The sequence below is a fragment of the Lactuca sativa genome, chromosome 3, assembly GCF_002870075.4.
Source record: "Lactuca sativa cultivar Salinas chromosome 3, Lsat_Salinas_v11, whole genome shotgun sequence".
NCBI lineage: Eukaryota > Viridiplantae > Streptophyta > Magnoliopsida > Asterales > Asteraceae > Lactuca > Lactuca sativa.
The window spans coordinates 44673700-44745788 of record NC_056625.2 but is presented as its reverse complement, the minus strand read 5'-3'; the positions used below and the strand labels follow the sequence as shown (position 1 = coordinate 44745788).

Genomic DNA, 72089 nt, shown 5'->3' with positions numbered 1-72089 from the left:
GTTTTGAGCATTCTAACACTCCTAAGTGTACATGCAACCCTAAATACCTTGGATCTATGTTTTCTCTATTATACATGCAAATAAGAATATCCAAGGTATCATCCTAATCTATCATACAAAACATGAATATTACAAGATAGAATACATACCTCTTTGATGTAGAAAGTCTTCATGAAGCTTGAGTGCCTAGCCCCAATAGTGTGGAAGCCTCAAATGGAATCACAGTTATCAAAACACTTAGAATAACTTGAGAGAGTTCTACACTTCATGAAATCGGCTAGCCCTCTCTAGAATAATCCTAGTGGCCGATTTTTGTCAAGAATAAGATCATTATATAGTGTTACAATTAGGGTAAATCCTTAATTGTCATGACTTTCCATTTCCTTGGATCCATGGGTTCAAATACACCATGGAGCACCCATGGACCATCCTATGGGTTTTAGCCCAACTTGATTATCCATGGAGCATTAGCCCACTATATAAGTATGGATGATTTACACAATCAACCCATATATTTAATTAGTCTTCTTTTGATCACTTAATTAATCCTAGATTAATTCTTGATCAATACTAATTAAACAATCTTATTATTCTTATTATTAATATACTAGAACTTATAATATATTAATAACCATAAGTGTCTTATTTCTCTCATTATAGTCTATCTAAGTGCATGAAGGTTTGCAACCCAAATGGACCATGCCGGGTCGGGTCAAGTCTTACCAATTATAGTTATGGACTTAGACATTAATCCAACATAAAGTACAATGTTCACTTGGGTTAGCACGCCCCGTGTCAAAATAGAACAAAATGACACAGGTCGTGCTCAGTGTGGTCAACAGCCCCTTTAACATATGGATCTTGGCACATTAATATCTCGACGTCTTAATACTTGATAAACCCCATTATACTTAACAATGTAATCTTTAAACTATCATATACACGAGTTAGAGACTAAACATCTCTTTTACGCTTAAGGGTACTTAATCCCCTCTAAGGTTTAAATAGCTAATTACCTCTTTCACACGAACTAAGGTTGATACACCTCGCTTGGACGCATGATATATAACTATGGGATACAGATAAGGGGATAATTTCACGATTTAGTTGCTTGGCAACCCTCTTATCTTTGAACATAAGTTGAGATATTTAAGGTTTATAATATTCTCATGTTATCCAAAATTAGGATCTTAAGTCTTCATGTTATCACACTGGGAAATTTGCCCCATATAATACACTCGAATCATAACATTTTCATGTTATCATATGTAAGGATCTTTCCCATGAATTATATCGCTAGTCGGGATCCTCCCCAGTATATAACATTAACATGTTATCCATTGAACCCATGATGTTACACAAGAATTTTGGCAAAGTCTATAACCTAAACAGGTTATCCTAATGAGAGATTTCCCATGTATGATCTAAGATCCTCATCCTTAAGGGTCTATGTGAGCAAGTATCCTTGCCCTTAAGGATCCTCATCAACCTTCATCGGTAAAGAACCTCATTATCAATAGTGAACTGAAGTTCTCTTCCAAGTTGAGATTTATCCTCAACAAATTTCAATACTTACAAAGCTTAAGAAAAAATTTGGAGATAATCAGGTTCCAGCTACCCTAATTCTCAAACAACTTTAGATAAAGTTTAAGGATCCTGAATTTTCCAGGGTCCTAAGCTAAAATCATTTAATTACCAAAATTCAAATATTCCATAAATGAACTACTAAGGAAATTATGTTTCACGGCTATTCGCAGGAACCAAGCTTTCCAGAATCCTAACTATTTAAGGATCCTATATTGTAACAGTCATGCAAAAAAAAAAAAAAAAAAAAAACAGGAGAAAAAATATAAAAGGAAAATGCTACCATGTCATTCAAAAAGGGGTTGCATATCAACCCAACTAAAAGGTTAATTGTTTTACATCATTAACAAAAACAAAAAATGTTTAAACTAATCTTTTGCAGGCCTACACCTTATACTGGTCATCATCGGCCATGCCCATCTTCTCCCCTCCCCCGGTCAGCTGTAATACATGATCCTGATTGGCAGTGATCGAGGTCGTTGTCTCGGTCAAAAATAAACCTCACACACACTAGATATCTAGGGTAAGTAAGGGTCGAATCCACGAGGAGGTTGTGGTCAAACTTTGTGTTAAAATAGTTAATGAAAAACTACTAGCAATCGTCACGAAATTATTTAAACTAAAAGTTGATGAAAAAGCTAAAAACTTGGTAATGCAAGAACTACTAAAACAAACTACTATCAAAGAGAAAAAAAACAGGATACTTCCGGTTCGGTTGTTTAGATGGTTGGACATACATGTTTTTTCTACCCTTAAATTTCAATTTAATTACCTAGACATAATTAAGGTTGATTAACTTGCAACAAATAATTTTGAGCACACAATATGTTATACCAACTAGTTGTCTTACTCCTTATGTCTCATTAGATTAGGAACAACTAGCGGTTTGGCGATAATGTGTCTTACGATTACCTATTACAACGTTGAATATATAATACTACAAATTCGGCATAATATATGTGGGTAGCCTGGAATGTTGAGACCCAGATTAGGGAAAAGGGTCTGAAGAGAGCTGAAGTTGGCGAGAAAAGGAAGCATGAAGGATCTTCAAAATCCAATAAAGAAAGGAAATTCTCAAAGATTGACGAAGGAGGAGGAGGTGAAACCAATTGGTGCGAAAAGTGTAAAAAGAAGCACTTTGGGAAATGTAGCGAGGAGGTGACTTGCTACAAACGTGGAAAGACAGGGCATTACGCCAGCAAGTGTGTGTCCAACAAGAAGGTGTGCTATGGATATAACAAAGAAGGGCGTATTTCTAGGGACTGCCCAAAGAAAAACAAGGCAACAAGACCAAACATGCCACCAAGGCCAAGGGCATTCCACATGATCCTCGACGAAGCAGAAAACCATGCGAGGAATCAAGGACGAGGACTTCATATCCGAAGATCCAGTTATGAGGTAGCCATAGTATCGTATGATGTAGCCTATTAGAGGCATAGTCTATGGTGAACTTGAACACCTATGTAATCGTTTCAAGAAATAATAAAACATTTGTTTTGTTATCTGATGTGTTAAACTGTTATGTGATTTTCCTGTATGGTGACTTGGGGACTGCGAGACAATACTTGGGACGAGTATAAGTAGGTGTGAAAGGTAGTAGATGCATACACTATCGGAAGCACAGGACTCACGCTTGGATCAGGGAAACTCACAAGGTTACCAAGAAGCCAATACATGAGTCCGTTTTATTCAAGCATATCGTTACCATCGTTTCGGTAATGACTAAGAAGATTGTTGTTATTCTGACCCTAGTGGTCATATCAAATTGAGTCCGAATACGATGAGTATGATACATGGTTCAGAGAACCAAGTTCGATAACTTAAGCTAGAAGATTGAAATAAAAGATAATCAAAGCGATCATTAGAGGTATCGTGATAGTTGGTTGTAGCTAGAAATGCTACCTTTTAAGATGTGATTATATCACATTAGAACATGAAGGAAGGTATAATATGTTCTGGAAGACTCTAAGAGACCTGAGTCTAAGCGTTGCAACATACGATAATAGGTCATTAGAATATGACACATCTTTCCATTGTAGTAATAAAAGAACTTATCTTAAGTTCGTATCCAGTGAGGATCGAGATTGTGACTTGAAGGTCATAATCTGGAGTCTAACGTGAGATAGGGAGCAAGTGCAAGATCGAGCACCGCCTATAGTCAAGGAGTCCAAGAGTTAGATACTCATTCGAAGAAACAAGAAAGTTACGATTATTACCTAGGATGAAGAGATAATGTTTGGAGTCATTATACTTCCTTATTTCGTTGATGATTCCAGGACATAATCATCCTAAGGGGGAGATAATTGTAACGCCCGTAGATCCGAGCTAGTCAATTGACAGATAATAGGGGTCGAAAACGACTTTTCTACAAATTATTATTTCGAATAAATAATCTTAACCAAGTTGTAGAATATTTCTCAAGAGTTCCGTACAGTGATGGGTTTTGAGCATTCTAACACTTCCTAAGTGTACATGCAACCCTAATAAACCTTGGATCTATGTTTGTCTAAGATACATGCAAATAATTATTTTTTCAAGGTTCATATCCTAACTAGCATGGCATGGGGAGCATGAATCAAATAAAGCTAGTAGAAATACTTACCTTGTAGTAGTAGTTGATTGCTTGGAGTTTTAGAGCCTAGCACCAATAGTGTGGATGCCTCAAATGGAAGTCACAAATCACCACAAACTTGGAACTTTGAGAGAATAGTCACTACTATCTTGAAATCGGCCCTATTGCTTTACTCTCCTCAACTAGTATCCACTAGCTTGATTTCAAGAACCAAAGCCTTCTTTATATAGTGTGGTGGATTAGGGTTACATCCATGTAAAACCTAATACCCATGTCTCTTCAATTCCATGAGATCCATGGGTTAAAGCTCCATGGAATATCCATGGACTTTCCATGCAAGCCTAGCCCATTCCAAATGAGCATTAGCCCACACTATATAAATATGGAAGCCCATATTTAATTAGTAATATCTTTGATCTCTAAATTAATCCTAGATTAATTATAGATCAATACTAATTAAATAATATGATCTTATTAATATATTAGAACTTATAATATATTAATAAATCATAACTTGTACTATTCTCAAAAGACTATCCATAAATTGTTCGGGTGAAGTGCAACCCAAATGGACCATGCCGGGTCGGGTCAAGTACATACCAAATATAGTTATGGACTTAGACACTGTAACGCCCGGGTTCCAGGGCTAAGCATATTTGTCAATGTAATAGTCTACGTCAACTATTTTAACTCTTTTTGAAGTAATAAAGATGAAATATTTGAGTATTATGTGAATTATGTGTATTTATGTGCTTACAATTTAATTATAAATAAAGAATAAAAATAAGCGTCAAAATTAAAGTGTGAGATAAGCCCGATATCTCTACATAAAGTTGTAGACTATGTCTCAAGGTTTCCGTACATATAAAGAACGCCGAAATCCGAGTTATAACGAAGAAGTTATGACCCGTCGAAGTTTTACGGCAAAACCGGCACGGCACCGGGAAGCGTAAATAGTGAATTTACGATAGAGTGAGATTTATCCTTAGAAATCTAAACGAAAGTTGTAGAATATGTTAAACTAAGATTGTCGATAAAAAGAACGCCCAAATCTGACTTCGTATGAGGAAGTTATGGTTTTTCTAAGATTCGGCTTAGCAGTGCACGGCCCGAAACTCGAATTTTTGTTCGAGCGGTTTTTGGCTTACGCGACCTAAATGAGAGTTGAAGATCTCATTAATAGGAACTCAACGGTAAAAATATGGACGAAAACGGAGTTCGTATGAAGGAGTTATGAATTCTTCGCGGTCATTTAACAGTCTAAACGCCTCTTACTGTTAAATTTGAGATCGGTCGAGAATTAGCCGACGGAGTCTAAATGAAAGTTGTAGATCTTGTTTTTACCTACCCGTGGAAAAAAAGAACGTCGAAAATGGAGCTTGTAGGCGAAAGTTACGGGGTTTAGAAGTTGACAGAGTGCTGCTGCAAAAGGGGTGACGTGACTGAATATGGGCCAAGGCTTTCTCCCCAAGGAAAGCCATCAGATGATGACACGTGGCACTGACTCGGCGAGTCAGTGAACCGACTCGGCGAGTCCGTCAGGATTTCACCCTATAAATAGAAGTGTCGGGTTCTCTCATTTCTCACACCTTTCCCCACTTCTTTCTCTCTCTACACTCTCTCTCTAAGCCTCCTTAAGCCCCCTAAAGCCTAGGTAAACCCCCTAGCACCTGAAAGAAGCCCCGAGGCTCCCGGAGTCCCGAGAAAAGAGCCTTTCGGCTCGGGAACGCTGCTCCAACGAAGCCCGGTTTTCGAGAAACCCGCTGTAAGTGAGCTACGCCTAACCTATCTTTAGTTTAGCTTACGTTTTAATATAGTAATGTTATTAGGACCTTATAATAAGTACTTGGGCTATTATTATGGGTTATATAAGTATCGTTTAACGCTTATATAATAATAATAATAGCTAGACTATTAATTAATCGCGGTTATCGTTAGACTAAACCCTAGTGGTATTGGTACTAGGTTTTATCGAAGGAATATCGTTTTGAGAGTATCGAAGCGCTGTCCAAGTGCTGAGTCACCACCTTTCAAGTGAGTGCATAGTTACTTTCAGCTTACACATAGATATGAAGTATTTTATAAATTACGTGCTATGTGTGCATATTATCTGATTACTTGCTATCTATGCTGGATGAACGTTGTTATACATGTTTTCAATGATTTAAACTGTATATGTATTTTATATCTACGAAAATGTTGGGGTAAAACATGGGTAGATGTAATAGGTGATGTGTGATAAAATGATGAGAGGCCTCGATGTTGATGTTGTTGTTTCTGTCATCTAGCGGCGTATGGATGACGACCACAGACTCTTCTAGACAGTCCAGTGTAACACTAGCAGGCTCGCAACCTGTAGGTGTTTGTGAACGATGTGTTCACCGGTGTACTCCATCCCCCACATGGTTGCCTTTAGGAAATTTATTGCCGAGGAATCCCCTTAGCGGTAGTGTCCGTCCCGATGATGATCCTTAGGCTAGGTCCCTTATGATAGGTGTTTAGGGACGTAAAGTGAGGATAACGGGAACGGGTAATCGGGTTATTGTTGATTGATGAAATTAATAAACTTATTTATTGTGGGTTGAAAACCCTATGTGCTCACCAGACTCCCAAGCCTGACCCACTCAGTTTTATGTATTACAGGTAGTGGCGCATGAGCATAGGTGTGATGTTTTGGACGAGGGATTACGGATATAGGCCTGTAGATATGAAATAATGTAGTAAGGCTTATATTGTATTGTTTATGCTTTTGATTTGTACGAACATGACATCCTGAGTCTTTTAATGAAATACATTTCTATGGAAATGCTTTTGATAAATCTTTATCATATTTTTGTTTTGGGACAAATTCCGCAACACTTTCATTTAAAATGTAACTCTGATTTTTAAACAAAACATAAACAAACCGGTCTTTTCTGGCTGTGATTTTGGGGATGTCACAGTTGGTGTCAGAGCATTAGTTTAAGCGAACTAGGAATTTGTAGGATTTCTAGACTTAAACTTAGAATGCTAAGTGATGATTGTGAGGTGTGAGCACTAGCTTATTTTAGGAATTGTGCCTAAAATGCTTTTATGTGCTAAATGCTTTGTGCATGATATGCTGTTAATTATTCGGATCTATGGTCTGTTGCCGACCGGATCTGGAAACCTTATGTGTTTAGGATTCTAAACGTACGACTACGATATTAGAACTAGCATGTAAACGTTTCGGAGTGATAAGGACGATTTAAACGTCTATCCTAAATAAAGATCTAAATTCACCTTATTTGGTGTATAAATCAAGATGGCAAGGACCCGTAGCGGAAACGTAAACGCAAATGGAGATAGGAACCAACCCCCAGTGGTTCAGCAAATACCTGTTGTAGAAGAAGTTGCACCTGAACCAGTCACGATGGCCGGAGTGCAAGCGGTGATCCAGGCTATGTTGGATCGTCAAATGGAGGAAACCAGACGTTTGCTCCAGCAAAATCGAGAGGAAGAGACTATTCAGATCGAACAGCCCGAGTTGAACGAAGGGCAGACTGAGGAGGGAAACTATAGTGGGACTGTTGGTCAAGCCAACCCACCGATAGTTAGGCAAAACCACCAGGATGGAGGAAATGACGGACGTGGATGCAAATACAAGGATTTCATGGCATCCAAGCCACCGAGTCTATCTGGAAGCCCGACACCGATGGAAGTCCTGAACTGGATCTCTGAAATGGAGACGATGTTTGAGAGTTGCGAGTGTAGCAATAGGCAGAAGACCGCTCTCACGGTTCCTTTGTTGAAACCTGGAGTACTAAGCTGGTGGAAGCTACTAGCTGACTCAATGCCATGGGGAGAAGCTCTGACAATGTCATGGGATGAGTTCTTGGAACAACTGAAGCCGCAGTACTGTTCAGAGATTGACCTGATTGATCTGAATAATGAGTTCCAAAATTTGAAGAAGGGGAGAATGAGCATCGTTGACTATGCTGCTGCATTTACGGAAAAGATGAAGTTGTTTCCATACCTAGTGCCAACCGAACTTTCCAAAATTGAGAAATTCGCAAACGGACTGCCGGCTGACTTTGGCCCAACAGTCAAGATGGCAACCACTATGAAATCAGCTGTTCGAGCAGCTAAGAACGTGGAGACCCAACAAAAGGAAAGAGGTCTGGAGAGGGCTGAGGTTGGTGAGAAACGGAAGTTCGATGGATCCTCGAAGTCCAACAAGAAGAGTAGATTCTCGAAGTCTGGTTCGAGGGGAGGAGGATCAGAAGCGAAGTGGTGTGACAAGTGCAAGAAAAAGCACTCTGGGAAGTGTGACGGAGGGGTCACTTGTTACAAATGTGGAAAGCCTGGGCACTATGCCAATGAATGCACCCTCAACCAGAAGGCCTGTTATGGGTGTAATGAAGAAGGGCACATTTTGAAGGACTGCCCGAAGAAGAAGGAGGCAGGAAGACCCAACATACCACCGAAGTCGAAGGCGAGAGCCTTCCAGATGACGCTCGAGGCTGCAAAGGAGGCAGCAGACGTCACTTCAGGTACCTTTCTTGTAAATGGTTTGCCTGCAAATATACTATTTGATTCCGGAGCCAACTACTCCTTTGTGTCGCATAAATTTGGTGGGAAATTAGCATTGCCTGTAGAAAAACTAGATAATGCCCTGATTGTAGAAGTTGTCAGTGGCAAATTCGTACCTGTTAGTAATCGTATTAGGAACATCGTCATTGACCTAAACGAAAACGAATTCCACGAAGAGCTATTACCCATAGATTTAAACGGTTTCGACATCGTTTTGGGTATGGATTGGCTTAGCGCCAACGATGCTGAGATTCAATGCCGAAAGAAGATAGTAAGGGTAAACCCACCCGGAAAAGAATCATTTATGGTATACGGGGACAAACGCAGAGTGAATTCTGGAATCATCTCCCTGATGAAAGCCAGGAAATGTTTGTCAAAGGGATGTACATCATACTTGACATTCGTAATTGATGCCAAGAAGGAGAAGAAAGAGGTGCAGAATATACCGGTTGTGTGTGATTATCCGGAAGTCTTTCCCGAAGATCTTCCCGGATTACCACCTGATAGACAAGTGGAGTTTCGTATAGACTTGTTACCAGGAACGACACCGATAGCAAAAACACCTTACCGATTAGCACCGACGGAGATGAAGGAGCTCATGACGCAACTTCAGGAGCTGTTGGACAACGGTTTTATTCGACCTAGTTCATCACCCTGGGGAGCTCAGGTGTTATTCGTAAAGAAGAAGGACGGAAGTATGAGAATGTGTATAGACTATCGAGAGCTGAATAAGGCAACAGTGAAGAACAAGTATCCATTGCCGAGGATTGATGACCTATTCGATCAGCTGCAAGGTTCGAGCTACTTCTCAAAGATCGATCTTAGGTCAGGATATCATCAGCTGAAGGTGAGAGAGCAGGATATTGAGAAGACTGCATTCAGAACTAGATATGGACACTACGAGTTCTTGGTTATGTCATTCGGACTAACCAATGCTCCCGCAGCATTCATAGATTTGATGAATAGGGTTTGTAAACCATTCCTCGATAAATCCGTGATAGTGTTCATCGACGACATTCTCATCTACTCGAAAAGCCAAGAGGAGCATGGCAGGCATCTACGGGAAGTATTAGAAGTGTTGAAGAAGGAGAAGCTTTTTGCAAAGTTCTCCAAATGCGACTTTTGGATACGGGAAGTCCAATTCTTAGGTCATGTTGTTAACCAGGAGGGAATAATGGTTGACCCCGCAAAGATCGAGGCTGTAATGAAGTGGGAACATCCAAAGAGTCCCACGGAGATTCGAAGCTGTCTAGGATTAGCCGGATATTATCGACGATTTATCCAGGTTTTTCTTCGATAGCTGCTCCATTAACAGCGTTAACCCATAAAGGAGCTATGTATACGTAGAGTGAGAAGCACGATGAGGCATTCGAGAAGCTAAAGAAGAAGTTATGTGAAGCACCGATACTTTCTCTACCCAATGGAGTTGAAGACTTTGCGGTTTATAGTGATGCATCTGGAGTCGGGTTGGGTTGTGTTCTGACCCAAAGAGAAAAGGTGATAGCATACACATCTCGACAATTGAAAGAGCACGAAAAGAACTACCCCACTCATGATCTGGAGTTGGCAGCGATAGTATTTGCCTTAAAGATATGGAGGCACTACCTCTACGGCACGAAGTGCAAGCTCTTCACTGATCATAAGAGTCTCCAGTACCTCTTTAATCAGAAGGAGTTGAACATGAGACAACGACGCTGGCTAGAACTTCTCAAGGACTACGACTGTGAGATACTTTACCACCCAGGTAAAGCAAATATTGTTGCTGATGCTCTCAGTCGGAAAGTCAATCTTGAAAGGAAAAGGCCAAGAGCGTTAAGAATTGAAGTCGTCTCGACGATTGTGGAAAGTATCAGGAAAGCTCAAGAAGAAGCTTTAGAGAAAAATGACCGAAAGGAAGAACGTTTGGGAAGAACGTTAGTGTTTGGTACAAACAGTCGAGGACTGAAGGTATTCCAAGATCGAATTTGGGTACCTAAGACGGGATGAATAAGAGATCTTTTGATGGAAGAAGCACACAAGACCATGTACTCGATTCATCCCGGTAGCACTAAAATGTATAGGGACCTAAAACCCTACTACTGGTGCCCGACGATGAAGCTCGATGTTGCAAAGTATGTGGCCGAGTGTGTGACGTGTGCGAGAGTTAAGGCACAACATCAAAAACCGTATGGGAGTTTAGAACCTTTACCTGTACCCATGGGTAAATGGGAAGACATCACCATGGATTTTGTGACTAAACTACCCAGGACGAAGAGCGGACACGACATGATTTGGGTAGTCGTGGATCGTTTCACCAAGATTGCACACTTCATAGCAGCCAACGAGAAGTGGTCTATGAATAAGCTTGCAAATGCTTACGTGAGGAAATTGTAAGACTTCACGGTGTTCCTCTTACGATTGTATCAGATCGTGATAGTTGTTTACACGTCAAGGTTTTAGAGGAGTCAACAAGAGGAGTTGGGTACAAAGTTATGTTTGAGTACTGCTTACCATCCGCAAACCGATGGCCAGAGCGAAAGAACGATTCAGACACTGGAAGATATGCTGAGAGCATGTACCCTCGAATTCCAAGGGAATTGGGACGAGCACTTACCTCTGGTAGAATTCTCCTACAACAATAGTTTTCACTCGAGCATCAAGATGGCACCTTACCAAGCCTTGTATGGACAGAAGTGTCGTACGTCGTCTTGTTGGTTGAAGCCGGAGAGAAGCAGTTTATGGGCCCCGAGATAGTCCATGAGACTGCTGAGAAGTTGAAGGTGATTAGGGAAAGAATGTTAGCAGCTCAGGATCGTCAGAAGAGCTATGCTGACAAGAAAAGACGACCGATAACCTTCGGAGTTGGGGATTCGGTTTTGCTTAAAGTCTCACCGTGGAAGGGACTTATAAGATTCGGGAAACGAGGAAAGTTGAGTCCAAGGTTTATTGGACCGTTCAAAGTTCTTCAGAAGATTGGGAACCAAGCTTACAAGTTGGAATTGCCCGAAGAACTCAATGGTATTCATAACACTTTCCATGTGTGTTATTTGAGGAAATTCACGGGAGATGTTCCTGACATAATTCCAATCTCAGAGTTAAGGATGGATGAGAATAAAAGGCTGATCGAAGAGCCTGAGGAAATTGTTGACCGTAAGACTAAGAAGTTACGATGCAAAATGGTCGACTTAGTGCTAGTCCGATGGAAACATTCGAATGGGCCGAATCTCACTTGGGAAACAGAGGATGACATGATGAGTCGCTATCCACATCTGTTTGCTGATGCATGATTCCGGGACGGAATCATCCTAAGGGGGAGAGAATTGTAATGTCCGGGTTTCAGGGCTAAGCATATTTGTCAATGTAATAGTCTACGTCAACTATTGTAACTCTTTTTGAAGTAATAAAGATGAAATATTTGAGTATTATGTGAATTATGTGTATTTATGTGCTTACAATTTAATTATAAATAAAGAATAAAAATAAGCGTCAAAATTAAAGTGTGAGATAAGCCCGATATCTCTACATAAAGTTGTATACTATGTCTCAAGGTTTCCGTACATATAAAGAACGCCGAAATCCGAGTTATAACGAAGAAGTTATGACCCGTCGAAGTTTTACGGCAAAACCGGCACGGCACCGGGAAGCGTAAATAGTGAATTTACGATAGAGTGAGATTTAGCCTTAGAAATCTAAACGAAAGTTGTAGAATATGTTAAACTAAGAGCGTCGATAAAAAGAACGCCCAAATCTGACTTCGTATGAGGAAGTTATGATTTTTCTAAGATTCGGCTTAGCAGTGCACGGCCTGAAACTCGGATTTTTGTTCGAGCGGTTTTTGGCTTACGCGACCTAAATGAGAGTTGAAGATCTCATTAATAGGAACTCAACGGTAAAAATATGGACGAAAACGGAGTTCGTATGAAGGAGTTATGAATTCTTCGCGGTCATTTAACAGTCTAAACGCCTCTTACTGTTAAATTTGAGATCGGTCGTGAATTAGCCGACGGAGTCTAAATGAAAGTTGTAGATCTTGTTTTTACCTACCCGTGGAAAAAAAGAACGTCGAAAATGGAGCTTGTATGCGAAAGTTACGGGGTTTAGAAGTTGACAGAGTGCTGCTGCAAAAGGGGTGACGTGGCTGAATATGGGCCAAGGCTTTCTCCCCAAGGAAAGCCATCAGATGATGACACGTGGCACTGACTCGGCGAGTCAGTGAACCGACTCGGCGAGTCCGTCAGGATTTCACCCTATAAATAGAAGTGTCGGGTTCTCTCATTTCTCACACCTTTCCCCACTTCTTTCTCTCTCTACACTCTCTCTCTCTAAGCCTCCTTAAGCCCCCTAAAGCCTAGGTAAACCCCCTAGCACCTGAAGGAAGCCCCGAGGCTCCTGGAGTCCCGAGAAAAGAGCCTTTCGTCTCGGGAACGCTGCTCCAGCGAAGCCCGGTTTTCGAGAAACCCGCTGTAAGTGAGTCACGCCTAACCTATCTTTAGTTTAGCTTACGTTTTAATAGACCTGGCAATTTGATACACGACACGATTTACACGACACGAACACGATACGAGTTTTCCGTGTATGTGTTTTAGAAATTCGTGTTTCGTGTTTATTCGTGTCTGACACGTATTTTAAATTCGTGTTTCGTGTCTTACACGTGTCAAACACGAATTTACCTGTTTAGACACGTATAAGACACGATACAAATTCGTGTTGACACGTGACACGTATAAACACGCATAAACACGTATAAACACATATATATAATATACACAATTACACATATATATTTTAGGGTTAAATTTTATATTTATAAAATACTAGGGACCGATTGCGTAAAATTTAATAAATAGTTTATAACCCTAAATTGAATCCTAAATTGAATCGTTTATTCGTTCGTTTCCAAAATCGCCGACATGCTGAACTGAGGCCTGACTGAGTTCTTCACTTCTTCATCTCACACGAAATCGCGATTCGCGAATCACTATCTGAGTTCTTCATCGTCGGCGTCGCTCGCCAATCGCCATCTATCACGATCGTCGGCCGAGTCTCCCACATCTTCGTGCTTCACAGGCTCACAGCCTTCACAGCTTCTCCAATCGCCGGTTCAACGGTTCTTTAGCCTTTCACTGAGTCACCATCGCCATCGTGCTTCACGTCCCACATCTTCGTTCTTCACAGGCTCACAGGCTCGCCAAGTCGCCATCGGACATCGGTGCTTCTGAAGTAAAATCGAAGCTGCTCAGTGCTCACACTGACTCTCGACTTCTCGTGAGTCACCGGTCTCTCAATTCTGTCACCATAGCTTCTTCCGAGTTTATGGCTTCTAACACAAACATGGTATATAATCTTTTCCTTTGTTATTTTCTGTTTATTTTTTGTTTCCTTTGAATCTTTGATCACAGATTCAACCCTGTGATTTTTCTGTTTATTGTATTGTCTCCTTTGATCACGTATTGACTATTTAAATTGTTAAGACCATAGGATGTTAACTGTTAATTGTTAAGACCATAGGATGTTAACTGTTAACTGTTTTCTGTTTATTTAAATTTGTTTCCTTTATCAGTTTGTCTAATTATTGTTTTTTTTTAGATGGATGACAATACTAACAATGATACTAAGGATGATTCAAATGATGATTGTGTGGAGGTAAAGAAGGAGGGAGAACACAATCAGAAAATGAAAGGAACCCGTAAGAGGGAGAAGAAACAAACATCAGCGGTATGGCGTGTATTCGAGTTATTAAATGATGTTGTCACAAAAGATGGAGTTAAGAGAGCAAAATGCACATGGTGTGATGAGGTGAAGAACTATGACAGTAGATATGGAACCGGGAACTTACAACGACATATAAATAAATGTTATAGGCCGGATAGGCTTGTTGTAGGTCAAATGTTATTGGGGAAGGATAAAGATTCTTTGATGTGGAAGTCCTCAAAATTCAGCAAAGATATATTTCGTGAGAAGTTAGTAAGAGCAATTGTCATGCACAACTTACCATTATCATTTGTGGACTATAGTGGTATTAAAGACTTGTTTGAATATGTGTCGGAAGATTTGAATTTAATATGTAGAAACACTGTGAGATCTGATATTGTGAATATGCACAAGAAAGAAACAAACAAGTTAAAATCGTTTCTAAAGGAAGCACCGGGTCGTATTTGCTTAACTTCTGATTTGTGGAGTTCTATTACTACTGATGGATACATTAGCCTTACAGCTCATTTCATTGATGAAAATTGGATTTTGCAGAAAAGATTGTTGAATTTTTCTGATATGCCACCTCCCCACAATGGAATTTCATTGAGTGAAAAAGTTTACTCTATGCTTGCGGATTGGGGAATAGAAGGTAAGTTGTTTTCCATAACATTAGACAATGCTTCCGCGAATGACACTTTCGTTAATATCTTGAAGTTGCAATTGAATGTTAGGAAAGCACTTATTAAAGATGGTCAATTTTTTCATATAAGATGTTGTGCTCACATTCTAAATTTGATAGTTCAAGATGGGTTGAAAGAGATTGATGGTTGTGTTTCTAAAGTAAGAGAAAGTGTGAAGTATGTCAAAGCATCTCAAGCTCGCAAACGACAATTTGTGGATTGTGTGAAGTTAGTTAGTTTGGATCCAAAACGGGGGTTAAGACAAGATGTTCCAACAAGGTGGAATTCCACATATCTCATGCTTCGAAGTGCACTTTACTTTCGTACGGCCTTTACTCATTTGGAAGCAAGTGATTCAAATTATAGATTTTGTCCAACTAATGACGAGTGGGATAGGATTGAAGTCCTTAGCAAATTTTTATGTAGTTTCTATGACATTACTTGTGTATTTTCTGGGTCAAAATATCCTACATCTAACTTGTATTTTCCTTCTGTTTTAATGGCCCGTTTGACCTTGGAGAAACATAGGGACAGCAATGATGCAAGACTTAAAAAAATGGCTGATTTGATGTTTGCAAAGTTTGAGAAATATTGGTCCGAGTTTAGCTTGATTTTGGCTCTAGCTGTGGTTTTTGATCCTCGATACAAGTTGCAAACTGTGGAATGGGGCTACACTAAGATTTATGGAGAGAAATCAAGTCAATTTGATGAAGTGAAAGATACTTTATCGTCTCTTTTTGATATTTATTGTAGTAATTCTGCAATGAGAAAAAATAATGGCTCAACTTTAAATGATGTGAATGAGCCTAACGAAAGCTTGGATGAAATTGGTAGCGGTATAAATGTCAATGAAGCTTGGAAGGTACAACTTTTTGTTTAATATTTATTTTACATTCAATAATTTATTCGTCAAATGAAAACCGAAAACTTGAAATCTGAAAAATGAAAACTGTTTTGTTTTTTGTATGAAAAATAAAAACTGTTTTTTATATTATGAAAAATAAAAACTGTTTTTTCTTTATGAAAAATGAAAACTATTTTTTATTATGAAAAATGAAAAATGTTTTTTTTTATTATAAAAAATGAAAACTGTTTTTTTTATTATTTTTTATCATATTTATTCAAGATTTTTAATGTTCTCATTTTACTAATAGGAGTTCGACTCGTTTGATTACGAGTATGTTGTTTCAACTAAAAAGTCCGAACTTGACTTATATTTGGAGGAGCCCCGAATGCCAAGAACAACAGAGATAAATATTTTGGAATATTGGAAAGGACATCAGGTTCGATATCCCGATCTTACTGCTATGGCACGAGATATATTGACTATTCCCGTTTCCACTGTAGCTTCCGAGTCTGCATTTAGTGTTGGAGGTAAAGTTCTTGATCAATATCGAAGCTCCCTCAAATCTGATGTTACGGAAGCAATTATTTGTACCAAAGATTGGTTATTTGGAGAAGCTAATTATAATGTTGGTGATGTGGTGAACGAAGTTGTCAGTTTGGATGATAATGAGGAGCCTGACTCGGTTAAAAGTTCAACCTCTGGCACGGTTAATAGTTAGTAATTTAGTAATTGACTTGTTTTAAAATATTTTGGGATTGTAATTTTGAGTTTGAACTTTGTACTTTGTACTTTGGATTAAGATTATTGCATGTTATTGTCAATTTGTTCATCCTAGCTTAAAAAATGCATTAAAAGCGTGTTTATTTGTGTTTATTCGTGTTTTCGTGTAACACGGTTAAAAACGTGTATATTCGTGTCGTGTCACGTGTCACACGAATTTTTTATGTGTCGTGTTCGTGTTTGATATTCGAAACACGTTTTATAATTCGTGTCGTGTTCGTGTTTACCAAATTCGTGTCGTGTAAATTCGTGTCTGACACGAATACACGACACGCAGACACGGATTGCCAGGTCTACGTTTTAATATAGTAATGTTATTAGGACCTTATAATAAGTACTTGGGCTATTATTATGGGTTATATAAGTATCGTTTAACGCTTATATAATAATAATAATAGCTAGACTATTAATTAATCGCGGTTATCGTTAGACTAAACCCTAGTGGTATTGGTACTAGGTTTTATCGAAGGAATATCGTTTTGAGAGTATCGAAGCGCTGTCCAAGTGCTGAGTCACCACCTTTCAAGTGAGTGCATAGTTACTTTCAGCTTACACATAGATATGAAGTATTTTATAAATTACGTGCTATGTGTGCATATTATCTGATTACTTGCTATCTATGCTGGATGAACGTTGTTATACATGTTTTCAATGATTTAAACTGTATATGTATTTTATATCTACGAAAATGTTGGGGTAAAACATGGGTAGATGTAATAGGTGATGTGTGATAAAATGATGAGAGGCCTCGATGTTGATGTTGTTGTTTCTGTCATCTAGCGGCGTATGGATGACGACCACAGACTCTTCTAGACAGTCCAGTGTAACACTAGCAGGCTCGCAACCTGTAGGTGTTTGTGAACGATGTGTTCACCGGTGTACTCCATCCCCCACATGGTTGCCTTTAGGAAATTTATTGCCGAGGAATCCCCTTAGCGGTAGTGTCCGTCCCGATGATGATCCTTAGGCTAGGTCCCTTATGATAGGTGTTTAGGGACGTAAAGTGAGGATAACGGGAACGGGTAATCGGGTTATTGTTGATTGATGAAATTAATAAACTTATTTATTGTGGGTTGAAAACCCTATGTGCTCACCAGACTCCCAAGCCTGACCCACTCAGTTTTATGTATTACAGGTAGTGGCGCATGAGCATAGGTGTGATGTTTTGGACGAGGGATTACGGATATAGGCCTGTAGATATGAAATAATGTAGTAAGGCTTATATTGTATTGTTTATGCTTTTGATTTGTACGAACATGACATCCTGAGTCTTTTAATGAAATACATTTCTATGGAAATGCTTTTGATAAATCTTTATCATATTTTTGTTTTGGGACAAATTCCGCAACACTTTCATTTAAAATGTAACTCTGATTTTTAAACAAAGCATAAACAAACCGGTCTTTTCTGGCTGTGATTTTGGGGATGTCACAGACACTATATCCAACAGTCTCCTACTTGGATAAGTCTAATAACTATAGTTGCAGGTATGACTTCAGGAACCGATCAGCAATCGTACCTCTTTAAACTCTGTTGAACTAGAACGCGCCATTTTAGATAAGTGATCATATAATCCTCTGTTCTAGATATCAGCCGGACAAATACATGGAACATGGTCTTACTTATTGTCCAACATTTGTTTCCCGATTTCCGATTTGTTTGACATAGAACTTAACTGAACACATCAATTTAGTTCTGACCGGGCCCGGTACATAGGTCAAAACAAAATCATCGAGAGGCCCAGATATCGCTTCTAATCCTAGAAGGAACAGATAAACTTCGACTCATATGTTTATTCTACCACTCATTGAATTATACACAAAGGCACGTTTTATAACATCGAGTTACCAATGCATTTTCGTACAATCAATGCATAACCAACTCGTAAGTAACAAATCATATCTCTATGTTTGAATACTTATATGATATTACCGTCTCATGATCACTCGAGATAAAATTCCATAAAGTGATTCCAGTGAGCGAGGGTTGAGTCCAATGCTCATAACTTATGAGCACTCATGATTGTTGTAGCCATGTCCAACACCTTAGACCTCTGCAACCAATCATGACAGTCTTGATTCATACCTACTTCCGACATATGACCGACTGTGGAGGTTTGAATAATATGATATACCAAACATAATTATTCTGGAAGTCAAAACATGCAAAAGAAATATAGTAAACGATCGACAAGAGATAGCAACACTTTACTCATAAATAAAACACCTTTTATTCATCATCTAATGTCAATTACACTTTACAAATTTCATAATTTATCTAACTACTAAAACTTATATCATCCTTCAGCCCTATGCTCTAAGCATGCTGGAGATGCTTAACCCTACTCAGTCCCTTCGTGAGGGGATCTGCTGGGTTCTCATCCGATGATACCCTCTTTGCCACGAGGATTCCTTCTTCTATTCGATGTCTGATGAAGTGATATTTTCTGTCAATGTGTCTGGATCTCCCATGATCTCTTGGTTCCTTGGCTAAGGCAACCGCACTATTGCTGTCACAGAAAATCTCCATTGGCTCCTTTATAGCCTCCTTTGTTGCCTCGCTTGTTGCTATATACTCTAATTCACAAGTGGAATCAGCCACTGTCTCCTGCTTGGAACTTTTCTAAGTAATTGCCCCTCCGTTTAGGGTAAAGACCCAGCCCGACTGAGAGCAGAAATTATCCCTGACAGTCTGAAAGCTAGCATCACTGTACCCTACAACTCTCAAGCTATCACTTCCACCAAGGGTAAGGACCCAGTCCTTAGTCCTTCGCAAGTACTTGAGGATATTCTTTACCGCAGTCCAGTGTGCCTTGCCAGGGTTCCCCTGATACCTGCTCACCATGCTCAAAGCAAAAGCTACATCAGGTCGAGTACACGTCATAGCATACATGATCAATCCTACAGCTGAAGCATAAGGTAGTCGACTCATTTCTGCTATCTCAACCTTAGTACCAGGGCTTTGTGTCTTACTCAATCTAGCGTTACTCTGAATGGGTAACTCACCTTTCTTGGAGTTATCCATGTTGAATCTTTTCAACACTTTGTCCACATAGGTGCTTTGAATAAGTCCAGTTAGTCTTTTACTCTTGTTTCTCAAAATCCTTATCCATAGGATATAGGCAGCTTCACCTAGGTCCTTCATAGCGAAACACTTCCCAAGCCAGGACTTTACTTCCTGCAGGGTTGGGATGTCATTTTCTATGAGTAGTATGTCATCCACATACAGTACCAAAAAGCTGACTATGCTCCCACTAGCCTTCATATAGACACAAGATTCATCTTCACTCCTTGAAAAGCCAAATTCCTTGACTTTCTCATCAAAGCAAAGATTCTATCTGCAAGGTGCCTGTTTCAATCCATAAATGGATTTCTCGAGTTTACACACTCTATTGGGGTACTCTGTACTGACAAAACCCTCTGGCTGAACCATGTAAACATCTTCAGCCAACTTTTCATTAAGGAAAGCGGTTTTGACATCCATTTGCCATATTTCATAGTCATGAAATGCAACAATGGCTAACAGAACCCTAATAGACTTTATCTTGGCCACTGTGAAAAGGTTTCATCATAATAGACTCTCGGAGTTTGAGAATAACCCTTTGCAACCAGTCGTGCCTTATAAGTGTGTACATTACCATCCATGTCGGTCTTCTGCTTGAAGATCCATTTTCACCCAACTACCTTACGATCAGGTACATTGTCAACCAAGTTCCAAACTTGATTGTCATACATGGACTGTATCTCGCTATCCATAGCCTCTTTCCATTTAGCAGACTCAGGGCCTGCCATGGCTTCCGTGTAGTTGTTAGGTTCATCCAGACCTACTAGTGTCTCATCACTAATAAGTGTCTCACCTTCTGCAGTAATATGGAAACCATAGTAATGCTCAGATGCATTCCTAACTCTCGTGGAACGCCTCAGAGGTACATATTCGTCAATTAGCTCAACAGGAGTTTCCTCCTCAAGTTGAGGGCTAGGGTTTGAAGTTCCTTCACCACTTGACTCTTGAATTTCTTCAAGATCAATTTGCCTCCCACTATCTCCTTGGCTTATAAACTCTCTCTCTCTCTCTCTCTCTCTCTCTCTCGAAAGACTCCTCTTCTTGCTACAAAGACCACATTATCACTAGGACTGTAGAAGAGCTAACCAAAGGATCTTTGTGGGTAGCCGATGAAAATACACCTCTTGCTTTGGGGTTCTAGCTTGTCATGAGTCTCGCGCCTCACAAAAGCTTCGCAACCCCAAATCTTGATGTGGTATAGTTTAGGTACTTTACCAGTCCACATCTCGTGAGGAGTTTGGCAACTTTCTTTGTAGGGACTATATTAAGGATATGGGCGGCAGTCTCTAAGGCATACCCCCAAAATGAGATTGGTAGCGAAGCTCGACTCATCATGGAACGAACCATATCCAACAAGGTTCGATTACGCCTCTCAGCGACACCATTCAGTTGTGGTGTCCTGGGAGGTGTCAATTGTGAGACAATCCCACATTCCCTAAGATAGTCGAGGAACTCTGAACTAAGATACTCACCACCTCGATCGGATCGAAGCATCTTAATGTTCCTGCCCAATTGATTCTCGACTTCCTGTTTAAATTCCTTCAACCTTTCGAAAGTCTCTGACTTATGCTTGATTAAGTAGACATATCCATATCTACTGTAATCATCAGTAAAAGTCAAATAATAACGATTAGCATCCCTTGTGGCATGTTTGAATGGTCCACACACATCTGTGTGTCCAAGGTCCAACAAACCTTCACCCCTCTCACAAGAGCCTGTGAATGGTGACTTTGTCATTTTTCCAAGTAAACATGATTCGCAACTATCATCTGACTTTAGGTCAAACGACTCCAAGACGCCATCCTTTTGGAGTTGGCCTATGCATTTCTTGCCTATATGTCCAAGACGAGAATGTCATAATGATGCTTTATCCAAGTTATTATTATTATTAGAATCAATACACATCACATTATTTCCTAAGTTATCTACAACAGACACGGCTTCATACACACCATCACAAGGTAATGCTTTAAAATAAAGAACATTATTAAAGAAAGCATCAATAGAACCAACTTCACTATTAAATGAAAAGGTAAACCCATTTTTGTACAATGCATGAAAGGAAATAATATTTCTTGCCATTTCTGGCGAGTAACAACATTTATTCAAATCTAAATTTAACCCACTACTTAGCGACAAAGTATAAACTCCAATCTTGGTGACAAGTGTAACTTTCCTATTCCCCATGATTAAGTTTATCCTTCCTTGCTCCACATTCTCACTTCTTCTTAGTCCCTGCAAGTCACAACAAATATGAATACCACAACCGGTATCAAGGACCCAACAGTTAGAATTGGGTGAGTTATTAGAAACGATAGTGTAAATACCTGCATGGTTGGGTTTAACTTTCCCATCCTTCACATCTTGTTGGTACTTTGGGCAGTTCCGCTTCCAATGTGCCTTTTCATGGCAATAGAAGCATTCAGCCTCTTTTGGGTCAGAAGAAGGAGTGATGAAACCTTTCTTGGTTCCACTTGAAGAAGAGCCATCAAGGGTCCTAACCTTGGTACCCTTCGAAGAACTCTTTCTCTTCTTCCCTCGTCCTTTCCCGATTACCAAGACAGGGGCGGTGTTGGTAGGAGTAGGAGTAACAATCGCCTTACCCTTAAGACCACTTTCCGCGGTCTTTAAGAGTCCATGAAGTTTGCTGAGTGTGACCTCTTCCTTGTTCATGTGGTATGTCATGCGGAATTGATCATAACATGAAGGTAAGGAGTGCAAAATGATGTCTATTGCAAGCTCCTCAGGGAAGTTCACATTTAGCTTCAGCAAAAGGTCCACAAATCTTTGCATTTTCTGCATGTGGCTCGTGATGGGTTCACCATCCTTCATGTGAGTTGTTATCATGGAGGAGATGGTTTCATACCTCTCTTGACGAGCACTTTGATGGTATCTTTACATCAAATATTGGTGCATCTCATAGGGGTAGAAATCTTCATAGGATTTTTGGAGATCCGCGGTCATAGTGGCCATCATGATGCATGCCACTTTGGTGGCATCCCTTTCATGTGCCCTAAACTCAGCGATCTATTGAGGAGTAGCAACTGTCTCATCAATCTCCTTAAGCTCCTTATCGAGGACATATTCCTTGTCCTCGTAGCGAGTAATCATTCTGATGTTTCTGATCCACTCATTAAAGTTGGATCCATCAAAAGTGACTTTCCCACACAAGTTCATAAGAGAAAAGGAGCCACTAGGATTAGAGCCAGAAGCAGCGTTGTTTGCAGACATCTGATAAGAGAAGAAAGAAGGATTAGTTTAGATATTGAGATAGTCCTTAATAAAACACCCAAATGTAGTATTAAGGATAGAACCCAATCACAATATATTATACTTAGAAGAGGTATGCCGTAATCTAAGTAATAACATATTTGAAAGGTAGGTGAATGACGATTCACCAATTTCCACCAAAGTCGAAATATTAAAATATTTAATTTGGTTCTAAGAAACTCCTAGATTCTTTTGAGATTCAATGAACTTTTCAAAGGCCTTTTTCAATCTCGAGTGTGCCCTCCAAGTTTTGTGACTGGGATGCCGAGGATCACAAAACGAGGTGTGAAGTAACCATGCAAATTACTTGGTACCCTTAATAAATTACCCCTCAATCGATGTGCCGGTTAACCACACACGCTCCATCGATACTATGATAAATATTAAGTCACCCTTTACATACCTTGTTAAGTCCAAGTTAGTGTGCTGGTTAACCACACACGCTCCACCAACGACTTAAACAAAGTGTAAAGTGTAATTTCATGGATTAGCACCTTATTCACATTTTTCCTAAAGTAACTAAGATTGGGAATTTAATAAAACATTTAGTTACTTTATAATATTCATCATACTTTTAATGAGAATTTATAAGTCCTTGTCTTACCCGTTCGGCTAACGACCCTCCACCAATCAAGCAAGCGGTGGGTGAGAGTGGACACCCATTAAGTTGTCATTTTATAGGCAACAACCTTATACCCACCTTATAGACCGGCTTCGTGAATGAGGCGTACTAGCGGTAAGACGACTTTAATCTTATATATATATATATATATATATATATATATATATATATATATATATATATATATTAACTTATATATTATAAGTATAAGGGTTGAATTTTAACTTTTAAAATTCTAAGGGTTGGAATTAAAGTTTTTAATATGACTTTACTTGTTCCAAAACTTGAGGGCGAGTTTCGTAAACTTTCAAAACTTTTCATTTCTTGTAACTTATGAGTTTAATAGAGTAATAAATATGAAGACTCTTCATTTTTCTAACTTTTGTGTTCTTTTAATGGTTTTAATTCAAGTGACTTTTGGTTTTCCATAACTTGAGGACAAGTTATGGACTCCATTAAAACACATAATGACCATGAATTAATCTACCACATAGGTTACAAATAATTCCTATGATCATCTAAACATCATAAGATCAAGAACATGAATATGAATACTTTCATGAATCAAAAATTACATATAAAACTTTGTAATTTTGATAAGAAGTTGTTGTAAATGGATTAGCAAAGACATTACACCATCTAAAACAAGTTTTCAAGTACCAAAACAGTTTAGGGTAATGTTTCTAGTCCATTTCCAGCAACTAAAGTCGAAAATCTACACGTTGTGGCTTCTACTCGCCGAGTGCATGAACCTACTCGGCGAGTAGGTTGAAGATACACATGAACTCGGCGAGTCCCCCCATGGACTCGGCGAGTTCATCAGGCAGACAACAAGTTTTTCGACTTTTCAACTATTTTGCATCAAGTATCAAACAAAAAAAAAAAAAACAGGCTCTGATACCACTGATGGGTTTTGAGCATTCTAACACTTCCTAAGTGTACATGCAACCCTAATAAACCTTGGATCTATGTTTGTCTAGGATACATGCAAATAATTATTTTTTCAAGGTTCATATCCTAACTAGAATAGCATGGGGAACATGAATCAAATAAAGCTAGTAGAAATACTTACCTTGTAGTAGTAGTTGATTGCTTGGAGTTTTATAGCCTAGCACCAATAGTGTGGATGCCTCAAATGGAAATCAAACATCACCATAAACTTGGAACTTTGAGAGAATAGTCACTACTATCTTGAAATCGGCCCTCTTGCTTTACTCTCCTCAACTAGTATCCACTAGCTTGATTTCAAGAACCAAAGCCTCCTTTATATAGTGTGGTGGATTAGGGTTACATCCATGTAAACCCTAATACCCATGTCTCTTCATTTCCATGAGATCCATGGTTTAAAGCTCCATGAAGTATCCATGGACTTTCCATGCAAGCCTAGCCCATTCCAAATAAGCATTAGCCCACACTATATAAATATGGAAGCCCATATTTAATTAGTAATATCTTTGATCTCTAAATTAATCCTAGAGTAATTATAGATCAATACTAATTAAATAATATGATCTTATATTAATATATTAGAACTTATAATATATTAATAAATCATAACTTGTACTATTCTCAAAAGATGATCCATAAATTGTTCGGGTGAAGTGCAACCCAAATGGACCATGCCGGGTCGGGTCAAGTACATTCCAAATATAGTTATGGACTTAGACACTATATCCAACATAAAGAACGCCGAAATCCGAGTTATAACGAATAAGTCATGGCCCGTCGAAGTTTTACGTCAAAACCGACACGACACCGGGAAGCGTAAATAGTAAATTTATGATGGAGCGACTTTTAGCCTTATAAATCTAAACGAAAGTTGTAGTATATGTTAAACCGAGAACATACAAAAAAAAAGAACACCTGAATCTGACTTCGTATAAGGAAGTTGTGAATTTTCTAAGATTTGGCTTAGCAGTGCACGGCCCGAAACTCGATTTTTAGTTCGAGCGGTTTTCAGCTTACGCGACCTAATTTAAAGTTGAATATCTTATTAATAGGAACTCAACGGTAAAAATACATACAAAAACAAAGTCCATATGAAGGAGTTACGAATTCTTCGCGGTCATTTAACAGTCTAAACGCCTCCTACTGTTAAATTTAAGATCGGTCGAGAATTAGCCGACGGAGTCTAAATGAAAGTTGTAGATCTTGATTTTACGTAAGCGTTGAAAAAAAGAACGTTGAAAACGGAGCTCATATGCGAGAGTTGTGATTTTTCTAAGTTTGAAGGCTGATACGCGATATGGGTGACGTGGCACCACCAGAATTGGACACGTGGCATCACCAGAAGGCTGCCACATGGCCCAAATCTGCGAGTAGGTCCTCCTACTCGGCGAGTCCATCAAGAATTCACCCTATAAATAGAGGTGTCGGGTCTTGCCATTTCTTCACACCTCTCAAACGTTCTTTCTCTCTCTACTCTCTCTCTCTCTCTCTAAGCTCCCTAACCCCCCAAAAAGCCTAAGGAACCTCCCTAGCACCCGAAGGAAGCCCCGAGGCTCCCAGAGTCCCGAGGAAAGAGCCTTTCGGCTTGGAAATGCTGCTCCAGTGAAGCCCGATTTTCGAGAAAACCCGCTGTAAGTGAGCTACGCCTAACCTATCTTTAGTATAGCTTATGTTTTAATATAGTAATGTTAATAGGACCTTATAATAAGTATTTGGGCTATTATTATGAGTTATATAAGAGTGTTTCTTAACGTTTATATAATAGTAATAATATATAGACTATTAATTAGTCGCGGTTAACGTTAGACTAAACTCTAGTGGTAATGATACTAGGTTTTGTCCGAGGGAAATTGTTTTAGCAGTAACGAAGTGTTGTCCGAGTACCGAGTCATCACCTTATCAGGTGAGTGCATAGTTACTTTCATCTTACACATAGATATGAAGTATTTTATATAAATTACGTGCTATGTGTGCATATTATATGAATACTTGTTGTCTATGTTGGATGAACGATTTTATACATGTTTTAAATGATTTAAACTGTATATGTATTTTATATCTACGATAATGTTGGGGTAAAACATAGGTAGATGTAATAGATGGAATATGAGTTGGATGATGAGTTGAGAGGTGTTATAGACCACGAGGTGAGGGTGATAGGTGGACGATGTGAGAAGGCTTTACCCAAACGATGGCCTCGTCATTCAGCAGAGCATGGATGACAACCACGGACTATTCTAGACAGTCCAGTGGAACACTAGCAGGCTCGCAACCTGTAGGTGTTGTGAACGATGTGTTCACCCGGTGTACTCTAAACCTAGGTGATCATGTAGACTTGATGCCTAAACCCCGGTGATCATGCAGACTTGATACCTAAACCTTGGTGATCATGCATACTTGATGCCTAAACCCTGGTGACTATGCAGACTTAGTGCCCGTTGTGTAAACCGTGGCAACGAGGGACTTCGTGCCGATTCCTTAGGACGATCCTTAGGAATGAGTGAACGAGAAATAGCTGATTCTTAGGGTAGATCCTTAAGAATAAAGAAGATAACGGGGTTGGGTAATTGGGTTGATTGCTTGATTGTTTAAACATAATAATTTTATTATTGTGGGTTGAAAACCCTATGTACTCACCAGGTTTCCCAACCCGACCCACTCAGTTTATTTATATCACAGGTGTCGATATGAAGTGACATTACACTGAGATATTAAGGAGATATAGATCACTAGTGTAAATTAATGTAAGTTCTGTTTATGCTTATGTTTCTGTATTGACAATGAAATCCCAAACGTTTTAAAATGAATAAAATACGTTTCTTCAAAAATGCTTTGATAACATATTTATCGTATTTTTCTGGGAACAAATTCTGCAACATTTTTATGAAAATAAGTACTCTGATTTTTATAAAGCATAAACAAAAATCGGTCTTTTTCTGGCCGTGAAAATGGGGATGTCACAACATCAAAGAGAACAAATCTTCTGGATCACTTCAGCAGGTTTAAGATAGCAACAGATTGATTGAGGAGACTTCAATGCAATCCGTCACATAATCTTCAAGTGCAACTTCACCTTGCTTCTGGGGTTGAAATATTTAATGTTGAAAGAATAATCTTCATTTCTTGCTCCTTCGAATTAGAATTCTTTGATGATCACGGATGAAGCTTTGGCACATAAATTTTCGACACAAACTCCATGAGTTTCATCTACACCTGAAATCACTTTTCAAGACAAGACAAAACTAAGTTTTTTTGAAAAAGTATCGGCTTTTGTAAATCGATGATATTTTAAGTTTTTTTGTTCAGACTTCAAATTCGTTTTCTGTTTCTTACTTTACCGAGTGAAGGAAATGGTTTGCTATACAGGTGAATGGCTGAAGTTGAAATCAAAAAGGAAAAATACAATGGTCGATGTCCATTCCGTTGGAGTTTACTCTAGAAGTACATGGTTATAGTCCAAGATTAGTGCGATGTTGGAATTTTTGGGTCTGAAATGGTTCTTAAGTTAATGTTATGTATAGTGTTTGCTCTAATGGGATGAATTTTCCCTGGGAGATGATTGATTTTTGTTGGATAATGTATCGTATTTATTTTGATTTGGACCATTTTACCCCTAAAATCTTTTGGTCGTTTCCATGTGAACTTTTATGGTTTAGATTTTGTGTCCCTTAGAATATAGTGTTGGTTTCTCCTGACGTGCATCGTAGAAATGATCTTATGCAAGTCGGGGATGAGATTAATACCATTTAATATTAATGTAAAGATTAATTAGGAAATAGATAGGATAATATGCAAGTTAGGAATGAGATTAATTCCATTTAATGGATAGTATAGAAATTAATTAGGGACCAAAATTAAAACAAAACCTCTATTTGACGATAAAATTGAAAATTTTATTCGACTTGAAATTTTTTGTCAATTTTTAAATGACAATATATCCTTTCAAAATTTCAAATATCAGACTAAAATTTTAAAATTTCAACTATTTATTTTCTTAGAACATATAAATATTTGAATAATTTTTCAATAAATTATTTATATTCTAAAAAAATAAGTAAATAACAATAAAACTTGCATATTATTAATTTTGTTAGGAGATATTTTATATTTATTTATTAAAAAATAAGTTCGAATACAATTAAAGATCTCCGGCAAGATGCCAATTAATCGTTTTACCTGGGTCGATCGCCTAGACCATTTAAGGATGTCTATCTACGCGTTGATTTATCAGTTAGCCATCTTTTGTGATAAAAAATAACAAACTAAATCATAATTATACTAAGAAAAGCAAAGATTTAATTGTGTTTTCAGTCAACAATGTATATTAATTGCCTCTTGAAACTAATTTTTGAAAGAATAATTTGCACTCGTCGTTTGGCGCGGGTAAACAACTAGTATATATATATATATATATATATATATATATATATATATATATATAATGGTTTGTATATTAACACAAGTTTTCTTGTGTTTTACTTGTATTCACCCCTTAAAACATAGAAAAATTTTGAAAATTATAGGGGTATGAACTCACCTCGAGTGTGTTCTTAGCTGAATAACGAAGTGATAGGGATGTTCTTCAAGTTAAAATGCGTGAAGGTGTTCGTATCTTACGAGTATTTAACACACAATATTGTGTGTAAACTAGTTGAACAAATCATGAAAGTGTTATAAAAACACTAGATTAAACAAGAGAACTTACCAAAATCCTAAGAATTAATTTGAAGAAGTAGTTTCCTGTGAACTTTTGATGATGCTTCCTATGTGAAAATTTGAAGATAGTTAAGAACTATTTATTGGGAGAAAATTGGGAAGTTTGAAGATGGAAATGAGAATTATGAATGGTGATTTCGTCCATATATATATATATATATATATATATATATATATATATATATATATATATATATATATATATATATATATATATATATATATATATATATATATATATGTATATATATGCATATGAGGGTAAGGGTGATGTGATGTTTGTATTGGTAAGTGTTAGGTGTGTCAAACCCAACAAATAAAGGGGTACGATATACTCCAAAAGAACACTACTATATTGCACTAAAAGGTAGTACAAGGCAAGTAAGGTCAATCCACAGAGACACGGGACAATCAGTCTATACCTCTTTGCGCAAGGTACTTTGGTCACCAACAGTAAAGAGGGAGGGGAGTTGAATGCAATGATTAGAACAAATAATTAAATGCACAAGTAATCGACTAAATAAGTGAAATAAATTTAGAAGTTGTAAGGACTCCAGCTCTATGTATGACAACTTAGCAATGTGATTCAAAGATGACCAGATACTTGCTCAATTCTATCTAAGTTGGTACTTGAAAATGTTAACAAGCTCCAACACTTCCCATTCACCACATTAATTAACCAAAACAAGCTCTTTGATTAACCCTAACCTTACTAACCTAATCTAAACAAACTCTTAGAATTAGATTAAAAGATAACATTAAGCTTTACGCAAATGTTCCCAACAACACCCAATACTCCTCACAAACTTGGGAGCGTAAGAGCGTGTGAGAAATATTTACACTAAATTCATTCAATGGAACTCAATTTAATGCTTGTTACTTTGTCCAATTCACAAAACAGTTATGGATTTTGCAAAATGGATAACTTGAATGACCTAACCCTAATTCAAATGGTCAATAAGAATCACAATTAGAATCAAACATTTGATTAAGGCAAAATCAATTTCACTAGATAAAAATTAAGAGCAAACATCAAGTCATATGATTGAACTCACAACCAAGAGTCAAAACATGAAGTTGGAGAAACTAGGGTTCTAGTCACACATGGCTAGAACAAAATCACAAGTTGTAAAGATGGAAATGATGTGCAATTACAACTTACAAATAAGAGAATAGTTTTTCAAGATGATTGCAGACGGGATCTCGCACACTGTCCTTCAAGGACTTCAGGGGCAGTGGTGCGCCGGATTTCCATGGGGTGAAAGACCCCATTGCTGCCAGGCGATGGATTGCAGACATCGAGTCTGCTCAGTTGACCAGCTTCTGCCCCGAGGGGTCGAAGGTGAGGTATGCAGTCGGGTGTTTACGGGACCGAGCCCGGGATTGGTGGGAGTCAGTGGGTGACTCGTTGAGAGCCTCAGCTATCGAGGCTATGACCTGGTCAGACTTTGTGACCAGGTTCAGGGCAGAGTTTGCACCGGCTGTCGAGCTTCAGTAGCTGGCCAGGGAGTTTCTGGACATGAGACAGACGACGAAGACTGTGGCGGAGATCACCGCCAAGTTCCGGGAGAGGGCCTTGTTGGTGCCCCAGTATGCTGGTGACGAGGATATGAGGAGGACCCGCTATCACGACATGCTCTGGGCTGATATCCGGGAGCACGTTAGTTTTTCAGCTTGCCCACCTTGGACTCTATGATTGCCAGGGCGAGGGAGAAGGATATAGATTTGGAGCACATCCGGAAACGGAAGGCAGAAGAGGGTCAGTCAGGAGGGGCTTCGGGGAAGAAGCCCAAGGGATCAGATGCGGGGCCGAAAGGCCAACAGGGACGGGGACGCTGCAGGAAATGCGGCAAGACGCACGAGGGAGCGTGCCGGTTGGGATCATCAGGCTGCTACAAGTTCGGCAAGTCTGGGCACTTTAGTAGGGATTGCACTGCTCCGGCAACAGTTATTCAGACATCGGAGTTGTTGTGTTTCCACTGCAACCAGAGGGGCCACAAGAAGACCAATTGCCCTCAGTTGACAGTTTCAACGCCGGTGAAGGCGCCAACTCCAGCGACCTTGCGGATCACGGATGGCCGGCAGGGCAAGGCAGAGGCTCCGGTGGTGAGGAGCCGAGCATTCCAGTTGACTACCGAGGAGGCATGCGCCGCACCCGATGTGGTGACGGGTATGATTCTTTCCCTATATCTTATTTTTATGATGTTATGATATTGATATGTGCTCCGTATGTATATGTATGCATTAGGATCGTTCCATGTGAACGACATCCCAGTTCAGGTATTGTTCGACTCGGGTGCATCCCGATCGTTTGTTTCCCTTGCGCTTAGCAAGAAGTTTCATGAGACTTCAGGCGAGTTAAATTGCCCTTTAGAGGTAGAGATTGCTGATGATCGATCGGTGTGAGCATCGATGGTGTTTCGAGATTGCGTTCTGCGTTTGTTTGAGGAGCGTTACCTGGTAGACTTGGTTCCCATGTCGTTGCGTGGGAACAAGGTGATTATAGGCATGGATTAGTTGAGCCCTAATGGGGCGGTGATAGATTGCGCGCAACAGCTAGTGCGGGTCAGGACCCCAAGCGGGGGAGAGCTAGTTATTCATGGCAAGAGGCCGCAGTGTGGACCCACTGTATGTTCAATAGCGAGGGCTAGGCGCTATCTTCAGCAGGGATGCGTAGGATATGTCGCGTATGTGATGGATACCCGGGAGGCGGGTAAGGCAACAGTGAGCGAGGTTCCGGTGGTGCGAGAGTTCGCAGATGTTTTTCCAGAGGAGCTTCCTGGGATACCTCCGGAGCGACGGGTGGAGTTCAGGATTGACCTTGTACCCGGTGCGGCTCCGATAGCTAAGGCGCCGTATTGGTTGGCTCCTACCGAGATGCAGGAGTTGTCTACGCAGCTGCAGGAGCTGCTAGACAAGGGGTTTATTCGTCCGAGCAGTTCGCCCTGGGGAGCCCCGATTATGTTTGTGAAGAAGAAGGACGGGTCGCATCAGATGTGTATAGATTACCGGGAGCTGGACAAGGTAACGGTGAAGAACTGTTACCCACTCCCGAGGATTGGTGACCTCTTTGACCAGCTTCAGGGAGCATATTGGTTCTCCAAGATTGATTTGCGTTCGGGTTATCATCAGATGAGGGTCAGGGAGGAGGATACGCAGAAGACCGCGTTTCGGACGCGCTTTGGCCATTATGAGTTTGTGGTGATGCCGTTTGGGCTCACCAATGGTCCTGCCACGTTCATGGACCTCATGAACCGCGTTTGCAGACCGATGTTGGATCGGTCTGTGATAGTTTTTATCGATGACATCTTGGTTTATTCTAAGACTCAGGAGGAGCATGAGGAGCATCTGAGAGAGGTGTTGGAGGCTCTGAGGAGGGAGAGCTTGTATGCCAAGTTCTCTAAGTGTGAGTTTTGGTTGCGCGAGGTGCAATTTCTCGGACACCTTGTCAACCAGAACGGGATTCTGGTCGATCTGGCCAAGGTCGAGGCCGTGATGAGATGGGAGGTTCCGAAGTCTCCATCTGAGATTCGAAGTTTCCTGGGATTAGCAGGCTACTATCGGAGATTTATTCAGGATTTCTCCAAGATAGTCATACCCCTGACGCGGCTGACGAAGAAAGCCGTGGTCTTTCGGTGGGGACCCGAGCAGCAGGCTGCATTTGAGACACTGAGACAAAGATTGTGCGAGACGCCGATCTTAGCCCTGCCATAGGGCGTAGAGGATTTTGTGGTTTATTGTGATGCGTCCATTTCAGGGTTGGGCGCGGTATTGATGCAGAGGGGGCATGTCATTGCCTACGCCTCGAGGCAGCTCAAGCCTCACGAGGCAAACTACCCGACGCATGACTTGGAGCTGGGGGCGGTGGTTTTCGCCCTCAAGATTTGGAGGCATTACCTCTACGGGGTTCGATGTACCATCTACACGGACCACAAGAGTCTGAGGTACTTCATGGATCAGCCAAATCTGAACATGAGGCAACGTCAGTGGTTGGATGTGGTGAAGGATTATGATTGCGAGATCCTTTACCATCCGGGGAAGGCCAACGTGGTGGCCGATGCGCTTAGCCGCAAGGCGGTGCCGATCAGGGATGTTTGCATGAGGATGACCGTGGTGACTCCCCTGTTGGAGCAAATTCGGGAGGCTCAACAGGAGGCTATCAAGGAGGAACATCGGAAGAGAGAGCGTGTAGTGGATCAGGTTTCCTCCTTTGATTATGATAGTCGAGGATTATTGGAATTACACCGTAGGGTGTGGATGTCGTATCACGGAGGCGTGCGCCAGATTTTGATGGAGGAGGCGCACAAGTCCCGATTCTCTATTCATCCCGAGGCGACGAAGATGTATAGGGATCTTCGTCTAGATTATTGGTGGCCCTGCATGAAGCGGGATGTGGCATGGTACATTGAGCGGTGCATGACCTGCAGGAAGGTCAAGGCCGAACATCAGAGACCGCATGGCAAGATGCAGCCATTGGATATTCCACTATGGAAATGGGAAGATATCACGATGGATTTTATCACGAAGCTTCCCAGGACCGCACGTGGAGTGGATTCGATTTGGGTCATCGTGGATCGATTCACCGAGAGTGCTCACTTTATTCCGATTCAAGAAAGCATATCGGCCGAGAAATTGGCCGACATCTATGTTAGGGAGATTGTGGCGCGGCACGGGGTGCCGGTATCGGTGATGTCGGACAGGGATGTGCATTTTACTTCCAGATTTTGGAAGAGATTTCATGACGAATTGGGCACTCATTTGCATTTTAGCACCGCCTTTCACCCGCAGACGGATGGTCAGAGCGAGCGGACCATCCAGACTCTGGAGGATATGTTGCGGGCGTGCGTGCTAGACTTCGGTGGTAGTTGGGATACCTATCTTCCCCTGGCCGAGTTCTCATACAACAACAGCTACCACGCGAGTATTGACCGTCCCCCATTTGAGATGTTGTACGGACGAAGGTGCAGGACCCCGATATGCTGGGGTGAAGTTGGCCAGAGAGTCATGGGGAGCACCGAAGTGGTGCTCAAGACGACCGAGAGGATCCAGCAGGTCTGGAGCAGGCTTCAGACTGCTCAGAGTCGGCAGAAAAGTTACGCCGACAAGCGTCGATCCGACTTGGAGTTCCAGGTCGGGGATATGGTTCTCCTGAAGGTGTCGCCTTGGAAAGGCGTCATTCGATTCAGGAAGCGGGGCAAGTTGGGCCCGAGATTCATCAGACCGTTCAGGGTCGTAGCCCGGGTGGGCAAGGTGGCGTATAGACTGGATCTGCCAGTCGAGCTCAGCCAGATCCACAACACTTTCCATGTTTCCCAGCTGCGGAAGTGCCTAGTGGACGATTCAACAGTAGTGCCTTTGGAGGATATTCAGGTTGATGACAGCCTGAATTATATTGAGCGTCCAGTTGCAATCCTTGACAGGAAGTCGAAGGATTTGAGAAACAAGAGGGTGGAGCTAGTGAAGGTGCAATGGCAGTACCGCAAGGGTTCGGAATGGACTTGGGAGCCGGTGGACGAGATGATGGAGCATTATCCCGAGCTGTTTCAGGATCGAGCAACAGACTTCGAGGACGAAGTCTAAAATAAGTGGGGGAGATTTGTAGCACCTGGTTCCCGATATGTAAATCTTACTGAGAATTTTCCTTCTTTCTAGCCTTGGACTCGGCGAGTCATAGGTCCGACTCGCCGAGTAAGGACGGGACCCGGGACATGTTTAAGTTGGCGACTCGGCGAGTCCATATTCCGGACTCGGCGAGTCACCGCTGTTGGATGAAACCCTAATTTTCAGGGGTTGCACCCTATTTAAACGACGTTTTGTGCCTCATATCAGCCCCCATTGCGTCCAGAACATTCCCTCTTGAAGCTCTAACCCCTCTTTTGATGTTTTGGGTGATTTTGGTGCATTTCTTTGAAGTTTGGAGAGAAGAAGAAGGTAGATTAAGAGGAAAGGAAGAAGATCCAGAATCTTTGTGCCATTTCAGGACTTCTGGAGGTATTGGACTCGAAACCCTCTTTGTCCCTTCATTATTATCTTGTTGAGAGCTTGTGTTAGCCATTTCAAGGCTTCTTCTAGTCTTGACCTTTGTGTAGTGAGCTTATAGTGTTGAGGGACTTCGGATCTAGGCATGTTTGGGCTCTAAGGGCTCGGATCTGTAGCCTTTATGGACCCTCATTGCTTGAAAACCTTGGATCTACCATTTTAAGTACATTTTGAACCCTAAAATCCGTATTGGTGAATATCTACACGTAAAGTTGGAAACTCTACGTGTGATTCGTATTCTAGGAGTCCAGATCTGTGAATGACATGGACTGGAATCGAGCAAATTTGTGTATTTAGTGGGTGCATGGCAACGACTCGGCGAGTCGTTCATGTGACTCGACGAGTCTGTTCGCGAGTCTCCGAGTTTGTCCCCTTTTCGTAGTATCGAGTGAGCAGTGAGTCACGGGGTGTGACTCAGTGAGTCGGAAGCTGAACTCATCTATGGAGGAACTCGGCGAGTCAATGCCCTGACTCGGCGAGTTCAAGGCAATCTCCTTAGATCAAGAACAGACTCGGAAAGCTGTTCATACAACTCGGCGAGTAGGATGAAGGACTTGAATATCAGTTTAGAAGGAGAACTCGTCGAGTCATCGCCTAACTCGACGAGTAGAAACAGGATTCAGGGCAATCGTTTGGGTAGGGACTCGGCGAGTTGGAAAGCCAACTCGGCGAGTCGGGTCAACTGAAAGTTGACTCTGACTTTGACTTAGGGCATGATCAGGGGTTAAATGGTCATTTTACCCAAAGGACAGTTAGCAGTGTTTGATTGAGTATGTTGTGGGAATTGCAGCCGGAGGATTTCCGGAGCAGCAGCAGCAGCAGTAGACAGTCAGTTCCCGATCAGATCAGCAGCTACTTCGAGGTGAGTTACCTTCCAGCAGCGGTGTCTACGGCCACAATACCGGCCCACCAATAGGAGTTGTATGTGGATGATTGTCTCTGTGATATTCATCTAGGGATTACTACTACCTGTGTTGTGTTTATGTGCTAGTATGATACGATGCTACGTGCTAGTGACAGTAGGGGGAGATAGTCCCCGAGATATCCGGTCGGTAGGGCCGAAGGGGTAGTCATACCCATCCATGCTAGATAGATACCGATATTGCGATACATGTTATGAAGTAGTAGTAGAGGGGAGAAGTAGTTCCCCAGTATCCGGTCGAGAGGACCGAAGGGGAGGCTAGCACCCAGATATGCTAGGCAGTATCCGGTCGAGAGGACCGAAGGGGAGGCCAGCACCCAGATATGCTAGGCAATGTCCAGTCGAGAGGGCCGAAGGGGTAGGTCGGGCACCCAAATATGTCTGACAATATGTGTATGTTATGTGATTATTTGGTATGTGGTACAGTGGGGGAACTCACTAAGCTTTGTGCTTACAGTTTACCGTTTTGGTTTTAGGTACCTCTTCATTAAAGGGGAAGGAACCGGCGCGGTAACGGCACATCATGCACACACACTGGTTTCCGCATTTACGAGATTCTCTGGGATTTATACTCTGATATTTTGATGGGTTGTATGGTTTGGCTTTTAGACATGGTTTACGTTGTGTTATGGTTTGATCAAACAATGTTTTTCTAAAGTAATGTTTCAAAACGAAATTTTTGGATGTGAAAATTGGGTCGTTACATGAAAACAGTAGAATTAGTAAAAACGCAAAACATGAAAGTTGTAGGAAATTTTGTCTAGTTTCCAGAACTTCTTCATTCATGTCAATCGGAGCTCTAGATCTTGAGATATGATCAAAACATTGAAGAGTGGTCATATTTATGAACACCATTTTTCTTCATTCCTTTAGCAATTCGTCTCCCACGCTTGTTAACTTCATTTTGCTCATTTTTCTTGCAGTTTTCACCCAATTTTAGTCATATATAATGACCTGCATATAAAGTTCAACAACTCATCAAAGTAGTGTCATTCTTGGGCAATCATACATTAATTCAACATATTCAGTACAATTTATTGTGTTATAAATATAGACCAATCAGGCGGTAGTAGGCTTGTCAGCCATCTTGTCCAGTGCCTCGCGCCAACCGTCCACATCCTAGGAACCTGCATTCTCGAGATCCTCCGCATGACGAATTTTGGCTTCCTAAATAGCCACCGCAACGCTGACCTTCGCGTCGGAAATCACCTCTTCCATCTTGTGTACGTGCTCCTCCTTTCTCTCAGTCCTCTCCTTGTTGAGCAGCTTCACCTTCCTCAGAAGATCCTCATTGGTTGCCTTCCACATCCTATCATGTCCTTGAAGGGCTTGTTCAGCCCTCTCCTCCCGGATCCTTAGATCAACGGAAACATGATCAGAGACCCATGACAAAGATACAGCGAGTCAGCAAAAAACAAAATGAATAATAAAACGAGAATGGGGTCAACACTTATGGCTTGGGAGAAAAATACCAACTTTTGAAGTGCTTCCTCAACTCCAAGGCTTTCCAAAGATAAACTTGTGGACTCAACAATTTTTCTTTTCCGGGATACTGGAGCCTTCACCGTCAAGTCCATTGTTGATCTTTTAGGAGGAAGAGAAGACGAATTCATTTCCTTCTTCACCACCAGCTAGTCCTGCGACATGGCTATGTCAAGATCAGCAAGAGTGAAGCGAGCACTAGAGTGAGTGGCTTTGGATCATACATAAATACATTAACAGAGGATCATTAAAGTCTTCACTACAAATAGGAAAAAACTAAGGATCCTCACTAGGCCTGACAATTGGGTTGGGTTCGGGTTAGCGGGTTGGCGGGTTGGTGGTCAAAAAACATAAACTCGACTCAACCCATATAATATATGGGTTGACGGGTTGGCAGGTCACGAGTTGGTGGGTTGGAAACCTCAACCCAGCACAACCCATATAACCCTTTTAAGTATATGGGTTCGCGGGTTCACAAATTAATGGGTCAAACCCAACCCATATAACCCGTTTAATAAATAAACAACATATTTTAAAAAATGAGGTTTTTTCAACATAAATTCATAAAATGATTAAAATAATTAACATAAAAAAGGTTTTCAACATAAATTCATAAAGTCAATAACATCCAAATAAAAATGAAAAATAAAAACATTCATAGAAAGTGGATGTGTTCTTCGTTTGTGACTCCTGAAATAACGACGTGTATTTTTTCTTTTTCTGATTAACGAACCGCAAATGCAGATTAGTCACATATGAATACGGAATGAATACAATGATCAAAATATTACGAATACAAATGGAAAATCAAATTTAATTAATAATTTTATATATATACGGGTTGTCGAGTTAACTCGAAACCCAAACAGATAACCCAACCCAACCCATGAAATAAATGGGTTGGTGGGTTGGCGGGTTGACGGGTTGGTGGGTCAAAAATCTCAAACCAAACTCGTCTATTTTCGGGTTGGTCAGTGTCGGGTTACGGGTTGGGTCGAGAGTTGCCACCCCTACATCTATGTAAACCCTAATACCCATGACCTTTCATTTCATGAGATCCATGGGTTAAAGCTCCGTAGACTTTCCATGCAAGCCTAGCCCATTCTAAATAAGCATTAAGCCCACACTATATAAATACAAGAGTCCATATTTAATTAGTCACACTTTTGATCACTAAATTAATTCTAAATTCATTTTAGATCTAGACTAATTAAATAATATGATTTCATATTAATATATTAGAACTTATAATATATTAATAAATCATAACTTATACTATTCTCGAAAGATTATCCCTATAAATTGTTCAGGTGAAGTGCAACCCAAATAGACCATGTCGGGTCGGGTCAAGTACATCTCAAATATAGTTATGGACTTAGACACCTTATCCAACAAGAACTAACTGGAGGAATTCGAGCCGGAAGCATTGTTGTTGATGTTCGACATCTGAAAAAGGAAAAAGAACAAATTTTGATTAGAAATGAATCCCCAATTAAACACCCAAATGAGAAATTAGGGCTAGGATCCAACAACATTATTTACAAATTAGAAGAGGGATTCCATAATCTAACAAGTAAATAATTTGAAGGTAAGTGAATGACAATTCACTAATTCTCCATCGTGAAAAAATGAAAAAGATATTAAGTTTTAAATGTATTGCAAACTCCTAGATCTTTTAAGATTCATTTAACTTTTCAATGACATGTTTAAATCTCGATATGCCCCTCTAGTTTGTGACTGGGACGTCGAGGATCACAAAGCGGGTGTGAATAACCATGCAAATATACATGGTGCCCTCATTGTTACAATCACCTATTCGACGTGTCGGTTAACCACACACGCTCCATCGAACTATGACAAACAATGAATCACCGTTTGCCACCTTTGCTTAGAACCCAATTAGTGTGACGGTTAACTACACACTCTCCACTAACGTCTTAGCAAAGGTACAAAGTGTAATTTTATGGAATTACATCAATTTCACTTTTACTTAAAGTAACTACGATTTATAATTTTTTGAAAAAAAATTTAATTACTTTTATAAATCATTATACTTATTAATGAGGAAGGGTTTCCCTATCCTACCCGTTCGGCTAACGACCCTCCACCAATAAAAGGGAGTGGTGGGTGAGAGTGAACACCCATTAAACGGTCATTTTATAGGCCATAACCTTATACCCCCTTATAGACCGACTTCGTGAATGAGACCTACTAACGGTAAGACTAGCATTTATAATATTATACGATTAATATATATATATATATATATATATATATATATATATATATATATATATATATATATATATATATATATATATATATATATATATATATATATATATATATTGTAACGCCCGTAGATCCGGGCTAGTCAATTTATAGATAATAGGGGTCGAAAATGACTTTTCGACAAAATATTATTTAGAAGAAATAATTTGAACCAAGTTGTAGTATATGTCACAAGGTTTCCTTACATATAAAGAACGCCGAAATACGAGTTATAACGAAGAAGTTATGGCTCGTCGAAGTTTTCGGCAAAACCGGCACAATACCGGGAAGCGTAAAGAATGAATTTACGATAGAGCAAGATTTAGCCTTAGCAATCTAAACGAAAGTTGTAGAATACGTTAAACCGAGAGCATCCATAAAAAGAACGCCCAAATCTGACTTCGTATGAGGAAATTATGATTTTTCGAAGTTGGGGTAAAACATGATTTTTCGTATGAGGAAGTTACGTGCAATGTGTGCATATTATTTGAATACTTGCTGTCTATGTTGGATGAACGATTTTATACATGTTTTAAATGATTTAAACTGTATATGTATTTTATATATACGATAATGTTAGGGTAAAACATGGGTAGATGTAATAGATGGAATATGAGTTGGATGATGAGTTGAGAGGTGTTATAGACCACGAGGTGAGGGTGAGAGGTGGACGATGTGATAAGCCTTTTCCCAAACGATGACCCCGTCATTCAACAGAGTATGGATGACAACCACGGACTATTCTAGACAGCCCAGTGGAACACTAGCAGGCTCGCAACTTGTAGGTGTTGTGAACGATGTGTTCACCCGGTGTACTCTAAACCTAGGTGATCATGCAGACTTGATGCCTAAACCCTGGTGATCATACAGACTTGATGCCTGAACCCTGGTGATCATGCAGACTTGATACCTAAACCTTGGTGATCATGCAGACTTGATGCCTAAACCCTGACGCCTATGCAGACTTAGTGCCCGTTGTCTAAACCGTGGAAACGATGGACTTTGTGCCGATTCCATAGGATGATCCTTAGGAATGAGTGAACGAGAAATAACTGATTCTTAGGGTAGATCCTTAAGAATAAAGACGATAATGGGGATGAGTAATTGGGTTGATTGTTTGATTGTTTAAACATAATAATTATATTATTGTGGGTTGAAAACCCTATGTACTCACCAAGTTTCCCAACCTGACCCACTCAGTTTATTTATATCACAGGTGTTGATATGAAGTGACGTTACACTGAGAGATTAAGGAGATATAGATCACTAGTGATAATGAATGTAAGTTCTGTTTATGCTTACGTTTATGTATTGACGATGACATCCCAAATGTTTTCAATTGAATAAAAATAATTTTATTTGGAAATGATTTGATATCGTATTTATCATGTTTTACTGAGAATAAATTTCGCAACATTTTTATTAAAAGAGGTACTCTGATTTTTATAATGCATAAACAAAATCGGTTTTTTCTGCCCGTGAAAAATGAGGATGTCACGTGTGTGTATATATATATATATATATATATATATATATATATATATATATATATATATATTATAATATTATAAAGTATAAGGTTGAATTTTAAACTTATAAAATTCGAGGGTTTGAAATTTAAATAGTTTAAATTAAACTTTTAACCAAAAATTTAAATTTCAAAACTTGAGGACAAGTTTTGAACTTTTCAAAACACAAATGATCAAATAGCAAATAATTTAAATTAAACAATTAATATAATGATTATCTAAAATTGACCTAATCAATTTTGTTTACAAGATAATTCAACAATTAATTTAAATAATCAAGTATTATTAAATAAAGAATTTATTATTCAAACAATTGGTAATTATCTTTTGATTTGGTAAGGATAATCATAAAACAGTAATAAAATTCGGATTTTAATAGTAAAAAACGATTTAGGTAATTATCCTTAAGCAAAACAGCAAGAAATCCTGAAAATCTCTCTATCTGACAGCTAAACTCGTCGAGTTCTCATTGGAACTCGTCGAGTTCTCATTGGAACTCGTCGAGTTCTCAATGGAACTTGTTGAGTTCATCAGGCAAAAAGCCCAAAAAACGATTTTAAAGCATGAATGAACATACAAGGCATCAATACAATAGAAACCATACAAATATATGATACCACGGAAGTGATGGGTTTGAGCCAAAAAAAACATCCTATGTGCTCATGCAGACCCTAATGTTTGGATCTAGGTTTCTCTATTGTACATGTAATTCATCCAAGACTTTCAAACTCTAGATCTAGCATATGAAATTCGAAATTAACATAATAAAACAAATCTAGATGATTACCTTGTTGTTGATTGAAGATCTTGAAGCCTTGAGAACTTTAGTACCTCAAATGTTGTGTCTCTAATGAATCACAAACACCAAGAGCAATTGGAGGAAACAAGAGCGAGAGAGAGAGAGGGGATAGGAGAAATTCGGTTCTAGGACTTCCAGGGTTCAAGTGGCCAGATTTCTCATGCCCAAGGATCCTTTATATAGGTGTAGGAATTAGAGTTTCAGTCATTATCCTTATCCAATTACTTAGCCACCAAGCAGCCCATAAGATAATTCTAGAAACCATATCATGGACGAAATCTTAAGGCTTTATCCCTAGAATTCATCCACCTTATCTATTAGGGTTTCCTTGCCCTACTTTGCAACTAGCACATAATTACAGTTCAGTCCCCTTAGTTCAATTAACTTCTTTTGATCATCAAATTAATTCTTAATTAATTTTTGACCAATGTTAATTAAACAAATATGATTTCTTTATTGATATATTAGTCCCATAATATATTAATAAACCATAATCACCTCTTTCTATATTATTCCTTCAGTCAAGTTGCTTTGATGAAGGCAACCCAAAATAATCATGCACAACCGGGTCAAGTACATACCAAATATAGTTATGGACTTAGACACTAATCCAACAGGAAGAACTTTCATGCAGGGTGGCTTGATAAAATCGGAAAGATCTCTCGACTTCAGACACAACCAGGAACTTCTCAATCTTTTCTTCATAATCCTCAACAACGGGAACAAGCTCCTCGAATTTGAAAGCTGCAAAAAAGCAAACAAAATAAGATGAAAATTCCAGGATCCTTATATTAATATTAAAGAATCCTACCCTTTTTAACCCATGTATCCGACAGAAGATCCCCATTGGGAACAGAGTTACGTCTCACGAAGATGTATCTTTCTTTCCAAGCTCCATCATTATGCTCGGTTTTCAGGGCTAAAGGAGATCTGTGGGTTTTGACCTTGAGGAGGAATCAAGAGTTCCCAAAGGTTGTGAGATCATATATACATGCCAATTCAAAAAGGCCTACGTCGAAGCCTTTTGATTGATTTATCTGGTCGACCCAATATACGATCCTCCAGAATTTGGAAACAATCCCGGGGAAAGGGTATTTCAAATCCAAAGAGAATGGGTACTCAGGAAAGCACACCCAAGTGGGAGAGACGAAGTCGGGTTGAATGAGAGGATCTAAAGGTATGAAAAATAGTTTTGGGAGGAAAAGCCCCATTGAGTCTCAGACACTCAATATCATCGTCCCCAAAAGAGTACGTCTCCTCGTAAAAGAGGATCTCTTGATCGATAAAATCATCATCAGGGAGGGCTAAGATACTTTTACGGGAAATAGCCATTTTTCTAACCATACTGAAAGAAATCGAAACGTAAAAATAATTACCTTCTAGTTAATCGTCGATACTCGAAAAGCAGTACAGGTAAAGAAGGAAAGAACGCGATGAGTAAGGAGTAAAGAAACCGTTCATATCTATATTAGGGAATTAAGGCTGATTTGACTATTAACGGCTAGTTATCTGCCCGTTGAAATTCAAAAGTTACCTAGCCGTTGAGGGTTAATTCTGGAAATTACCTTTCTCTCTTTTCTTATTTCCTTAATTTAAGTTATCCCTTTAGCATCTATGAAACTGATTCTCATATTTTCAGGAATAACTTGGGAGCAATTGTCAGGGCCAAGATCCTCGAAATATTTAGGATCCTCGAATGTCCAGGATCCTCAGTTACCTCAGGATCCCGCCAATCTCTGTTACTATTTTCATTGACATTCATAACGATTATATTTTGTTCATACTTCATATAAATGAAGAAAAAGTAAGGGAAGACAAATTCTCAACGAATAATCATCTAAACTATGCTAAAGACCTGAAATACTTGGTCAAATAACGTTCGTGAAGCCGGTCATAGAGGATCCCAGAAATATTAGATATCTTGTTGGCTAGTTTAGACTATAAATTGACACTTGTATCTCGCACACAACACACTGTTTTTTTGCTAGAAGCTTACTCTACCAAATTATTTACTTGATCTCACAAGAATACTCTATGTAATCATCATTCTACATTAATAAAATCATCAATGTATGTGATCGTTGTTACCTCCCAAGGTTTTGTGCCGGAGATCCTAACAAGGATCAAAAACTTTCCTTGCAAACCATTGTCTCACTCTCTTTATCGTTTGCTATTACACAATTCGAACATCACAGCCTCTCATTCAATTTGGTTGAGTAGTACTTGTGTAATTTTGACCAAAACACTATCAAAACACTTAAACTTAACTTATAGCGGTAGGGATAAACAATAAGTTATAAACTTTTTTTTATTTTTATCTGTCCAAACACCCTTTAAATAATTTAATCTGAACTTTTTGTTTGTAACCTTTTTGATTTCCTTGTTTTTTCGTATCCAAATTCCGTTTTTAATGTTTCTAATATTTTCCAACATAATAAAAATTAATAATAAATTATATTTATTTAATAAAAATGGTTTGAATTAGATATTGGATATTAAATTATTAGTTGATGGTATGAAATTTTTAACAAATAATTTTGTAGGATGAGAGAGAAATTAATTTTTTTTATATAAAAATTAGATTAAGGGGGTGTTTGGATAGGAAAAAAAGAGATGCGTATTGGTTATTCTCATAATAAGCTAACTTTGAGTGTTTGGATAAAATCCAGGTTATTAAGCCAAATAAACTAATTTTAATAAGCATCTCTCCTCATGGTTATTGCTTATTTCCACCACAAATAAGCTAATAAACAGTAAGCTAATCCAAACACCCCTAAATTGAGTTAAGTATCAAAGCTAAAATGGAGAAGATGAATACATGATGCCATGTTCATGGAGTTCGAAAATACGTGACATTTTTTGAGAGAAAGTTGTGAACGTGGAAAAATGGTTTCAATCCAAGATATGTGAGGCCATAAAATATTTCCCATTTTTGGAATCGCAAAGAAGAGGGAAAATTCAAATCCAAACTTTTTCAATATTTTCAATTTCCCCAATTCCAAAAATTTCAAATGCACTGTTCATCGCACCAAAAGTTGCCGTGTATTAATATAATATATTCTCCATCATCGTCTTCGACATTATCATCATCATCATCAAAGCATATACCTACTGATTTTACTCCCATATACCTGATCAATCTACCTCCCTCCTTTCCTCCCTCTATCCCAGCCATGGCGCATGATAGCGACCTTCCCTGCGACGGAGATGGCTGCTGCATGATCTGCAAAATCAACCCACCGGAAGAAGAGAAGATTACCTGCAAGACCTGCGTCACTCCCTGGCATCTTGATTGTCTTTCTGCTCGTCCCCAAACCCTAGCCGATGCTGCACAATGGGAGTGTCCCGACTGTTCAAATCTCATTACTTCTCCGCCTCCCTCTAACGTCACATCGGGATCTGAACCGTCCGGTGCGCTTGTTGCGGCCATTCGCGCCATTGAGTCTGATGTCTCACTCTCCGACCAAGAGAAGGCCAAAAGACGCCAGCAACTGTTGAGTGGAGGAGGTTCCGACGATGGCGATAAACCGGCCGATGACAAAATAGAGGCCGCCGGCGCCGGTGGTACCGATGTTCTGAAGATTCTCAGCAGTAGCTTTAACTGCTCCTTTTGCATGCAGCTACCGGAGCGACCAGTCACGGTAATGTTTCTTAGAACTATTTGTTTTAAAGTGATTAACATAGATTTAGATCCATTGCTCTGTTCCTTTAATCGTTTATAAACTTTGTTGATTAAACCACCAAAAGAAGTTTCAATGGTTTCGTTATGGAAAATATCTTAACAAGTTAACTTCATTGAGTAGCACTATTTAAAGTTTCTTTGTTCATGTTACAGACACCCTGTGGCCACAACTTTTGTTTGAAGTGCTTCGAGAAATGGGTTGGCCAGGGGAAACGAACATGTGTCGTTTGTAGAACTTCGATTCCTCCTAAAATGGCGAGTCAGCCTCGAATCAACTCATCCCTTGTTATAGCAATCAGAATGGCGAGGATGACAAAGTCAAATGCTGCTTCAGGACCACCTAAAGCCTATTTTTCTGTTCTGAATCAGAACAAACCAGACAAAGCGTACACCACTGAGAGGGCAAAGAAGACAGGGAAGGCTAATGCATGCAGTGGGAAGATATTCGTGACAGTTCCTCCAGATCATTTTGGACCCATTACTGCTGCGAATGACCCAGAGAGAGGAATGGGCGTTCTTGTTGGTGAAACTTGGGAGGATCGTATGGAATGTAGACAATGGGGTGCTCATCTTCCTCATGTTGCTGGGATTTGTGGTCAGTCTGAATATGGTGCACAATCTGTTGCACTATCTGGAGGATATGAAGATGATGAAGATCATGGAGAGTGGTTCCTATACACAGGAAGGTATGCAATGTTTTGTGTGTTTTTTTTTTTTTTGTTTTTTTTTGTTTCTTGATGTGATTTTTGTTGGCAGTAAAGGGGCTTTGATACCAAAACTAGTATCATCTTTTTGGAAGTTTTGACTTCTTGTTGCATAATTCTATTGCACAAAGTAGTAGCATTGTGTGTTTGATGGTGATATATTTTAATCTATTCTTCCTTGTTTCTTATGGACAGTGGTGGAAGAGACTTGAGTGGAAACAAAAGGACAAACAAGACTCAATCATTTGATCAGAAGTTTGATAAATCAAATGAAGCCTTACGAGTTAGCTGCAAAAAGGGCTACCCTGTACGTGTTGTAAGGTATGTTCTTATCTAACTATGAAGCTTGCCTACCATATTCCTATATGTGTAGATTCCAATACCATAATCTTTTGTTAAATGAACAGGTCACACAAGGAAAAGCGTTCTTCCTATGCGCCTGAGAAAGGGGTGAGATATGATGGAGTATACAGGATTGAAAAATGCTGGAGGAAACCTGGAATTCAAGTAAGATTTTGAACACCACACAATTGTTCCATATTATATAGTCTTTCTTTTTCTAAAATGGTGTCTAACATTTACTTTATAACAGGGATACAAGGTATGTAGGTATCTTTTTGTTCGCTGTGATAATGATCCTGCTCCATGGACAAGGTTTGTGATTGATCTAATGATTTCAATGTTTATATGAAGTTTCTAAAATGGGTTTTATTAAAGTTATTTACTTTTGATTATAAATTTGCAGTGATGAAATTGGTGATCGCCCAAGGCCTTTACCTGTCATCAAGGAACTTAAGGAAGCAACAGATATAGCAGATAGGAAGGGTCCTCCTTCCTGGGATTATGATGTGAGATAATCTTGTTCTTATGTCTGTTTTAGCGATGATCTTGTTACAGTTCAATGATTTTGATAAACCCTGATATATTTGCAGGAGGAAAAAGCTTCTTGGCTATGGAAAATTCCTCCACCTGGAAGCAGAAAGCATGCTGACACTGGTGGTATGGAGGCTGGCAAAGTTCCAAGAACAGTCAGGCGTAAAACACATATGATGTCTGTGAGTGAAAGACTCCTGAAAGGTCAGTTTTTAACTATTTGTTACCTTTATAAAAAGTAAAAACCATTTTTGTTTATCTGATGAACTAAGTATATCTTGAACTACAGAGTTTTGCTGCCTTATTTGTCACAACGTGATGAATTTTCCTCTTACGACTCCATGTGCACATAATTTCTGTAAGTCATGTTTGGAGAATGCTTTCTCTGGTCAAACTTTTATAAAGGAGAGGACATGTGAAGGAAGGCGAACACTTAGGGCACAGAAGAATGTCATGAAATGTCCATCTTGCACTAACGACATCTCTGAATACCTCCAGAATCCACAGGTATTATTTTTTCCCCATACAAAGTAGTAATGGTTATAATCTGTGATGAATCTAAATAAGCATGTTCATTTATTGTCTTGACAGGTGAATAGAGAATTGATGAGTGTGATTGAATCACTTCAGAGGCAGACTAAAGAAGCAGAGGAAAATGCAGGTTCTGGAGAAGAAAATGAGAAGTGTGATGTTATGGAAGAAGATAAAGATGAGGAAGTTAAGGATATGATGAGTCTTGAGGTTGATGAGAAAGTTGAAGAGTCAAAGGCTGATGTGAAAGATGAGATGATGGAGGAAGGTGATGTAGGGAGAATTGTATCTGATGATTCAGCTGTTAAGGAAAATGATAACAAGGAATCCATTGAAAAAGCTTCACCTAAAAGTAAAGCTAATGAAGCCATTGAAAAAGCTTCACCTAAAGGTAAAGCTAACAAGAAAAGGAAAGCAGCAGGTGTTACTGATAACACACCTAAGAAGAAGCTACATGAGGAGGAGTCTGCAAGTGTGAAGCCAGAATCGACTGAAACAAAAGATCTGAAGGTTGATAAAGAAGGAAAGGGAGGCAACAAGACTCCAAAGAAGAAGAAAAATGGTGATGGAAAATTTGCAGCATCACCATCACCTTCAAGTCCAGGAGCCAATACCAGAAGTAAGAAGGCAGTGGCTTAGCAGGAGAAATAGGAGGGTAATAATGTCTTTTGCATGGTTCATTTAGGATGTCTGATTCTTTTTTATTTTAACAAGATTGTGGATTGATATGGGCAATTTTTGGAACCTAATGCCATTTTCAAGACTGGTACTGGTAGTAGTCTTATTTTGGCTATATATATATATATATATATATATATATATATATATATATATATATATATATATATATATATATATATATACTAGCCGTTTACCCGCGCAAAGCGGCGGACGACAAATAGTTTGTTTCGACAATTAATTTCTTTTCGATGGAGAATGATTATTTTCAGTTTAATAATTAGTTTGCTTTAGGAAACATGTTACATTAAAAATAAAGAAAATTCATGAAATGACCAAATTATAGGGTGTTGAGTATTTATTTGGATAAAAAAAGATCTGATCAAAAGCTTGGAAGAGAAGATTTATAGAAGCTTGTTTAAATTTTAATATTATTTTATTAATGATTAGTTGTATAATTAGATTAATGATTTGGACTTCTTAAAAAAATATTATTATTTTATTCAATCTATTTTTAGAAATAATGAGATTTGTTTTAATAAGATAATATATATATCTTTACTATCTTATAAAAGAAATTTCACTATTTCTAAAAATAGATTGAATATAATAATATTATTTTTTTAAAGACGTTCAAATCATTAAGCTAATAGTATACATTAAGCTAATAGTATAAGTAGTCATTAATAAAATAATATTAAATTTTAACTTGTGTTTTGAATTCTTATATTTCTCAACAAATTCTATCTTCTTTTCTAAATCTCAGATAATTCAAAATTTGAAACCATCAGAAAATACATGTTGATTCAAATATCTCTCTTGCAGATGACTCTTTTTTAATAGGTTTTTATTTTAATTCTTATTTGTAATTGATTTCATCATTTTTAACTTTTTGTATTTTTATCTTATAAATATATTAGGTGAAAGCTTTATTATATCAGGTTTGTTACTAAAAATGTTTTACTATGTTTCTTTAATGTGTTGGCTTTGCAGGTTTAAAGAACTCAACCAAGAGGGCCAGTTAGAGCATTGTATTATCATTAGTTTGTATATTTTGAAATCTTACTTTTGCAATAAAGAATGGTTAAACATAAGATTTGACATGATTAAGGTAGTTTGTATATTTTTCATCTTGTTTAGTCTAAAAATGAAACATTTTTCATTATTGGTCCTTATAATATCAAGTTTCATCACATGGACTTCCTGATTACGGTAATTATTGTTCTTATTATAAGGTTCTATATAAATTTTGTTCAATATTTTAAGGTTTCGAGAACCTAAATCAATATGAATAGTTGAATTACATACCATCGTTGAAAATGTTTTAATTTGTGACCAAACTTGGTTTAAAATCACAATGAACAAGTTGACACCTGAGTATTTTGGCCTTCTCAAAGGCCTATTTATCGATTTTTGAATCACAACACCAGATATTCTAAAGGTTTATTTTTATAAACTATTATTTATAGATTTTAGCATTTTATTTAGTAGGACATTAAATTAATAAAAGAATTAAGGAAAACGAAAAAAAAAGAACGATAAACAGTACAAGTTGTTTGAGTATGTATAAATGAAAGTAATAACCATTTAGGGGGTGTTTGGCAAAAAAACTTATTGCTTATTAGTTTATTAGCTTATAAGTTAATAAGTAAGTGTAGGGTAACTTACGAAAAAATGACGTATTAGAGATTCCCCACCGGAATAATTTATTTTAATCCAAACACTTTTTTAACTTATAGTGATGTGGAACCTAATAAGTTGTTTTAAAAAAGCTTAGTCAAACACCCCCTTAATATGGTATGGTAATGCTCTTGAAAAATAGGTGTCATTAATATTTCTTTCTCGAAGTGAATGCAAAATGGTTTTAACTCTAAAGAGATCAAATTATTCGTCGTCCGCTGCTTTGCGCGGGTAGACGGTATATATATATATATATATATATATATATATATATATATATATATATATATATATATATATATATTGGTTGGTTAATATCCTATCATCTATTACTATTTTGGTGTCATGTTTACTGGTTTATGAACTTGTTCTATCTATAGCTCAAAATTTGTTACAGGATGATGTTTATTATTACAGTATATTTGTAATGAATGTGAGGATGGATGTACATGATGATTCTTAGGACTTCTGTTGTTGCTCAAGTTTCTTTACCAAAGCTGCCTTTTCTTCCTCAGGCAGAGCATCGAACAAAAACACAGATTTGTCTCCAATGTCATCCTGGAAATACATATAAGGGTTAATCAGAAATATGTGTGTTTTTAGTTTCAAATTTTCAGTTACACAGAATGTGAAACGAAATCTACCTTAATAGGCTGAGTGAACTTTCTAGCTGCAAATATAACAAAAAGTGCCATCCAAACGCCAAGGAGACTGACCTTAACACCATCATCCATTAGCCCACTCTGATTCAGAAAAAGAAACAAAGAAAGACGATGATTAATGGAGTGAAACTGAACTAATAATCATCAATGAAAATGGTTTCAGAAGAACTGTACCAGGTGTCCGAGAAGAACTGAGGGAATGATGAATGTTAGAATACCAGCTTCCAATTTCCCATAGCAAAGTCCTGTTTTTGATTGTTTAATCAGTCGAATAAGAATTCAAACAATCTGTTTTGTTTTCCTTTTTTTAATAAAAAAAGATTGATTACCTTCTTTGAATACAAGACCAGTTAGGGCTGCAAATAGTGGACCAACGAACCAGACTGCAGAAGGATTGTCGATGACATATCTTATCAAACTTTCATCTGCAGGTTGAGCGAGACATATTTTTGCTGCAAATGATCCGACAACACCAAGAGCCCATAGCGCTTGAAGAGTTCTCTTAATCTCAGTTACGTAAATATGAATCAAAACCAGTGAGAACCCTAATCCAGTAGCTCCGATTGCGTACAGAATATCGATATTTTGCTTCAAGAAATCAGTGACGAAGAAATCATCAGGCAGGAAAGCAGTTGATGACGCAAGAACAAAGGATGTAGCAGCTGTAACTAGTCCGGACCTGTATGAAATGACCTGCAACACCAACACCAAACAGAAACTATGAATGAAAGTGATGATATGCATATGGTAGTATTAAGATTGAATTTGTGAATAAGTCACCTCACGGATATCGGAGGAATCAACGGACCAGGGGCCGTAAATTCCTTGATAGACTCTTGGAGTTGGAGGTTCCAATAAACCGTCGTCTCCGGCAGCTTGGCACTTGACCCCTCTGTGTCTATGGAGTTGGAGTTGTGTAGAAACCCTAAAAAGATGGGTGGTGGTGGTGGTGTTGGTGTGAGTAGAAGTGAGTTTCAGGTAGCCATAAGAGGAGGGGAATTTGGTATCGGAGAAAAGAAGAGCAGGAGGTGCTGAAGTTGCAGTAACCATAGCCATAGCCATAGCCACATCGATGCTCATCGCTGATTGTTGGTTTATTAGGTTGGGAGGCCACAGTTATCGACACCTACACAACTACGAAACAGTATCAAATTATTGCCAAAACTATATCTTTCTTGCAAGTCTTTGCTTGGTTTGTATAAGTTATAATAATAACTAGCTTATAACCCGTGGACACTACGGAAAATAAATGTAAAAATAATTCAATTAAATTATAACTTAGTTATTGAGCAATGTTTTGTTTGTAATTTTATGGTGATATAATAATTGGTTGCAATTATGAAATGATAATGGTTTGAATTTGAAATAAGCAATTTATATTTGTATATATGTTAGAAAGTTATCATTTTGTATAATGCAAATATAAATTTTAAAAAAAAACATAAACATAAATTCATATAAATAATAAAGTTTTACAAAGTTTTTATAAATTTCTAAAAACTTCTTTATACACGACATTGGATGTTTTATTTGATAGTCTACCATGGTTATTTAAAATTAACAATTTTAATCCCTCTCTACTTTGAATTCTAGATAAAGCAACATACAATTGGCCATGTGTAAAAACAGGATCCTTGAGAAACAATCCAACCTTCGATAAAGACTGACCTTGGCTCTTGTTAATTGTCATTGCAAAACATACAGCCAATGGAAATTGTCTTCTTTGGAATTTGAATGGGATTTTGTTTTCAGTAGGAGTTAAAGACATTCTTGGAATGAAAGTCCGGTTTCCAATATTACTTCCAGATATGATAACTGCCTTGATTACTCGTTTGCCCAATGATACGACTTGTAGTCTAGTGCCATTGCATAAGCCATTTTTCTGATCAATGTTTCTCAATAACATAACTGGAACACCGACTTTTAAAATGAGATTATGGTTTGACATACCTGAGATTTTAAGACCATTTAAAACATCAGGTGAGTATAAATTTGCATCAAACTGATCATGGACAAACTCAGATTGGCAGAGGCTATCTAAACTTAAATATTCTTTTGGCTCTCCTGGAATCAGTTTTAGCAACCGATCATTTATTTCTTGGACAACTTCATTCTTGGGAGCAAGTATTGCTCTTTCTTGAAAATAACCCGCAATGTTGAAGTTTTCAAGAATGGAAGGATATACAAATTTGATTAATGAACCATTGGGATCACATGGATCATTAATGAGAATGTCTTATGGAATATCAACAATTGCTTCACCATCATTCGGACCACCAAGATTACCTTCTCCTATGTCCAAAAGCCAGTTTGAAAAACTCGTTATTCGATGAACAACAGATGAATCGCTGCCAACAGTTAACCTCATGTTTTTTGTTAATTTATGGACTTTGCATTGTTGCCATAAATACGAAGAACTTAAAGAAGCGTTAACAATATTTTGTCTACTGCCACCTGGAACAACAGGTAGAATTTGTCTAAAATCACCTCCAAAAACAACCACTTTCCCTCCGAATGGAATATTTGAGTTTTTAGGATCGACAAATCTTAATATATCCTTCAAAGTTCGATCTAAAGCTTCAAATGCATGCGTGTGTACCATTGGTGCTTCATCCCAAATGATCAATGAGGCTTTTCTTACTAAACTCGCAAGATCACTCTTTGGATTTATTTTACAAAAAGAATCCTCGGTAAGATTTATGGGAATATTAAACCGAGAGTGTGCTGTCCTACCTCCAGTCAATAATAATGAAGCAATCCCACTTGAAGCAACGTTTAAAACAATCTCTCCTTGGGATCTAATTGCTGCAGAAATTGTCTTCCAGAGAAATGTCTTACCAGTTCTACCATAACCATAAATAAAGAATACACCTCCCTTATTATTTTTAACCTTAGCCATTATATCAAGAAAAATGTTGCGTTGCTCGTCGGTTAATGAAACAAAGAGCCGATCAAACTCATTCTTCAAATTTGATATGTCATAATCTAGCTCCTCGACTATCAAACGATTGTTTGAAGATGAAACCAAATCAACATCTGGGTAAGGCATCCTTCTATAGTTCTTGAGACTGGAATTGTTTCGGAGTAAAATTTGTTCTATCTCGAACAAAGTCAAGTTTTTAATTTGATCTTCGTTTAGTGATAAACCTGTACGATAAATACTGTATTACTTACGACATATTAAAAAAAAAGATAATCTGGGAGGTAAAATGTAATTGATTGCATATTGGAAATTTATATAATACAGTTTTAATAATAATTTAATAAACATATAATACCTAGAGAGTTTAATCTCTTTTGTTGAGAATAAAGAATTCCGTCTGAAAGGTATTCCCATGTGTTTTCCCACACAATCTCTGGTTTACACAAACTACTGGACAATAACATCGTAACAAATAAGAAACGTAGATAAAAACCAGATCCAGAAACACTTGCTTCCTTAATTGCTTCAATGTATTCTTTGTCATCATCCAAAAGGCCCAGATTATAGCATGCATCTTTAAAAGAACATATTTCACCATTGACTGTGCGAATTTCTTCAAAGGATTTTGGACCTTTCACTTTATTTAAAAGAATTCTTAAAAAATACGCTTCTCCAAGCTTAGGTGAAACCGAGTGAATTCTACCAATAGAATATCCAACTTTCCTTGGCTTCCAAATATTAAGTTTAGGTTTCCAAACAAACTTTGTAGGAAATTCAACATATGTAAGTTTCCGTGCATCTTTATTGATTTCATTACACTTCATCCAAGATGTGAACATTGAAGAAGCAACTGAAGGCCGGTCAAGAACATCTTCAATATCGTCGTCTGCCTCATATACAACTTGTTGTTGACCAGGAAGATGAAAAGGTAGTCTAATCACAGCAGGATACCTATAATGAACATCATATTTAAAAATCCGCCATGATGCTTCACATGCAGATATATATCTACAATCATAGTATTCTTTGATTTCATCCACTACATCATTGTTATCAGAATCATTATTGCTTGGCTCCATAGCAACAGTCGCTCTATCAGGACCCTTGTTTATGTATTTAAATAAATACTTTATAGAAGATCCCTGATTGCACCATTCAACATTAATGTGTGCCTGATATCTTTTAATAGATATTTGTTGTATGGAACAACATTCCTGTTATCTAACTGAACACCAGATTTTTCAACAAAATGTCCATCATTTCTTCTCCTATATAAGGGAAAACCATCTGAATCAACTGAAGTATGATTACATAATTGCTTTGGAAAGTTTTTAGAACACTTTCTGTCCACCATGCATGGGCAATTCAAATTTTCAGCTCCACATGGACCGTGAATCATGAACTCCTTGACAAGTGAATATAATTCTGGATCTTCTTCGATATTTGGAATCTCAGCAGAAATAATGGGATCGATATATTCAACTGTAGGAAGCTTGTAGTCAGAATGCATAAACAAACATATATGACTATGGGGCAGACCTCGTTTTTGAAATTCAATTGTATAAACCACTGCATGTAAAAATATACACATAAAATAGAAGTTAGAAACTAAAGAAGGTATATATAACCTACACAGACACACACACACAGACGCACACACACACACACACATATATATATATATATATATATATTAAAGTATAATTTTAAAATACATGCTTGAACCTTGCCAAAAATTTCATTTTCCCTTAAATCTTTAATAAATGCATCCAACTTTATCTTAAATAACCTACATAATATATCTAGTCTATCTTTAGGATGAAGTGGAGTTTCCTTAAGAAACCTTTGAACTTCTGGCCATTTTGGATTACACGTAAAGGTTATGAAAAAATATGGATATCCAAACCATTTACATAGCGACATGGCATCCAAATAGTTTTGCATCATATAACGTGCACCACCGGTAAATGAAGAAGGTAAAATCACACGTTGACCAACGTTTGAAATATCTGTACTACCACGTGCTTGGTGATTACGCAGATTCTCATAAGACTCACATCTAAGAATTTTTTGTTGCTTACGTATGAAAAATAATCGCTCACTTTCAATCATTGTATAACCATCAACCAAAAATTGTTGGAACAACCTTTTTGCATTAAGAAGTAGTGAGAACGATCGATCTCTATCTTGAATTCTGTAAGCAAAAAATTCTCTCATTGTACAAGTTGGGCGCTTGCTATTACTTGAAGATGTAATACCTCTATGAAGGATGTCAACTCTGTAACCATCATCGCCATATGGAAATAGTAATGAACACTGAAGAGCAAGGTAAGAAGGATGTAATTCACTGATACGCTTTAGTAATCCTGATGAGGTTTCAACAATGATGTCTTTATTTTCAATTGAATCACAAATGTCACCGACAATTAAAGCAGCTACCTCAGAAGAAGTTGGTAAGTTATATGTCCTTCCATCTTGTTCTCTTTTTCTGATTAATCTTAATTTCAAGTTAGCACCGGGATTTTCATGCAGACTGTCTCTTACCATCCTATAAGACTTGACCAACGCATTGTTTGAATCTAACATAACCTTCAAAAATTCTATAATCTGGAGATCATATGTTGTTGTAGTTGAAGTAGAACCGCTCGTTGGTCCACTAAAAATATTAAAAAAGAATTATTTAATGTTAGTAAAGAAAATAGCGAAATGAAACGGTTTATTAAAGTTATTGTAAAAATATACCCAATACTTGTCGATCTATTTGAAATCTCGTTCTCCGTATCATATATGTATAACTGACAGAATTTAGGTCTTGATCCACCAATAGGTAAAAGACTTCCCATACTATGATAATTTTGACCGCTAAGTCTGAATATGTATGGTGCGTTACCTCTGTTGATGGATGAATTGACTTTGCCTCCCATGGATGTAAATGAAAACATTGAATTGTAACGTCGAATGTTCTTCATGAAGTGTTTGCTTTTAGAATCTACGGAACGGTAAAGATTTTTGTAAGATGAGGGTGCTTCTTTTAAGGGTGGTAGCTCAACTTTGCCATAGCCACAACATAGGGAATAAGACGTATTGTCTTTTTTTTGGCCTTTAAGCGATTCATCTACCCATAATTTTGCATGACAAATATGACATATAACAATTTCGTCTCCATGATCCAAGTAATCTATTGAATAAAAAAAAATATTAAAAAAATTAAAAGATTATAAACAATACATTATTAAATAATTTTAAATAATATAAAATCTATTAGAATTATGATCACCTTTTGATATACCGCGGAATTTATCTTCGACAATATGATCATCATTAGTTTATTCATCTAATGTCAAGTCAAACACATGTATAGAGGTTATATGCGAAGTCTTTCTTTTCAATTGATGTTTTCCTCTCGGTAACTTGATTGTTGATGAATTCTGGATGATTCTCGAAAAATTACCGGATGTCGTCGCATTCCCAAACATTGAATTATGTTTGTTAATAGATATTGGTGTTTGAATGTTATTATTGTATATATAATTGTCTGATAAAATAAAAATACAAATTAGAACGTTACCAACAGTTATGATTTATATAAAAGTAAAGTTTACATTTGACGTTTCATATATTTAATTATGCGTACCATTTGAAATGTTAGAAAAGGGAGTTCTAACATTTAAATTTGTTGAAGGAGAATTATGAATTATCGTCGAACGATTTGTGGATGCCGTGCCAATGCAAAACACTGAATTATGTTTATCAATAGACAGTGGTGTTTGAACATTATTATTGAAAATATAGTTGCCTGATAAGATTAAAATACAAATTAGAAAGTTAAAAATTGTTATGAGTTATATAAATATGAAGCATATATTCTTAAATTTGTGTATATAGAAGTACGTACCATTTGAAGGAGGATGAATATTTGTATCTTGATGTACATATGATTTGGCTGAGTTTATATTTTCCTTGTCTAGGGTAACGTTCGTATAGTTATGTGTAGATATTAATCTAACACGACGACTTAAGACATCTATTATATAATTAGAAAAAATGGTTAGTACAAATAGAAAAATATTATTTTTTTATAAATACTATAAATTAAAGAGTGTTGCAAAATTTATATAATATTTATATTTGCATATCAATTGTAAAATAAACGAATATAATTACCATTATTCAACATGTAAGAAGCATGTGTAACAGATGAATTTTGACGGGTTGATGTGCTTAGTAACACTTTGGATTTTCTATTATCCAAATATAACTTTCTAAGTTTTCTCCTCTCCTTAGCGTTTGTAGATTGTGTAACGTTATTTTTAACTGTAAAATAGTAGAAAACAACTTAAAGTCTATTTTTTATATTAAGTTCAAATATATTTTAATTATTTAATAAAAAAATAAAAAATAATATATTTACAACTAAAAAAAATAAATAAAACATATTATAAATTATAAATGCAAAATAAAGAAAGAAGTTTACAGTATTGGCTAATATTAATAGCATGTGCAGTCGGTGTATGATGAGAGGATGATGTAGTACGACGTTTTTTGGATTTTTTGTTATCCAAATATAACTTTCTATTTTTTCTTCTTTCTCTAGCGTCCTACCGTCCGTTGCATCCATATTCTTGTTCGATACATAATAACAATAAAAAAGTACATTGAAAAAGAAAACTAAGAATTTGTATGTAAATGTTACATACGATTGATAGCTTATGTAATTTGTTTAAACTTAATTTGATGAATTGAATGCTAATCAAATACGAAATAAATGATATTTCTAAATCATAAAATTACTTAATTATATATAAATAAAATTTACTTAATAAATTGATGAGCATAACAGATAAAATGACAATTTAAATAGTTTATTTCGATTTAAATTAGAATTTAATAATTACAACATATAAATATAAATTATAGTTGTTTTTAATATTAATTGGGTATATAAAAAAAAATTTAAACTATTTAAATATTATTTATAGAAAAATTAGAAAAATAAATGTTATTTCTTTTTATTGTTTTTATGTAAAACAAAAATAGTAATTACTCCTTATTGTTTAACAGCAAACCCACGTACACAAAAAGCAATCATAAAAACCCCCTTTTCCCCATTTGTCGTAATAGAAATGAAGACCTAGAACAATGTTATAGCAAAATCGATTTTTCAGCCATCAAGATCAACAACTCTAAGGTATTAATTTCGGAAATCTATAGAAGCCTGTCCATTGGTATCGATGAAGGCAGAAAGTAATATACGACCAACAAATCTGATTTGAACCGAGTGGTCGGTTTTTTTCGATAATATACGAGGTAGAAGTCACAGAATGAAGGTACGGATGATTAGGGTTTGAAGATATGATGGTTTAAGGTAAGAAATTATCTAAATATATGTACAGAACATAGATTAGTTGGAAGAAATCATACCTGAGTTATTTTGTGCAGAAATGATGTCTTTTGAAGAACCACTCGAAAACTGAAGTGGTATGAAGAGAAATTCAAAATACGTCAAGAGTGGAGAGGCAATCAGGTAACTTTCAATTTGAATGAAATTATGATTTTCATACTTTTTGCGTAATAGTTTGAAATTTTAAATTTCGAATTTCGTAGATGTTAGTGTTAAATCTGTTGAAATGTTATTCCGATTAATATGAGTAAATAATTATTAATACATTTTTATATACCTTCCGAAATTAGATTGCAATTTTATAAAAGATTTGCCAAATATTAGGGTTAAAGATATGCAAAACGCTAGACAAACTCATATTAATGTTAATGTATTTGAATATTTGATTACTGAATAAGCATTTACAAAAAAAAAAAAATCATATTAGTGTTTAGATCATTCTTCTTCTTTTTTTTTTTATACAAATTGAGGTCCTATTGAAATACTAATTCACCATCTATGAATGGCATCAAATGAATATGTTTTCCTATATTATTTTCCAGAATCAAATTACAAAAAGTATTGTTCAAACTTATATATTTGTTTTTGCATATTTGATTAAATGACATAGTTAAAGTTGGCAAAGTAAATCATGATTAATTGTTAATTAAAAAAATTTATCCATTATTTATATATCCGGTTATAGTTATTTTTTTTGTCAAATTATTAAAATTTATGGATCTTTATAATATTTAATTAGAATATAAGACCACAAATCTGCATACTTTTCTTATATGGACAAAAAGAATGACATTATTTTTAACAGCTAAAAACTCAAATAGAACAATTACATGTTTGGGTAATCATTTCTTTAAAACTAAATTGTAATCCAAAATCAACAATGCTTTGTTTTATTACAACATATATGAGAATAATTATGTAACCCATATAATAAGATGGTAAGTGAACATTCTGTCAATTATAGGGTTATTCTGTAGTTTATGTAACACAAAATTGCTAAAAGGTCAGGAAACTGATAGCAGTTTCCCTCGGCCAGAATATTGAGAAATGAAATATTAAAAATGCCCTTTTGGTCATTTAAACTCACACTACAATAGATCAGGGGCATGATATGGAAAGAATTTCAATTTGAATTACTATCTCATTAAAGCAGAAACATAATTCTTCAATTACATATATGTTTCTTTTCCCATGAGTTCCTTCATTTTCGTTATCCTCAAAAAATAGATGTAAAAATGATTAATCTATTTAATTGACCATTTTACCCTAAAAAAAACCTGTAAAATCTTTATTTTTAAATTCGTGTATAACAACATTGTACTTTTACATTTGTATTTGACTATTTATTAGTGGTTCAGTATGTTCTTCTATTTGTTATTTGTGTGTATGTTCATGGAAATCGAAATTTTCAAATAGTTTTTGTATAAAGCATAGATTATTTAAGAAACCTACTAAAACAAAAATGTTGCTAACTAAATGTTTCAAAATTCCATAGACAATATAAAACCACAAGAATTTAAAATAAAACTGAAGTTTATTAACGTTAACAAACATAATTTTCCAAGTAATAGCAATGTACATTTGAGTAATACACATGTTAATATCGATTTGTTTATTTATGTCCTTATTTACTTCTGAACCGTAATCATTAATTATGCTTCCAAAAAGTTCAATAAAACAAACTTACTAAAATATTTGGTATTTTTAGTTCAGTATATTGGATGCTCCTACAAATTTTAGTTTTATTTTTCAAAAAAAATTGAGCGAATTTTTTTTGATATTGGTCATATTTATCATGCTCTTTTTCACCCTTTTTATATCGAAAACCTTTATTTTATTTGGTATTTTTAGCTTCCTTATAACTCATTGTTTATTGTTTATACATTACATATATAATGTATAGAATGTATGATTCTGTATTTAAGAAACAACCGAATAAAGATGGAAAAACATGAGGGTATAACAAAAAATATGGAAATATTTATTCATAACATGCTATACAAATATAGCATCACAAACCATTTAAAAATAAAATGATAGAATCCAAAGTTTTAAAGTTAAAAAACAGAATTCAAAAAACATGAAACCAATATAGTTTAAAACCACCATGCAAAAAAAAACATAAAATTGTTTCTGAAATTCCAAAAAAGAATTCATTTCCAAATTAACCATAAAAACCCGAGTCAGCCACTTTTTTCCATCTTCACATTCAACAGTTGTTTTCCCGGACCATCTGGAGATACTTTTGGAGTTTTTGAGGACGATAACTTTTCATTCGATTCTTTATTAAAGACTTCTTCCAGATTTCGTTTCAAAACGGGTGTTGTGTTGTTAACTTTCATTGGGCTTGTTGCTGAGTTTTTGTCAACAGTCGAAGGAGTTATGTTTTCGTCGGTACCAGAAATTGCATCCTAAATAAACAATTATACAAAATCGTTATTTAGATCGAAGTATTAATTTATAATATATTAATATAATGTAACATGCATAAAACCTTTAGATTTCTGTTATCTTGTGATTCGAATTCGCCCAAACCAATATCCAGAGATTGTGTTGTACCAGTCTGCAAAAGACAGAAAATAACAGTAAAATTGTTTTAAAAAACCCATAAGAACATATAGTTAGCAACAAAAAAACAATAATCAACAATGAATTACCTGTGAATCAGTAAACTTGTTTTCGAGTTGTTCAATTATATCAACATTAGTACTGACTCTAGTAATTCCATACTGATTGTTTTTTTTTAACACATTGAAATCTGTAACAGAAATCTTGAATGCCAATTTCAAACCTTTCAATGCATTAACCTCCCCGGATAAAATTCAGTATTGTCTCCACTCTGAAACAAATAATAATATAAATACAACTTCGTGCAAGTTCATATATACAAAACCTAATAATCATTTAAAAAATTTGTTATGACCTGTGTCATTCTTTTAACCAACTCCTTTGTTGAACTCTTCAAAAGATATCTTTCCTTTTTTTTCAAACATTGTTAATGTGATAGTCCCAGTGTTATCTTGCACACGTATCGGTATCATAAATCTATAATAGGTTTACAAAATATATTATTAATATATACATGGAGTAAAAAACAATTTTATATGATTATAGCAGAAAGAATAACCTCAGTACAACAGAAGTTGTTGTTTTTGTGCAATTTCTGTTATGACATATATAAGTAATTGATTTTGCATTTGATTGATGAACATTAGTATCATCTTTTGCATCATTAACGTGAGCACAGTAACTGCAGTTTGTACATGCGGGATAGAACCATCTCTCATTTTGCAATATCCCCTTTATAGTGCCAACTATAATGAAATATGTTCTCTGCATGAAAAAGTTGTTATTTAGAGTATATTAATATTTTATAAGTTTTATTTAACTAATTTTGTTTATCTTTTCTTATAAGGTAAAAGTATCTTTGAAACATTAAATTGATGATTATTTCACCTTTGTGAGGAAACATCGTATTCATTATTCGAAGTCTATTGCAACATTATTCGAAGTCTATTGCAACATTATTCAGGTACATTTCAAATTTTATATTTGCATGTTAAATATTCATTTTGATACATATAGAGATATAGTTGTTATATTACATTCGTATATAGAAAAGTATTTATGTTTATAATTTTAGAATTTTATATTTTATAATATATATAAAACGATATTTAGAAACCATCTAAACAGAAACAGTTAAAAATATTTATGAAAATACAAAAAAATAGATATATGAATATAAAAGTTTACAAAATTAAAATAAATACCTCGAGGGGTTCAAAAATCTCAGCAATAGTCTTGAGCTTAGTTCTAACTAAGAAATCATCAAATTCAGAAAGTTGTTTAGATTCAATAACTGAAATTGTATTTGAAGTCGAATCAGGACGATCATCCACATCTAAACTGTAAATTATATAAAGTATACTTTATTAGTATTATTGAAATGAAATGTTGTATAATTAAAACCTATATGAAAATATGGTACCTTTTTTTGAAGAGAGTAATTTCATCAATGTCAGAATTTATGAACAACTTTGAAGATGTAAAGTAGGTGTTAACACTTGGACGATCTTTAATAAAAATAAAAATAATTAGTATAACAATCCAAGATGATTAAGTGTGTCTATATTTTAAAAATATACCTCTCCTAACAGTAATTTGTGCAAACTGAAGTATAACAACAACATGTTGATTTGGTGGATTGTTATCTATGTATTTCTGCATCTTGTACGCATAATCACCCCACAAAATTACACGGAGTTGCACTGCACTGAAAAGTCAACAATTGTTTATTAAAAATCTTTTTTTTAACATAATATAGACTACAAATATAAACATATAAAAAAACATACCTTGCATCTTGGATGTGAATCGTTAACCTGTGTTTAGACTTATCTGGATTATCTATCATCATCTCACTAACAACAACTACCAATCCAATAACATCTGTAAAAAAACAATTGAATGAAGAGTTGTTTAAAATTCGAAGAGATGATATAAATTAGATAAGCGTAATTAAGACGAATTAAATTTTTTAGTTTATAACGGGAATTATAAATAATAACTAACCAACAGATGTATCTTCAGGATGTAGAAATGAGAGTATAGATTCATACTCAACAAATGAAAATCCAAATTTAGTTCCAGAAAATTCTGCACATTCTGTAACAACAGTATCTTGGACAAATGTTAGTTTTTGATCTTGAGGAGTTAATTTGAAAATACCGGGCTTTTGTGATGCAACACTTGGATTTGTGATGTAAAAAGCTGACCCATCCTTTAACAGATTTATGAATCGATACAAACATTTTTTGTAGACAGTTGCTTGGATTTTGCTCCCCTGTAAAAAATTTATATGCCATAAACAAAGAAGTAATTGTAATTAAGTGTTTAAGTGTAAGAAATCATTAATATGTAGAGTATAGATACCTTTTCATCAAGTAAGATTAATTCAATTGCCCAAACGTTATCCTTGTTGTAGGATGACATATGTTTCCACAAGTTTATGACACGAACTTTTAGTGTCAAATCGTCCCTCAGCGCATCCACATCGTCAATGAAAGTGATATTGTGATCACCCATTTCACTGAAAAAAAAAATTAAAATTTATATAATTTTGATGAAAAATATATGTAATTTACAAATAAGACATAAATGGTAAATTTGTCAAACATATATACATAAGATGAAAGTCGTCAAACATTAGAACCATCCATACTTTTTTACAATATATAGCAATGTACTAAACCAAATACAAAAACAAAGGTTCTCGTGAACTTTTAGGTTTTGCACAAAAACAAAATCATAGAATGCCTATTAGTATTTAACAAAAATTAAAACATAAAATTTCATTTTGTGTAAACCTTTTTAATTTATAGAGTAAACCTTTTTAATTTATATAGTCACCATTTTCTAAGTATGAGAAAAATGATAATTTTGTGTATAAAAAATTACACAAAGTAAAAGAAGAAGAAGAAGAATATAGATATATAATCAAAATAAGAATAACAATAGCAGAATTGCATGGTTTATACAGAAAGGAAAAACATGAGAAGAATATATATATATATATATATATATATATATATATATATATATATAAGTATAAGTGAAAGAATAAGAATAACGACATTGTGGTTTATACAGAAAGCAAAAACAGAAGGAGAAGAATATATATATAAAGAATAAGAATACCGACATTGTTGTTTGGTTTATATCTTACCAGAATCGTAGTGTTTTATGATTCAGCTAATAAGCAAAATGCGAATAGGCAAATGTTGGAAACGAATTCAAAGGTTTCGTATTTATAAGTGAAAGAAAACATTCAATTCGTAATCGTAATAGTAATCTTAATGGTCAATATTTTGTTTGATTTTGATTTGATCTAATTCCTATTTTGATGCAGATATTTTTGGAAAAAGATAAATTTATTAAAAACTCATTGTTGATTTTATGTGATATAATGGATGATTGATTTAAATGCAGGTTTAATAAAGAAACAGATTTGCTGATTAGTAGCAGAATTAGAGGATTGGTAGGTCAAAGATTGATAAGAAAAAGAATTTCCGTTTTATAATATAGTGATTTTATTTGAATTGAATTTGAATTTGAATTTGAATTTGAAATTGTTAGATTAGATTCCGTTAATTTGGTGATACATTTTGAGCGAGATTTTTTTTTCTGTGAATAAAGGAGGTAATGACACGTGGATTGGTATGTGTTATTAGATGGACACGTGGCAAACCTAGAGAGGTTTTTATTAGGAAGAGAGATATTATTACTATTATTTTAAATTGATTGTATTTTCGTATTTTATGAGACTATAAAAATAATTTATCCTAGTTTATTAATCAGTTAAGGTTATATTTGGCACATAAGTTTATATGTAGCTTGTAAACTAACTTTTTGATAAACTGTAATAAATTTATGAGAAAATGACAAAAATAACCATTTATACTAATTACATTACAAAAATAGCAAAAAAAAAACCGAAATTGCAAAAATAGCCCTCAATTTCGCAGATGGAATTGCCCCATCTGCGAAATGACCATTCCATCTGCGAAATGAGTATTCCATCTGCGATTTCCCCTAGTTTTGACTATATAAACGTTTCTTTTCTCCATTTTTCACCATTTTCTACACAAATATGGTTAGATTTTAACTCTTTTAATGTTTTAACTCTTTATTATTTTATCATTTATTGTATTATTTAGTGTAAAAAAATAGAAATGATAAAGTTTGTGAAAGGGTAATTGTGTTGTGTTTGATAGTTTTAATATTTCTTTAGTATACTTGAACTTTAAATGCTATTTTGTTAGTGGTTGTTTGAATGTACAAGTAGAGACTGCGTAGAATGTGCATCTGGTGGTTTAAATTTAATAAAATGGTTAGAATATGCTTATTTTTTTTAAATTATTAGTTAAATAAATTGTTAGAATAATGTTTACAATTTGTTATTTTTGTTGTTTGTTTAGTTGTTGTATAACTTGAAAACTTGTATATTTTTATCGTATAATTGTTTATATAAAGTGAAAATTAGTTAAATTACAGTATGTGCAAAATAGTCGTTTGTATATATATTTGTCGTATAAGTATAACATTTGTATAAGTTGAAAATTTGTCGTATATATATTGTAAGATATTGTTTGTATTTGTCGTATAAGTTGAAAATTTATATATATTTGTCGTATAACTTGCAAAATTGTTAATTTGGTTGTCGTTTTATTTGAAAAATTGTTTGTTTATATGGTCATAAAATGTTAGTTTATATAATTAGAAAGATAAAAATTGTTTATATATTTGTCGTTTAAGTTGAAAATTTGTTTAATAAAATGTTTATATAATTATGTATGATATTGTTTTTTATCGTAAATATATTTTTTGTATAACTTGGAAAATTGTTTATATATGTATTTGTTATTGTTTTTTATCGTAAATATATAAATTATTAATTAAGAATTTGTATTTGCATTACTAAAATTATTATTGTTTATGTACTTATTGCAGTTCATAATCATATATTTTAAAAACAAAATATTTTTTAGTTCTCTAATTTGTTTTTGTGTTTTTTTTTTTTGCAGCATGATTTTAGTTTTATCAATATGAAAGCTTTAGATGGTGTATTTGAAGTTTTAGATGGTGTCAGGCGTGCCATTTTCAGAGATACTATATTTGGTTATTTTATGGATGTCCCTCGTTTACAAGGGGACACATTGTTGTTCCATAAAATGTTCCTTCATCAGATTCGGCCGGACCCTGTTTTATCTCCAGATGGAATAAAACGATTATATTTTAGAGTAGGCAATACGAAAATGGTTTATGGGCCGGAAGAGTTTTGTTTGATAACCGGCTTCAATTTTGGGGAGTATCCAAAAAACATTGGGAAAAAAGCATCGGAAAAATTATTAACTAGTAAAAAAAGATGTTTATTGCGTGAGCGGCTATTTCCGGACCATACCAATAGTTCGGTGAAAATCGGCGACCTGAAACGTTTAATTTTAAATCGAACATTCTAAGAAGTCGAAGACGTTGATGCAGTTAGAGTATGTTTGATCTACATTTTGTGTGAAAGTTTTTTGGGAAAAGAAATTAATGATCGGGTGCCACAAGATTGGTTTTTTTTGGCTGAGAATTTGAATATCTGGAACAGGTAGATTTTGTTTATGTTAAAAGTTTTATTTTATTAAAGTTATAATTTATTTAAAAACCAATTTTGTTTTTTTGTTTTGTTAGTTTCGCTTGAGGTAGCTATCTTTGGGATTTTACTTATGTTGACCTTGAGGATACATGGAGCAAAATAAATAATTATTTATCACTTCCTGAGCGTCGTCAAACTTTAAAGTACTTCGTCTCAGGATTTACGGCTCTAATAAGGGTATAAAAGTTTTCTTATATTTAAACTGTTTTATTGTTATGTTTTTTATTTTAATTTTAACTTTTATTACTGTAATTGTAAAAAATTGTAGATATGGATATATGAGATGATTCCGACTGTTCGTGCATGTGGATGTGTATTGAGAAAAAATAAAGACATGCCTCAGATGAAACGATGAAGTGGAACAAAAAAATTGAAATGGGTTGACGTGAACAAGATTTTTTCAAAGATACAAGTTTATAAATTTTTCGTTTATTATTAATAAACTTGATTATTATACTTTTATATGCATTTTTAATATGTTTGATTTTTTAGGAGGGGCAACCACCAAGACAAAACATGTTACCGAGTGATGGTGAGATGACATCTTGTTATTATATGTCATTTCAAGAGTATGTATATGGTGAAGGGAAACCAGTTCGATCCCCAGTACGGGACCATTTTAGGAGACAAGACGAATCTTCATCTAGTATGTCGTCCAGTGGTCGCTCTCATGGTAGAGGTAGGGGCAGTGGGAAACACAACCTAGACGAGGTGTTGAAACGGCTACATGCACTGGAGCAGCATGTGTTTATGAACCGACAACCTACACAGGTTTTTGTTGAAGAAGTGAATACTGAACAATTTTGGAATGACATTACTTTTGATGATCCTATAGTGTCACAAAGAAAATATGATGAACAGGTTAGTTATACGCTACATTATTTTTAAAATTTTATTAACATATATGAATACCTGTGTTCATATTTTATATTTAAAAATATAGGTTGTACAAGATGAAGTGATTGATAAAAACATTACAACTGAAAATATTTTTGGTCATATTGAAGTCGACAAGGTTGTTATAGATATTACCTTTACGATTTTAATAATTACTTTTTAATGTGTCTTTCGTTGTTAAGTATAAAGTTTTATTTTTAATGTAGGTGTTGGAGGAGAGGAATGACTATGCGGGGAACAAATTTGATGATGATGATGTGTTTGATGTAAAGGACTACAGTGAACATCCCATTTACTAAAAGTTTTCTTGTTTTCTTTTACAATTTCATCCGCCCAAGGGGTAAGTATTGTTGTTGCTTCCGCTAAAAAAACAGCCAAAATGAAGAAGTTAAGATCAATAACATCAAAATTAATAAAACATTAATATTAAAAATTTACTTAATACTTGCCGTAGAGTTAAGGCCGAGCACCAGAGACCGCATGACAAGTTGCAGCCATTGGAGGTTCCCGAGTGGAATTGGGAACAGAGCACTATGGATTTCAACACCAAATTGCCGAGGACTGTCAGAGGAGTCGATGCAATTTGGGTGATTGTGGATAGGTTGACGAAGAGTGCACACTTCCTTGCCATCAATGAGAGTTCTTCAGCAGAGAAGTTGGCGGAGATATATGTGAGAGAAGTGGTATCTCGGCATGGGGTGCCGATCTCAATTGTTTCAAACCGTGATGTGCGTTTCACTTCCAGATTCTGGAAGAAATTCCATGAGGAGCTGGGTACTAAATTGCATTTTAGTACCGCATACCATCCCCAGACAGACAGTCAGAGCGAGCGAACGATTCAGACGCTGGAGGACATGCTTCGAGCGTGTGTGTTAGATTTCGGGGGTAGCTGGGATGCGTATTTACCCTTGGCAGAGTTTTCCTACAACAACAGCCATCATTCGAGCATTGGTATGCCACCCTTTGAGCTGTTGTATGGTAGGAGGTGTCGGACCCCCATTTGCTGGGGAGAGGTGGGACAGAGAGTGATGGGCAGTACCGAGATCGTGCTTCAGACTACAGAGCAGATTCAGCAGGTTAGACAGAGGTTACTGACCGCCCAGAGCCGACAGAAGAGTTATGCAGACAGACGCCGATCCGAGCTTGAGTTTCAAGTCGGCGACTTCGTTCTCCTGAAGGTCTCTCCTTGGAAAGGAGTGATTCGATTCAGGAAGAGGGGCAAGCTGGGACCCCGGTATATTGGGCCATTTCGTGTGATTGCAAGGATAGGCCGGGTAGCCTATCGTTTGGAGTTGCCAGCAGAGTTGGGGCAGATCCACGACACTTTTCATGTGTCGCAATTGAGGAAGTGTATAGCCGATGAGTCGGCAGTGGTTCCATTAGAGGATATTCAGGTGGATGCGAGCCTGAATTATGCCGAGAGACCAGTGGCCATCAGGGATCGGAAGATCAAGGTTCTGAGGAACAAGGAGGTGCCTCTGGTGTTGGTTCAGTGGCAACACCGGAAGGGATCAGAAATGACTTGGGAGCCGGAGCGTGAGATGCGGGAGCAGCATCCGGAGCTATTTTCAGAGTGAGACTTCGAGGGCGAAGTCTAGTCCTAGTGGGGGAGAGTTGTAACAACCCGGAATTCCAGGTATTGTTATATTTATGATTTTGGGTGTTTTAAGAGGGGACTCGGCGAGTTGGAGCCCAGACTCGCCGAGTAGGATCGCGGATCTGGTCGCGGGTTCGCGACTGGACTCGACGAGTCCGGATATGGACTTGGCGAGTCTGCGCTGTTTAGCGAAAACCCTAACCGTTCAGGTTTGGGACGTATATGAGGGACTTTATGGCCGTCATTGTTCACCCTAGTCCTCTGAGAGAAACCCTAATTCGATTGTGAGCGTCTGGAGCAAGGTTGAAGACCATTGTTGATTTTGGAAGTGTTGTTTTGCAAGGAAGAAGAGGCTTGGTTAAGGGAACAACAGGAGGAGCCACGTTCTGTGGATTGGGGACATAGAGAGCACGTTATTCAGGTAATATTTCGAGATACATTCTTCTATGTTGATGTGTATATGGATTTAGGGTTTATTGAACCCTTTTGTGACTAGATTGAGTGTTACTTTAGTCCCCCAAACGATTGGAACCCTGTATTGAGATCTTTGGAAGTCCAGAATGTCCCATGCCTGAGCATTTCGGGAATCAATGGAGGTTTTGGATTGGAATCCTTATGCCTTAGGTCAAAATGTAAATTATGAGTCATGGGGTGTATTATGAGCACCGAAATGAGGACCTTACGTGATGAATCAGTCTAGGAAGGCCAGACCTATGAATGGTCGGAGCAGTTCTGACCTTAGAAAGCAGTTTGAGCGGTTGCATGGCATGGACTCGCCGAGTCCGATGAACAGACTCGGCGAGTAGCTTGAAGATTAACTGGGACTCGTCGAGTTGTTCTTCAGACTCGGCGAGTTGAGTCGGGGTGGCCCCGCGATTCTTCCAGGAGAAACTCGTCGAGTCAAGGAGGATACTCGACGAGTAGAAAGGGAATCTTAGAGAATTGGTGAGGACGTCTAGACTCGCCGAGTCGCCCTAGCACTCGCCGAGTCTGGTCAAGTTGACCGTTGATCGTTGACCAGAGTTGACCTATGTCTGACTTCTTAGGGATAGTCAAACTTAGAAGAGAAAAGTGTTAATAAGAGATATATGATGTTATAGGGAGATTGTAGCTTGGCGGATCGAGCACAAGTGATTTCGGGATTTGCTAGCTTTCGATATTCACGATGTGAGTCTTCTCACTATACTGTACCCGGAAGGGTTTGACTGTGTGACCGGAAGGTCAGATATGATATGTGATATGTGTGTTTTATGTGCTATGTATGATATATTTGATATGGGCCGGAAGGCATTATGTTATGGGCCGGAAGGCGAATATGTTATGGGCCGGAAGGCGTTGTGTTGTGGACCGGAAGGTCGGCGTGGGTAGGACCAGAAGGTTTACCCAGCAGGGACGGAAGTCCCCTGAGACACATGGACCGGAAGGTCAGGGCCTGGAAAGGCGTATGTGCGTAAGTTGTATATTGGGGAACTCACTAAGCATTTATGCTTACAGTTGTTATGTATGTGTTTCGCGTACTAGCGAGGACCGTGGGAAGGCGCCGGCGTGATCTGTACACACAGAAGGATGTTTTGTGATCTTGGGATTTAGATGACTTGTATTTTTGACATGACACTTGAAATGTTTACGCTTTGTTTTGAATGAAAATAACTTACTTTGAAATGAAAAATTTGTTTGAAAATTTACGGTGTTACAAATTGGTATCAGAGCCTTGGTTTGAGGGATTCGGGTGCACCTTTGGGCGTAACTGAACTCAAACCGAGGATTTGAGGAACACTTTTAAAAATAAAGGCATAAACTTTTATAAATGATTTTGTGGTAAACAAAAAAAAAGCAGTGTGTACGATCAGTCAGCGCCCGAACGGTAAAGATCCCCAAAATACCTTACAATGTTATGTTATGAGATAAGT

At 36.9% G+C, this 72089-nt stretch overlaps 5 protein-coding genes across 5 annotated transcripts; 1 reads left to right on the top strand and 4 right to left on the bottom strand.

Moving 5' to 3' along the window:
• The first annotated feature begins 45417 nt into the window (after positions 1-45417).
• LOC111912339 (E3 ubiquitin-protein ligase ORTHRUS 2) lies at positions 45418-48899 on the top strand. The gene is made up of 9 exons (XM_023908067.3): positions 45418-45989; positions 46184-46716; positions 46930-47055; positions 47142-47241; positions 47327-47388; positions 47480-47582; positions 47667-47811; positions 47897-48114; positions 48199-48899. The coding sequence occupies exons 1-9, from the start codon at positions 45522-45524 to the stop codon at positions 48775-48777; spliced, it is 2334 nt and encodes a 777-aa protein (XP_023763835.1). The 5' UTR covers positions 45418-45521; the 3' UTR covers positions 48778-48899.
• Positions 48900-50844: 1945 nt separating this feature from the next.
• Positions 50845-52338, bottom strand: LOC111912338 (uncharacterized). The gene is made up of 5 exons (XM_023908066.3): positions 51939-52338; positions 51488-51851; positions 51333-51403; positions 51141-51239; positions 50845-51054 (listed from the first exon to the last, which is right to left on the bottom strand). The coding sequence occupies exons 1-5, from the start codon at positions 52236-52238 to the stop codon at positions 50956-50958; spliced, it is 933 nt and encodes a 310-aa protein (XP_023763834.1). The 5' UTR covers positions 52239-52338; the 3' UTR covers positions 50845-50955.
• A 303-nt stretch (positions 52339-52641) lies between these two features.
• Positions 52642-55160, bottom strand: LOC128132743 (uncharacterized). Its single transcript, XM_052769675.1, has 3 exons — positions 54437-55160; positions 53445-54305; positions 52642-53393 (listed from the first exon to the last, which is right to left on the bottom strand). The coding sequence occupies exons 1-3, from the start codon at positions 55158-55160 to the stop codon at positions 52642-52644; spliced, it is 2337 nt and encodes a 778-aa protein (XP_052625635.1).
• A 50-nt stretch (positions 55161-55210) lies between these two features.
• Positions 55211-58699, bottom strand: LOC111912312 (uncharacterized). Its single transcript, XM_052769674.1, has 7 exons — positions 58684-58699; positions 58246-58395; positions 57716-57877; positions 57533-57616; positions 56824-57259; positions 55995-56737; positions 55211-55650 (listed from the first exon to the last, which is right to left on the bottom strand). Exons 1-7 carry the CDS (start codon positions 58697-58699, stop codon positions 55211-55213), a joined length of 2031 nt encoding a protein of 676 aa, XP_052625634.1.
• Positions 58700-61601: 2902 nt separating this feature from the next.
• On the bottom strand, positions 61602-64886 carry LOC111912302 (uncharacterized). Its single transcript, XM_052769673.1, has 12 exons — positions 64418-64886; positions 64058-64328; positions 63841-63934; positions 63631-63758; positions 63474-63558; positions 63256-63391; positions 63168-63170; positions 62610-62815; positions 62424-62527; positions 62140-62303; positions 61977-62045; positions 61602-61893 (listed from the first exon to the last, which is right to left on the bottom strand). The coding sequence occupies exons 1-12, from the start codon at positions 64568-64570 to the stop codon at positions 61666-61668; spliced, it is 1641 nt and encodes a 546-aa protein (XP_052625633.1). The 5' UTR covers positions 64571-64886; the 3' UTR covers positions 61602-61665.
• Positions 64887-72089: the final 7203 nt, after the last annotated feature.

Excerpts from the sequence above, each read along its gene's own strand:
- LOC111912339 (XM_023908067.3), top strand. The coding sequence starts at position 45,522 with ATGGCGCATGATAGCGACCTTCCCTGCGACGGAGATGGCTGCTGCATG. Across the intron at positions 45,990-46,183 it reads TACCGGAGCGACCAGTCACG|ACACCCTGTGGCCACAACTT; the intron begins GTAATGTTTCTT and ends TTCATGTTACAG. Across the intron at positions 48,115-48,198 it reads AATACCTCCAGAATCCACAG|GTGAATAGAGAATTGATGAG; the intron begins GTATTATTTTTT and ends TTGTCTTGACAG.
- LOC111912312 (XM_052769674.1), bottom strand. Across the intron at positions 57,260-57,532 it reads TGGGAATGCGACGACATCCG|ATTACTTGGATCATGGAGAC; the intron begins GTAATTTTTCGA and ends TTTATTCAATAG. Across the intron at positions 55,651-55,994 it reads TTTGGATGCCATGTCGCTAT|TGGTTTATACAATTGAATTT; the intron begins GTAAATGGTTTG and ends TTTTACATGCAG.
- LOC128132743 (XM_052769675.1), bottom strand. The coding sequence starts at position 55,160 with ATGGAGCCAAGCAATAATGATTCTGATAACAATGATGTAGTGGATGAA. Across the intron at positions 54,306-54,436 it reads AAAGAGATTAAACTCTCTAG|GTTTATCACTAAACGAAGAT; the intron begins GTATTATATGTT and ends TTTATCGTACAG. Across the intron at positions 53,394-53,444 it reads GCTTTTGGACATAGGAGAAG|ACATTCTCATTAATGATCCA; the intron begins GTAATCTTGGTG and ends ATATTCCATAAG.
- LOC111912302 (XM_052769673.1), bottom strand. The coding sequence starts at position 64,570 with ATGGGTGATCACAATATCACTTTCATTGACGATGTGGATGCGCTGAGG. Across the intron at positions 63,759-63,840 it reads ATTCACATCCAAGATGCAAG|TGCAGTGCAACTCCGTGTAA; the intron begins GTATGTTTTTTT and ends TTGACTTTTCAG. Across the intron at positions 61,894-61,976 it reads AAGATAACAGAAATCTAAAG|GATGCAATTTCTGGTACCGA; the intron begins GTTTTATGCATG and ends TTGTTTATTTAG.
- LOC111912338 (XM_023908066.3), bottom strand. The coding sequence starts at position 52,238 with ATGAGCATCGATGTGGCTATGGCTATGGCTATGGTTACTGCAACTTCA. Across the intron at positions 51,852-51,938 it reads ATTCCTCCGATATCCGTGAG|GTCATTTCATACAGGTCCGG; the intron begins GTGACTTATTCA and ends TTGGTGTTGCAG. Across the intron at positions 51,404-51,487 it reads TGGTCTTGTATTCAAAGAAG|GACTTTGCTATGGGAAATTG; the intron begins GTAATCAATCTT and ends AATCAAAAACAG.